We start from the raw sequence: 72,089 nt of genomic DNA, 5'->3' as shown, positions 1-72,089 counted from the left end.
TTTGAACTAAATGAGAGTGTACAAATAGATTTTTGAAAATGGCTATACTCTCAGAGGTAAATGAACTCTGCAGGACTATTAGTGTACTGTATAGATTGGGGTCCTAAAGTGAAAAAAATATATGAAATGGGGGTCTGTGGCCTAGTGCATGTCCAACTGATGGTCCTTGAATTTAAGAAGTTTGAGAATCCCTGTTGGAGTGTGACATATAATGAATTATAACTTGATATAAATTTTCATGCATCAAATGTGATATCCGATATAGCCTGTGTGCAACCAGCTACAGAAATCCATGGGTTATCAACGTGGAGGATCTTTATTGTGCAGGTGCTACAGCGGCACACCTCAGCTCCATTACAATCGCACCGTTCAGGTATCTGGCTGCAGTCTGTGTTGTACGGTGACATCTCTCTTGTAGTTACAAGAACCAAGATGACTGGAGATGAAGAAGATTATGTAGAGCAGGGTGGCAAACGCAACTTTCATATTCAAGATTCAAGATTCAAGATTCAAGATGTATTTTTGTTACATCTTAAGTACATAAGAGTAAAAATGATTTGGTTTTGGTTCCTCAACTGTAGCAGCAATAGTAATACAATAACAAAGAATACTAAAGCATAGCAGCAGTAGTAAGAAAGAGAATAAGACAGTTCATTGGTCAGAGCACAGAATATGTACATTGGTCATACATTGGTCACAGTATGTGAGGTGCTTGAAGGTGCTGTGTGCATGGTTCTTACTGTACTTGTTAATCACGTGTGCATTTGTGCGGTTACATGGCGGCTTTCCGACATGTCGCCTTTCCGACGTTAACGAACCCTATACCTAACCCTCACCCTAACCCTAACCGCACGCGGAAGCCACTAGTCGGAGTGGCGAGATGTCGGCGTGGAAGACTGTTACCCATTTGTGCAGTATGCGTGTATAAATATCTGTAATGCATGTATGTACATTTGCATTATGTGCCTATGTTTGTGTGTGCAGTCTTGATATTCAAAGTGATATTCAACACAATTCCCATGAATTCGGCAAATGGGCTGTGCAAAGCCCGCAGGCACTGCAGGCCCCACCAGCGCCACAACTCATTTTGGTCGTTACCACATCCTAGATGAATGTCACACGCTTCCGATAAGCCAATGCTGTCATCCTTAAGAAGCACAAACACAACACACAGCTATCTTGACATCAAATAAACAAATAATGGGTGTACAATATTTGTTTTATGTTTTTTTATATTGTTTTGCACCATAACCACTCACCATGTTTTTGTAAACAAAACCGTGTCATTGCATAGAATATCCACCTTTTTTTGTTTACAGGCACTGAAAGGGTCAGCCATCTTGAACAGCAATCGTCCGTATGTACAGTACTGTATGTCCCCCAATTTTTGGCTGTCAGCAGGTAATCTCGCAAAAGTCTACACTGATCAGCACCAAATTCATTGGTGTATGGTTCCATTGTACACTCTCAGAGTTGTATATACCCATAAGGGTCCACTTGGTTTCATTCACACAGTTAACCACTTTCAACCTGGCATCCCTATTGGGGCGTGTCATTCATTATACTGTAGATAAAAAAAATCAAATATTCACTTGCAGCTGGGTCATACAGTAATATGAAAGGGTCTGAGACCACTAGATGCACGCTACAGCCAATGAGAGCACATTACAGCCACCACCGTGGCTATGGAGGGTCGCTGGACCTGACCACAACAAACAGATCCCCCATATAGTTACCGTCCAGTCCTGTATTAAGTTACACAGTATTATAAAACAGAATGAGAGTGAGTGAGCGTGCTCGAAGGGGGATGTTTATTTGAGAAGAATTGCACACACACAGAGAGAGAGAGAGAGAGAGAGAGAGAGAAAGAAATAAGCAACCAGATCTATGAAAACAATCCCAACAAAAGCGACTATAGGCCACATGAGCACTTTAAACCTATACAAATACATTGCATATTTGAAAATAGCCAATCTACAAGCTCACAATGCGTCGCAGCTATTTTCAAAGAAAAATCGTGAAAAAAAAAAAGAAATTGTGGAATATTTTCCAAATCCACACAAATATGGCACAACATATGTGCTGAAGGGGGGGGGGGTCGACGGACAAATACATATTTGTTGTTTACTTTAAACCACTGGTTTAAACAACATTAGGAAACAAGGCCAAATAAGCAACTACACTTTGGAAATCAGAAAAACAAGCCCAAAGTCGCTTATAATAAGCGGACATGGCAACACTTTCACAACAGTTTCATTGCGCACTTTTAAGCTGGTTGACTTGTTTCAGAGAAAGAGAGAGATAGAGACATACAGAGAAATAGAGAATTAATTATTTAATGTCAACAATCAATAGCGTCCTGTCTTGGTCTCGCGCATATCACGGGAGCCGTGCATGTTTTCGTGAGACGTCGGTTGAAAATGAAAACAAATGTATATATCAGGGTCTGGAATGGATAGCATCCTAGTGAACTATCCTACAGTGTGTAATCCCTGGTCGGAGATCAATCTATAGTGTGAAAACAACAACGATATATGACAGCCGATTTTAAGAAATAGACTCCTGTTGTGTGAAATGCTTAACGATCAGATGACCCCCAACCACTAAAAGTCGTATATTGTGTACGTGCCCTAAGTATAGTATATGGGATTAACTGGTTAAACAGTGTGTTAGTTTGTTGCATATATAAATATAAACAATAACTCTGAATCTATTTTAAATACGAGTCTCATGCAGACATCTACTGTAAGCGGAATTCTTCACCAGCAGCTTCTCCATACTGGAGATTTCATGTGTTTTATGAGCAAAGTGAAGACAGGGCTCAAAAACAAAAGTGAGTTCTTCTTCCACCACTGTGTATTTGTTATCTTACTTAGTCTCTGCTCTCCACTCCACTTTGTGCGAGTTGGGCATGGTGTTTGCTTGCTTTATTAGTTCCTTTAACATATTGTTTTGTTACCCTTCTGTGTCACATGGCCTAATGTTATAACTATTACTGTACATGACTTGTTGATGGATGTTCTTCTGTGGTGCCAGACCTGCACCGCAGAGGAATGCCAGAACTGCTATCAGCACATCAATCATATCAGACTTCAAAGATTTACCACAGTACATGTACATTCAGTACAGGCACCGACTGCTCACAAGACTGTAATTATGAGGTGTACAAAACAGAAATACTGTATACACTAGCATTGGATGTAATCACTTCAGCACTGTAAAAGAGCGTACTATAATCTATTTATTTATGTCCGTCAGTCCGTCCGTCACACACACACACACACACACACAAACACACACACACAGGGCCGTGTTTAAGCACAGGCAATGTAGGCAAATGCCTGTGTCCTGTCGGGGGGCAAAAATGCACCCCTGAAATAAAGTAACAAAAAAACGCCCAAAAACGGCCACAATCCGGCCAATAACCGCAAATTTTCGCGCGCGCACACGGGTCGCGCAGCATGCACGCGCACACAGCGGGGGGGGGGGGGGGGGGGGGGGAACTGTCCGTTGCCTAGGGCGCATTCTGACATTAACACGGCCCTGCACCCCCCCCCCCCCCCCCCCCCCACACATCCTTGTTCAGATTCCTACCCTATTTGCCCTCGCTGAGAGGGTGATAAAAGGACAAATCATTAGAGTGATAATGAATTGATTGTTCAGCTGCCATATCTTCCCTGGGGATAATACGGCAGTCAACGGGCGCTCAAGCCGATCATGGCCTCTGTCCCTGCCATGTGTCCTCCTTCACTGTGAATTATGCCTTGTTTTGCCCTGTTGTGACTTTGCCCTGCTCCTATTTCCGCTCAGCTAATCACCTCCTAATCTGCTCTGAGTGCCATCACCTGTGAGGACCAGCTGACTGAGCTGAGCCATGGTTGGGTGGGTGATGAGTTCCAGAGACTATTTAGACTGTTTCCTTGTGAGTGTTCAGTGCTGAATCATAGTTTGTAGTGTCAGGTTCCCTTAGTCAGAGACATAGTTTCAGTGTCCAAGTATTGGTTGTATTGTTATTCTTCAAGTAAAGTCTTTGTTAATCGTGATACTCGTTTCCTGCGTTTGATGTTAGAGTTCTTGAGTTTTGAGTTGCATGAGGGTCGTACACCTCCCGTTCCTGACACTGATATGTCAACCCTTAACAATAATGAATGAGCGTAACTGCCTTTTGTGAGAATGTTGCAAGATTTGCAAAAGATCAAATTTAGAAACACCCAAAGGTTACCAAAATATATACTACCTTGACAGATCCATTTGGGCCCATTGGTACACTCTCAAAGTTAAGAGCTCACCATACCAATCACAGCAATTAAAAAACTTATAAAGTAATTAAGAAAGTATGAAAGATTATTGTAGATAACAAAAATGCACACACTGCTGTATTTGCTGCTAGTAAAAAGTTAAAGACGTTACGCAAGACAGCCCTTGTCCACGGCAGCAACACTAAATGGCCTTGGCTTTATCTTTAAAGGAAACTCATTCTAATGTGACGGAGCAGTCATTCAGCAGACACACATTAGAGTAGGCACAGTGTAAACACTGCAATCAGGCTGTATATCATATGGGCTGGTGGGTGTTTACAACCACAGGAACACGCCCAAATCACACACTTAGACCCAAGCAAGCTGGTACTCGAAGATACCGTAGATACTGTGTGCATTGTATTGTCTCCATAGAAAAGTATAATGTGGTGGAGTTATAGTATTGGAATATTCATTAGTTTATCCGGGTATTATGAGGAAATTGATTTATAGAATCTGAAAAGGGTAGGATGAAAGAATGTATGACATCATATATGATAGTGGAAAAACTAAAACAAACAAACAAATCTTTCATTTTAGTTTTTATTTCGTTTATTTCGTTTTCAGGACTTTTAAACTTTAGTTTCAATAAACAACTAAACAAAATAATTTCTTCCCTTTTAGTTTTAGTCTTTGTTTTACTAAAACAGCCCTGGGTAGTAAAACAGTGTAGAGCACACACATGAAGAGAAGAGAAGCACAACCACTCATCTAACCACCCACAAACCCCACACCTGACACCAGACACACCCAGCCTACAGTTGTTGGTAAACTGCATGTGAGCAGCCCTGCAGTTCTCAGTAGTTCTCAGAAGTACTGAGCAGCTTGACACATGCTCTTAAACTCCTGAACAATACCAATCTTTTCTCTGTTATGTGGCTGGAGGCCACTGACAGACCTGTGTATCAGATCACCATCTTGCACACAGTGTGATATACTGATCTTGCCGTTCTAACATATTAGCAATGATTCTCATTCTTTTTAAATGTCAATGACCCCTATATGCATAAGGCCACTGGACCCCTATTTGATACGATTATATCTCTGGGCTGCCAATCTACACTGTAAAATCCTCTGTGTTAACCACATGAACCCTTGCATCCCTATTCTGGTCATGCATGAAAATAGCCGATCAACAAGCTTAAACCACGCCACGTTGCGATGCATTTTGAGCTTCATGTAGATTGGCTATTTTCGGGGAAGAGATTTCTTTGATGCAGAGGCTAAAAAGGCAGGGACCAAGTATAGACCACTGGGGGACCCTGGTCAACAAAGTTTATGCTTTACGCTGTACAAATGAGACCCATAGGCCTATATAGGTGAAATGGAACCATAAGTGTCCATTTGGTTCCATTTGTACACTCTCTGAGTTACAGACCCATAAGGGTCCATTTGGTTCCATCCATACACGCTCAGAGTTACAGACCCATTAACGGCCATTTGGTTCTTAACCATCAGCTGGGGACCCCCTGGAACCCCCACAAGGACCCCTGGGGGTCCCCGTACACGGTGTTGAGAACCAGTGCATTACACTGAGCCGTCCCTTTATATCATAGCACAAGATCAACATGTTGGTTTCCTTTGTGAACGGCCAGGAGCCAACCATGAAACAAAATACCTAAGTGGGATAGCAGAGGAACTCGTGATTTAAATTCAACAAACTTAATGTGCCCTATTGTAATGTAATAACATAACATGTACATCTCAATTCCTCCAAAACATTTCTTTTTAGGAGAAAGCTATATATCTAAATGATTCATAAGTCACAATTTTTGCCCCCCCGTGGAAAACATGACATAGTACTGTAGTGAACACACTCTTTACCCCATTACAATTGCTATTTTTAAAGCATGTGTTTTAAACAAACACATGCTTTAGATCAGGGGAGGCAACTTTTAATCTCATAGAGCAGTGTGACTCAAAGTCATGTCATGATCATTATGGTTTTAATTCAATATTCAGTTCCATTCACAGTAAAATCCTCAGTGTTAATTTGTCCCTCAGTGACTCTGAGAGTGTACAAATGAAACCAAATGGTATTGTAACGTCCATTTGGTTTCATTTTTACACTCTCAAAGTTCAGTTTTTATGATGATTTTATTTACTGTGTAGCAACTACTCCTTGTTTTGCCCCATTTTCTCTCAAATTCAGCCATTACCAATTCATTCCTCTGTGTACACTTGATCGTTTTTGTCGTGTGTGAGCGATTCCCAAACACGCCAAGCTCAAACCCCGTCCCAATCGAAGTGGCTGAGAGGCACCGCTCGTTTTGGTTCACTTGATAACCTATTCCGTCAAGCGTGGTTTGCCAACTTGGACTCTGTGCCCGGCAACAGTGCACCCGAGTGCCAGGCGAGCGAGTGCCCGCGTCGAGCAGCCGATATCAGTGTGTTTGCCTTGTTTTCAAGAGATTTGAAAAGTCATAGTTCCTTGCACATACGCAGAACAGTGAAACAAAACGAGCGCTCCCTCCTCACGTCTCAGCCATTCACAGGGCATCGCAGCTCAACTCACATGGGAATCACTACGACACATTTCCGTCAGAGTGTTAGGCCAATCCAGAGGCACCACTAATGGGGACTGGACCTGGGTCACTGCGGTGGCACCTCTACGCCGGATGTTGAATAGAAATCATTCTAACAGGCGGCATGACTCAACACTGAGTGTGCACGTGTATGTGCACATGTGCATGCATGCCTACATGTCAGTAGCATTGTGTAATCTCTCCAAAGAACCTGTAATTAGAGCCAACATATTTACACATGTGTACGCCTGTAGGGTGTGTTAAATTCTCAGTATGTGAGCGTGTGTCAGTCGCATGCCACACGAGTGTACACGCATTCCCTTAGCTATTGCGTTGAATGGCAATGGCATTCAGCTAAGTGTGCATTGAGAGAGAGAGTGTGTGTGTGTGTGTGTGTGTGTGTGTGTGTGTGTGTGTGTGTGTGTGTGTGTGTGTGTGTGTGTGTGTGTGTGTGTGTGTGTGTGTGTGTGTGTGTGTGTGAGTGAGTGAGAGAGAGAGACACACCTTAGCTCGCCCAGACAATCTCCCACCCATGCGACTGAGTGACAAGTCACGATATCTTCCCATGAAGGGCCATGAGTCACCTTAACTGCTGGTGTCCTGGTCTAGCTAGACATCACAGCTATAAACAGATCACATTATAGTGTGAACAGTCTCTCAAAGCCAGACGATCAGAGATCTCCGCCTACCGATAAGTCTGGTGACAACTACATTCTGTAGTAGTGTAAAACCGGGTGGAAACGCACGCACGCACGCACGCACGCACGCACGCACGCACGCACGCACGCACGCACGCACGCACGCACCTACACACAGGCTCTTTATTTGTGTGCCTAGCTGTGAGTATATGTGTGAACATACAGTTTGTACCTACATTTTATTGTTTGCTCTGAAAGTTCTCTAAATCATCGACTGTGACCTTTACCTACACACGCTCACATGTACGCATGCACACGCTCACATGTACGCATGCACACGCTCACACGCACACACGCACGCACGCACACACAATGTCACACAGTCAAAAACATTCACATATACGTATACACATACTGCCACACACACCCCCCCCCCATATCCACCCATGTTGTAAATTTACTTTGACATTAGGATCTGTAAGTACTGCGATTTTATCAGTTACATAAAAAGCACTCATTGAGGTAAGAATCTATAGAATCATCTACTGTGAGTTCGAACCGCAACCCTAAAATACTCTAAAATTGCAATCCAATGTTTTCCTGTAACTTTTTTTCTCAGTGCCCTTTTTCCCCACCAGTCATCACAGAGCCTACTGGATGCACAGTGTGTACAGCACTAACATTTGAAACACACTGTGAGTATTGTTCTGGTCAAGTCCTTGAGGGGAGGGGAGGTGGGGGGGGGGGGGTCGTGTTTCCATTTAATATGCTTGAAAGAGTTGGCACTTATACTGCCCAAGAACCATATGGTGACGATATAGGATTTACATCACAAACTGTAAGCAGTGGGGGTGGGGCAGCAGAATAGAGAGAGAGGGGGGAGGGAGAAGGAGAAAGGGAGAAAGAGAAAGGGAGAGAGAGGGAGGGGGAGAGAGACAGAGAGAGAGTGAGAGAGGTCAAAAGAAACTATAATTAGAAGTAGAGTAACACATGTTAATATTACATCCAAACATTTCTTACTATTCCACTTGAATACGAGACTCAAGACCGCCTCCATTCAGGCAGCTACAAAAGTTGCAGAAAGTGATTGAACGTTGTGTGTTAGTCAGCCTGTAGCGTGGTGGTTGCATAATGTTGAACTTCCGTTACATGATCTCAAAGACTCCCCAGAAGTTGTATGTTTTAACATTAAGCTCACAAAGAAAACTTCCTCAAATAGACGTGCAGCATGTCCAGACAGCTCCACGCAGCACATAATGGTTTACTGCATCCTATCCCCTTGACAGGCTGTAGCCTCAGAACATGTTCAGAACAGCTTTTGAACATGCTTGAGTTAATTTGACCTGAAGCATATTTACAGAAACCTCTTTGATGCGACCTTTAACCACTCAAGTCATATACTTTGTCATACGACAAATAGTAAAAAATAACAGATCTGTGAGCTTGTAGATCTATTTCACAATTTTGGAATATTTTGAGTTGTTATACTTTTGGCAATTCTTCAATATTTTTCCTTAAAAAAAATCACCTAAAATCTAATGTCAAGCCCAAAATAGGGACGGCAAGTTGAAAGTGGTAACACGTTGGCAATGATATGAACTCATCAGAAGATGTAGGCCTACAGAACAGCTTGAACATATATATAGGGGTGCCCAAAAGGTAGATTGTGATCTACCAGTAGATCCCAAAGGCTGTGCAGGTACAGTAGACCACATGACATGCCCCTAACAAATATATTTTTGTCATCTGCCACTTGAATTAAGGTGACTTGATTGATTGACATAAAAAATGGCCTGCCAGCTCAAACCCACAATGTAATACTTTGCATTGTGGGTGTTGCGCACAAACGTCAGTAGCATTACAAAGTTATATATCGTTGCTTTCGGGCAGAAACCAGCTAACTCCATTTTGACGCTTTTGCATTTCTTCCCCATGAATCAGTGCTATTGAACACCCTTTATGCCTGTGTGTTGGTTAAAAAAAAAGATTGAACCAATGAAAACTATTAAATAGCACTTCTGACAAAACCAGCTAACTCCATTGGATCCTCAAACTTAATGCTAAACCAGCTAACTCCACCAAAGGGGGGTGGAGTTAGCTGGTTTTGCTGACTCCAGGCTCCACCCCCTTTTGACCTCCAACCTCATTGTGAGCTTGGAGGTCGATTCAGCTGTTCTTATCAATGATGAAAAATTAACATTTTGGAGTTATCTGGTTTCTATGCCTGACAGCAGAGAAAACCTACCAATTCCATTCCTCTCCCCCTTCTATTTCCCATTCCAAGTGCATTTGTCTTATATGTAACGGTAGCGCCGCTATTCCAAAGTCCCCTTAGGTACATTTTTAAACAATTTTCAGCAATGGGATAATATTTTTTTGATGGGGAGATCTTGTTGAGCTGGTCATTTTAAGTAGTTCTGAAGTCAAAAAAGTGTGGGCAACCCTGATATATAGTTTGATTTAATATGACTTGAAGCCTACTTAGACCACTGTTTGAAGGGTTCTTTAATACGTTGTTAATGTTATCAACTCACCCATGGATAAGTCGCAAAACATCATTATTTCACCCGAACGATTGAAACGGCGGGCAATGAAACAATGGAGCTTATTGTAGCCCGGTGGTGCTTAGCTGTTGATTGGAAACAGAAAAGCTCACATTTTGACGCAGTGCATTTTCGCTACTTTACTGAGACAAAAACAAAAAAAGGACTGTGTAAGTTGGCTGTACAGAATGGGAAAATAAATATATTCACGGACTTCCTTTTCCTTTCAAAGTCTCTGCCAAGGTTTATTAGTTTTAGCATTGTTCAAAATGCTGTTTGGACTATCAGGGAGACCTTCCTGTGTCGGAAAAGTGTCAAGAGAATACTGGGTGTTGGTGCGTTCTGTCTCAGTAGACCTACATTATTATGTACCAACTCCCCAAATCTATCTACGCCACTGGTTGTCAACGTCGGGTCCGAGAGTTTACACATTCGATTTGCACGCTTTCAGAGTTAAATTAACTAAGAGGATTTTACAGGATAGATACAAAAGAATTGTATTAAATGTCCTTGAAATGGAAAAGGTTGAGAATCACTACACTACAGCAATGATTATATACTCTATGTTTATGACTTTGCCCTGTTATTATTCCACTAGACGGTTATAAAGGACATTCCACACCGCTGCGAGGATTCCACATATCGTTGCTGTTGGGCAGAAACCTTGTATCTCCATATTATTTTATGTTTTTGTAATTGAATGCCCTACTTCATCATACAAGAGTGTTGCGGGGAAAAAAATAAGTTAAAGTTAAAGTGGGTTTCTGTTGTCTTTTAATTGTCTTTCAATTATAAGGTTTTAACCATAGCTTGTGACTAAATAACTAGGTTGTAACACAGTGTATTTTTTCCATTTCCTGAAAAGTAACAGTTTTGGACGTACAAGGTTTCCCACCCGACAGCGACAATATGTGATTACTTACACACTGTGTGGGTCAACTTTTCCTCGTCTCTATGGCAACCAGCGGCAGCCATAACTGTTCCCATGGCAGCCGTTTGCATACAGTATCTGGCAGAGTCATCACTGCTGCTGTGTGGCAACGCTGTTGCCGTGGTGATGGTGGGTGTGGGGCGTGGGCGTGGCAAGGGCTGAGTGACAGGAGGGCGGGAGCAGTTTTCAACGCAGAGATCACACTGGGACACACACATGGAGAAAAGAACATGTGCTCCTCTCTCTCTCTCTCTCTCTCTCTCTCTCTCTCTCTCTCTCTCTCTCTCTCTCTCTCTCTCTCTTTCTCTCTCTCTCTCTCTGTGTGTGTGTGTGTGTGTGTGTGTGTGTGTGTGTGTGTGTGTGTGTGTGTGTGTGTGTGTAGGTAAAGGTCACAGTCTATGAGTTGGAGAATAAACAATGAAAGCTACGAGCGTACTGTATGTTTACACGTACACACAGCTTTACGCGCACATAAAGAGCCTCTGTTTTATGAAGCAGGAAGTGGCAAGTCTTCAGTGAGAGAGAGACAGAAAGAGAGCGAGCAAGAGAGAGAGAGACAGACAGACAGAGACGGGGAGAGAGACAGAGAGACAATTAAAAGAGAGAGAAAGCGAGTTGAAATGCAGAAGCCAACTATTTTGTGGGCAATGTGGGCGAAGGGCCACTGTACTGAGTGGGAGCAGGTTTTTCCATGGAACAAGTTAGTCCACGCCACCCCCACCCCGAACCAACACCACCCCCTGGCCCTTGCCACCGCCTCCACCTCCTCGCCTTTTCCTTCTGTTTCCCCTTATTCTTCTTCTTTCACCTCCACTCTTTTCCATACATTTTTCACTTTTTCCTTTGGTTCACAGGTACTCTGTGAACCTTACTGTCAGCTTACGTTGCAGGCGACACAAAGAGATCTGTGATACATGCAGAAAGATGGCATTGCTTATTTAGTGTGGCTTTCGGCAGGGGTGGAAGCCGATTTGGTTAAGTATCTACTTAACCAAAACTGTTAGACCCTCCAAGTGGTCTGGTGCAACTTGGCAAGGTACTTTCTTGTCAAGCTGGGCACCATACTAAAGTGTCTAACCAGAAGGACAGGAAGTAGAGGGCTACATGAAGTTCCGGTTAGCTGGAAAACTTGTAGACTTGTACTTTCTGTACTTATACGTTGGACACTTTTGTGAGAGCAATGTTAAGTATTTTATAGGCAGTGTCTATATTGTGCACCTTGAGTTAATTGTCCACGTAGACAATGTGATGCTTGTCTTGAATTTGATTGCTAATTCATGTAATCCAGTGGGTTTTTTTTTCTTTTCAGTTTGGAGTGGAGCAGTCTTTACAAGCTACACAGTTTTTAAAAAGTTTTTTTTTTACCATTGTACAAGCAAGTCTTTATGACAATTATTGTCTCTGAGGACTTGTTTTGACATGAAGCTTAATGGTTATGACTGCTACACTAGAAGAGTGCAAATGTATTGAAGGGAAAGGACATACAGTATGTCCTCGTGAAATGTGCTGTAGATAAAACTGGGAACAACATTACTTGACATTCATTTGGTCTCTCAGGCAGCACATACTCTGGACGAGGCGGCATAAATGCACATAATTGGCGAACATATTCAGTGTGTGATCTACTGGTCTCAGACCTTTGCTCTTCCTTGGACCTATCTGTGGATTATACCAGGGACAAGTGACTTATCTTTTTTTCCAGACCTACTTGTGGATTATACCAGTGTCCGTCTACTTTATGTGGGTTATGCGGTCAACACGTACTGACATTTTGCACCTTAATCCCATGCACTGACTTTTGTATTTTTTTTTGTTTGTGTGTTTGTACTGTATACTGTGTGTGTGTGTGTGTGCACATTATACATCTGCTGCTATGCTCATGCGCCTTTATATCTCATCTCAGGTACCATGTGTAAATATGTAGATAACTTGTTTTTATTGTTCTCTTGTTTGATCTCCTCCCCCCCTTGCCCCCAGCTATTTTTGTTGCAGGACAGTGTCAGGCTTAAGCGTTTAGTAAAGTCATACTGGTGTAAAATCTGTGATCTGGTGACCCTGCCCCCTCCCAGCACCAGGGCATAATTCCACGTGCCACCAGTAAAGCCTCTCAAGCAATTCGCCTTGATGGCACAACAATAGCACATCAAACAAGAGAGAGCAACGATCTCAACTCTGGTCGTCTGAGAATGCAAAGGCTCACGATTTGATCCATGGCTCCTTACTGACATCGCGACAATGTGTTCTTGAGCAAGACACTGAAGCCCCAATGGCTCCCAATGGTTGGCGCCATGCATGGCACCTCTGGTGTGTGGGTGAATGGGAGGCATTCATTGTAAGGTGCTTTGAGTAGAGTCATTTATCATCAATATTCACCATCCATACATATAATGTTCCCTAAGGTGCCTTGAGTCCCTGCTAAACGAGAAGAAAGTGCAGCAAAACAGGTCTTTGCAATGTGAGCTGAAAGGTCGTGTTTCACTGGTTAAAGTTACTGTATGGTGCTGGCACAAGTGCAACACAATGGGCCTTAAAAGACAGAGGTCGCCTAAAGTGCATTGTTGCATTATTGTTTCCCCCAGGTGGGTTGGGGAAGAGGAGCGTTTGTTTTTGTTACCTCCACGTCTTTAAATCGCTTGACAAGGCAGGACAGGAAGGCTTTGAGGCTTGTGAACCGCTAGGCAAGCAGTCGATGGCCTTGCGTGTTGATGAGCAATATTGCTGACAAGCTGTTATTGTAAGCCCAGGCACGTTGCGTTTTAAAGTTATAATCCATATGTTTTATGACCTACCCGAGATTCAAACCCAGGTCTCCAGACCAAACATCATACTGCTCAAGACGGAATCCATGCTTAGCTAGAAGAGATATTACACTTTTGAACTGCAGGCTACTTGTCAAGCAGAAGGTGTCCTACAATACCGTATCGTTACTATAGCAATGGTTGACACCTTCTGTCCAGAGTACTGATGTTTTTCACCCCCTTATTAGAACTACTACTAATGTAGACCTGCTGTATCAGAGCAGCAACGCCTAAAGGCCATATGCCTAATTTCTTCCGTGGCCAAGCGGAGATCCCCCTTTGGATGAGAGGAAGATGTTTGTTTTCCCACATGGGAGACCCGGGTTCCAAATGCAGATGACTGCACAGGCTTCTTGGATGAACGGTAGTTGTTTGTTCTCCCACACAGGGTTCAAATCCAGGATAGGACATAAAAGTTACGGATTACAGCTTTAATTAGCTAGTAGAATTGAACAATAGCAGTAATTTGGGTCCCCAGGGCTAGAGAACCATAATTCTACAGTATTTATTGAAACTGGGAAATGAAAGCTGAGTAGAGCTCATCAGATGGCCTCATTTTAGAGAAATGTAAGAGAATCCGCCCCAAATACCAATGAGGCACGACTTATATCGACACTTTACAGCTCACAGTACTGACATAAACTGTAAAGGATTTTTAGTTTTTCTCTAGATCTTTGAAAATAGATTTTTTTTATATGTATGATGATTAACATGGTGATCTAGCCTCCGCCCTGCATTTTCTTTTATGGCTCACCGGGGCACAAGGGGTGAGGGGAATAACATTGACACACCCTCACAGTCAAATGTTTCAGACACACACACACACGCACACGCGCACACACACACACACACACACACACACACACACACACACACACACACACACACACACACACACACACACACACACACACACACACACACACACACACACACACACACACAGAGAGGCAGGCAACATGTGACACACCCGTTGAACCCATGCTGACTTGTGATACACACAAGCATTCATTTCTCCTATCAACTCTGTCCAGGATCAAAGGGTGATGATGACTCTTGTGTCAAACAGCGGAAACGTCTATCAGGTACAATTTATCTCAACACACCTCTCGCTTTGGCATTTTACATGACTACACTGTAAAAAAAATCATGACTGTTAACTGAACTCTGAGAGTCAAATTAACACTGAGGATTTTACCGTTTGTGACCAGAGTGCCCGGAAAGGTGACGCTGGTGCCAGTAATGTCACACTGACGATTGGGGAATGGGCATCACCGCTGTGTTACCTCTGAGGGTCAGAAATGTGACTTTTATCACGCCAGTGTTGTCATAGGGACGGTTACGGTAATTTTGGTAAGACAAAACTACAGTAGCATAGCCGCAAGCTAGAGCAATGTCATGTGAACTCAGCTACGTGGAGTTTAGGAAGCTGCGCACACACACACACACACACACACACACACACACACACACACACACACACACACACACACACACACACACACACACACACACACACACAGCTGACAGGACAGCTGACAGGACAGCAGTGTGCAGTGTTTGACTGACCCTGTTGGTACTGTCGCTACCTGTAGGTACAGCAGCATAGAAAATTCCCACCCACTCATTTCAATGAACCTTGCTCACCCAGTGCATACTTCCCCGGAAGTATTTCTCCCCTTCCGGGGTTTGATGACAATAGAGCATGCTATATGGTCTGAGGTCATAGGGCATGCGCATTAATGTCCTTTACGCATGTTACATCATCATGCTCGTACAGATTCGTTTACTAAAGCTTGCACTTAAAGCTTGAGTTAGCAACTTTCGGTAATTGTCAGTTCTGTTGCATGAGGGGTAGATGTTGGTACTGTTGCATGATGGGTAGATGTTGGTACTGTTGCATGATGGGGGATGACAACAGGGAGGAACGGTTCCAGGACTGATTCTCCTTTTGGACACGCCTACAAAAGGCTTGTTATAGAGCAGGTGTGCAGAGGTACAGAGGTACAGACATGATAAACACACATGCATGCACACGTACACGTACACGTACACGTACACGTACACGCACACGCACACGCACACGCACACGCACACGCACACGCACACACACACACACACACACACACACACACACACACACACACACACACACACACACACACACACATGCACGCATGCATGCACACACGCACCACAATGCATAGTTCATACATATCACACAGAGAAGACAATACAGACACACAAACAGGATGTCACATTAACACATAATTACTGCAGTGTGTTGTTCAGGTGTAGAGTGAAGCTAGCTTGAACCTCTGCAAGAACACAAACTGCTTTGTCCTCATGAGGCGTTGCACATTCCAGTGCGGTGCACAATGAGTCTGCTCCAGTCTGTCTGTTGGCAACAACACCGATGATTAACAATCAATGTTTTGATATCACTGTAATGGACTTATCTCTTATCATATACCTTTTAAGAACACTTAGGAGCGCTTGTTTCTGAGGTGTTAGGTGGTGTTAGTGTGGAAAGCACAAATGTCAACAGTGACAACCTAACAGTCAAGGATATAGCTGTTGGTTCATGCGCTACAGTACAAATGGATCTATCAATTATTTAGCTGGGTAACGCCTGGAATCACCTCAAGGACCTCTGGGGGTCCACAGACCCCATGTTGAGAACCAATGGTCTAAGATCCAGTTAAAAATGGGATGTCAGGTTTGGTCTATGTCCCTGTCAGCGAAATGTCAGTACCATTAGTATAGGTTTCATACTGTAAGCATCTGACAAAAATCAAGTGTACTTTTTTTGTGTGCAAGCTCCATCATCAAAGTCTTTGAGAAATAACTATTCTTGCTCACACACATCCCCTTGACTGTGTACTTCATTCTGTGTGGATGTTCCCCACGAGACCAACAACACCAGCTTTTATAAAGAATAAACATGCAATATCCAGTATGTTCCAGTTTTATAACGTTTTGGCCAAGAAAACCCATCTGTACGTTTCATTATCAAAAGGAATTCTGCTTTATTTTTAGCACAGCGTGTTGCCACATTCTGTGTCAAAAGTAACGTATCAACATTAGCTGTGTGAGTGAGTGAGTCAGCTTCTGTGCACGGGTCTGTGTCCAACCAGGCCGACGGTGGCCAGAGAGAGAGAGAGAGTTGATACTTATTTCCCTACGTTTCCATGACGATAACGACGAGGCTGCTGGATGGACTGGCGGGAAAAGGCTGTGTGGTGGAGATGGAGGGAAGAGAAGGAGGATCATGGCGGGTGAATTGGTAGTGCCAAAGGCTCATGACTCATCCTGGACCGGGATGGGACGGGATTGTGGGAGGCGAGCAGAGTGCGTGGGAGGACAGCGAGCGAGGGAGGTGATTGGAGGAGAAGGAGCTGAGGGTTGTACGTACCTCCATGCCATCAGGTAGCAGCATGGTGAGAAACATTATGCCATAGAAAGGGATCACAAGTAGTGAGAGTGCTCTTTATGACTGGGATGGGTTTGTGTTTGCACTGTAGTAATGTTTACTCAGTGACTTGTTCACCTGGGAAGGCGTATGTACTGTAAAATCCTAAGTGTTATAATGCGTAAAACTAATCTGTATTGTAGAGCATGTTAATACAATATAACTAGTACATCTGATCTGCAGTGGTTGCATGGAGGTGGTCTACCTACTCTGCCATTGAGACATTTAGACCCTGGTGTCAGGTAGGATACCTAGTGGTACTGCCTGAAGCTCATAGATGTTTGATCTCTCAGACGGAAGGCCCAGGTTAGAATCGCCGGTAAAAAAAGTTTGCAAACTTACATTTTACGGGGCCGGCCCGGTTGGTTCCATTTGTACACTCTGAGAATTAGAAATGGTTACATTAAACATTAAGAATTTTACTGTGTGTCTGTGACTCTTTGAGTGCCGGAAAGGTGACGCTTATGCCAGTAATGTCACGATGTCAGTTCAGGAATGGGCTTCATCGCTGTGTGACTCCTGAGGGTCAGAAATGTGACATTTATCACACCAGTGTTGTCATTGGGACCGTTATGGTAATTTAACAAAATAGCGTAGCTTCAAGCTAGATTAAGTACGAAATGTTATGTGAACTCATCTACATGGAGTTACATAAGGAAGCAGTTGAAAACACACACGCACACACGTACAAACACATCAACACACACACACACACACACGCACACACGCACACACGCACACACGCACACACACACACACACACACACACACACACACACACACACACACACACACACACACACACACACACACACACACATACTGCAAGCACCTGCAGACACACATGCAAAAGCACATCTTGTTTTTCAGCAGCCTTCAGTACTTTTACAGCCCTCCCTCACGTCCACTGACACTGTATATTTATTACATGTCAAGTCAAATCTATTTACATATCATCAGCATCAGGCAAACAGGCTGGTTTGTGCAGTTCACCTGCTTTTCAAATACATATATACCTATATGTGACACGGTGAATGGACACACATGAGCTAAAGTAACCTCTTTACCAGGTTTATCTCCACGTCACAAGGAGATAAAGCCTGGAAAGGAACTACTGCCAAATATAAAAAGACCATTACTGCATAAAAGTAATCAACAAACTATACTATAAAACTGGTCAAACATTGAAGCACATGAAACAAAATATAATGCCTCAAATGCTACATTCCTAGTGCTTATCATGGTGGGGGGTCCCCAGTTCAAATACGATTATTTTGGGGGGTCGCGGCCTGAAAAGGTTGAGAACCACTGCATTAGAGGGAGAATGAAGCTATGTGAAAGCTCTGATTTAACGTCACATATTCAAAGACACTGAACAACCTTAAATAACTGAACTGTCTACTGAGCTAATTTTAGCAAGGTAAAACAAATGTGTCAACCTCACATATGAAAAAGGCCTGTAGAGATACACTGCAACCAACGTTACACACATTACTGTAACAACAGGTCACTGCTCTCTGACACACTCAACTAGCTGTGACAACAAGCCACTTGTCTAATTGACAGCCATGAAGGGACGCACGCACGCACACGCACACGCACACGCACTCGCACGCACGCACGCACGCACGCACGCACGCACGCACGCACGCACGCACACTGCGCAAGAGTAACCTTTTTGTCAGCTGCATACCATTAAGAAGAGTCATCTCTAAAGAAAGAAAGACATTTAGAGAGAGAGAAAGAAAGAAAGAAAGAAAGAAAGAAAGAAAGAAAGAAAAAAAAGGGGGGGGGGGGAAACAAACACTATAACTATTTAACTAAATAAATGAATAAATAAATAAATAAATAACAAACTACTAACTAAGTAACTAACTAACTAACTAACTACTAACTACTAACTAACTAACTTAGTAACTAACTAACTCACTAACTTTCTACAAACCTAATTAACTAAGAATCTAACAAACAATGGGAATGATACACGCCCTCCCTGACAATCCAGAAAAAAGTTTTCCCTGACAGAAAGTCCTCTAGAAAGGCCAGGTAATGGTTTGGAATGACTGGACCATGCGTCATAGAAAACCAGAAGTGTTTTGTTACAGCACCGCCTCCCTCTACCCCCTCCCAGCCGGAGCTGCTGGCCAATCGCGGGTGACCACAATCCCCTCCCATGAAGGCAGGCAGTTAAAAACACTTCACTAACTTGTGCTCTGCCTATCCACTCTGGTCTCTCCCCAGCCATCCAGCCATCCAGCCTGCCTGCCAGCCTAATCCTCAACCGGTTGGTCTGATATATACCCCTGACTACAGTACAGCCAGAAGCCACTTCAGAACTCACAATGTCAGTGAAGAGGAACGTCACCTACAGTGTCAAGTCGTCCTCCTCGGGGACGGCCCCCAGGAGCTTCAGCAGCATGTCTTACAGCGGACCCAGTGTGACCTCCCGTCAGAGCTACAGCGTCCGCAGCTCCATGGGAGGACAGAACAGGGGCTATGGAGGTGGAAGCGGCTATGGAGGTGGCAGCGGCTACATATCCAGCTCCAGCGCCTACGGAGGCGGCATGGGCCTGGGCATGGGCATGGGTGGCGGTATGGGTGGCGGTATGGGTGGAGGTATGGGTATGGGTATGGGCGGTGGTCATGTCCCTATCCAGGCCGTCACGGTGAACAAGAGCCTGCTGGCCCCCCTCAACCTGGAGATCGACCCCAAGATTCAGTCCGTCCGCACCCAGGAAAAGGAACAGATCAAGAGCCTCAACAACCGCTTTGCCTCGTTCATCGACAAGGTCAGTGCTTTGTACTGTACAATAAGAGCTCACTGTAAAACCCTGAGTGTCATTGTAACTCAGAGAGGTCAAAACGCATCCTTACAGGTCCGTTTTGACCTGTCTGTGTTACACTGACCCTCTGGACACTCATGATTTCACTTTGTAGGTGTATGTGTGTGAACTTTCTCTGTGGCGAGGTTGCCAAGGCACTGCACTTTGCCTCGTGCTTGTAGAACATAATGATACATGGGGAGACCATTTCTCCTCCTTCTCTCAGCCATATGGTTATGCTTATGCAACAGTTTGATACAGCTGTGTTTGATCAAAGGTTTGATTCATATGTCTGCAATACTATGCTGATACCGTGGGTTCGACAGCGTGGAGCAAAAGTTGCTCCACGTTACTCTCCCTTATGGTTTCATCACCTCCCACGAAACACCATCAAGACAGAGGAGTTAAGAATGTTTGTCTCTAGGGGTTTGGCTTCAGGGCTCATATCTAATGGTTTTTTGGCAGTCCTTTTATAGTGATAGAAAACAGACACACGGAGGAGCGAGGATTCGAGAGCGAGGGGCGAGGAAAGGGAGCGAAGGGTGTGTCCATGTGGAGCCTAGAGCTAGTGATACGAGTTACCTTGGGAACCCTTAGCTGGGGTGTGGCTCTTAATATGTGGCCCTTACGGATACACACACACACACACACACACACACACACACACACACACACACACACACACACACACACACACACACACACACACACACACACACACACACACACACCAGTGACACGTAAACCTATACGCAATAGTTGCTCAACCTAATTGACAATAACGGACATTTTCACTACAGTGACAAAGTAGTGTTCAAGGTTATAACTTTTCATCCATAACGTATTTTTCAGTCCATTCTGTTGCTGCTGATAGGCTTATAGTTGCGTGCAACGTCTGTGCTCTCTACCCAGGCCACAGCAGTAGGTTAATATTTTAGAAGGCCAGTTGGTTTCATGTTCTGGTCAACACTGGCAGATTGGTTACATAACCACTCTTCTTCTCTCTGAGGCCTGCGGACCATCAAACGGAGAGATTATACAGAAAACTGGATTTAATCGCTTAATTGGTGATAACAGTCTGTTCCTATACGCCCCTCATCATTTTTAGGACGTCTGTTGCAGCTCAAAGGAGCTGTGTCAAGAGGCTCTGTCCTCTAGACTTCAGAGCTGCTCTGTGAACTAGACTGCAGCAGTGAGGTGGGGAGGGGAGGGGCAAGGTTCAGTCGCTGGCCATCACATACCTGTTGTCACACCCTGTTATTAATGTCCACAAATGTCTCCCTCACCTCCCCACCCCCACGGTGCTCTCCAGCCCCTCCCACCCCCAATGGAGTGACTGCCCCTCTCTCTCTCTCTCTCTCTCTCTCTCTCTCTCTCTCTCTCTCCCCTCATAGCACCTAGATCACAGTTAAATATTTACCTTGCTTGTGTGTGTATGTAAACGAAAAACGTTGCCTAGCTTCATAACCATAACCCCCCCCAACCCCCCTCCTCTATCTCTTCTCACTCACTCTATCTGGTCTGGTCTGGCACCCGTGACAGCGGATATCAGTCTCTGTTACCCTGTGAAAACAGGAAGACACAAAGGGAGGGATGGGGTTAATTACATCTTTCCTCGTCATCCATTTTTTCCAACCACCCCCCCCCCCCCATCCATTGCACACCTCCCTCCACACTACCTCCTGTCAGGATGCTTGTGCAGCAGGCCTTCCTATGGAAAGAGACACACACTGGAATGACCAATGAGCAGCTGGCCTCACCGATTAGAACAATAAACACAGTTGATTGTGAATAGCGGCTGAATCCCGGCATTTTGGTTGATGCCCAGGATGTTATCCAATCATTTATGTTGTTCTTAGGTCAGCGAGCAGTGGTTAGTTCTGGTCACATCACCAGTACAGGCAATTTCAACCTGGCGTCCCTATTTTGGGCACATTATTATATTGTCCAAAAAGAATAGTTAAAACAGCAGATCTACAAGCTCCTTGTAGACCTGTTATTTCCATTATTCGGCGTATCATGAAGTCATAATGATGAAGTATATAAGGGATGAGTGTCTTGAGTCTAGTGTTGAAGAACAGCCGATAGAAAGCGATTAAGGCACGTAATTATTGGTGATTTCAAAAAACGTTAATTGGAAATATATTAACTGGGGGCAGCAGTGGCTCAGGAGGTACAGTGGGGTATAGGTATGCGAACCGAAAGGTCCTCGGTTTGATCCCCAACTTTGAATCTATTCATTCATTTGATACTATTTTATACTTCATCGTACGATGGTGTTGTGCAGCAAAAATAGCTCATCTACAAGCTCACAATGAATCGCATCACGTTCTGCTATTTCTTTGTAATTTAAAAAAATTGTGCGAAATGTTTGCCTATAATGACATTCCTTCGTCTTTCTCCATACCAGGTGCGCTTCCTGGAGCAGCAGAACAAGATGCTGGAGACCAAGTGGAACCTGTTGCAGGGGCAGACCACCACACGCTCCAACATCGACAGCATGTTCGAGGCCTACATCTCCAACCTGCGCAGGCAACTCGACAGCCTGGGCAACGACAAGATGAGGCTGGAGGCCGATCTGCACAACATGCAGGGCCTGGTAGAGGACTTCAAGAACAAGTGAGTATCTGTGAGGCACGAGGACCTGATAGCTAACCCTTAGATGGTGGGGAAGGGAAACAGGACGAAAGGGTGGGAGGGATAGATCTGGAATTTATGATTCACGGACTCTACCATCAGTAGTCTTGCATAGCCAGACGATGAGAGATCTCCGCCTACCGATATGTCTGGGGAATGCTAACTTCAATGTAGGGGCTAGAACAGTGGAGAAAACGTCCACTGACAAACCTAGACCCACTGCTTTGAAAACCAATCACATCACCAATCTAAAACGTATATAGGACCACCTTAAAGTCTATGCTTTGGTTCTGCAATGCAGTTCTTTTTTATTTATTTCCAAATAGTTTCCACTCAGTTTTAGAAGCTACATTGAATTTAGATCTGATTTATAGCAGAGATCTCAGATTATGTGGCTACACATAACTAGAAGATCAGGAACAGGGGAGTAAAATAAGCACAGAAGGATGGATCATTGGAATGAAGGTGAAGGGAACATGTAGATGAAAGGATTATTTGTGGTCTTTCTGTCGACTATTACGACTAATACATCTTTTATGGACATGTACCATCTGTTCTAAATTCAAAAATGCACTCTGACACGGAACAGTCAAAGCTCAGGGTCAAACAAGTTCTGAAAATATCAAGTTTCAAGTAATTTTACACTTCGGAATGAGTCGTACGCGCTGGAGTTGATCGTTATGTGACCTACTCCCCACATCTGTCTGACCGCAGATCTGCAGGGAATGACAGCACAGAATAGGCATTTCCTGAATTATAAAACCAACACAATACATATGAGTAGAGACAAGAACCTTTCACGCACAAACCTTTAAGACAAACAATCACACCCATGCACGGCAGTCCTGCAGCAATCTATTGGTTCTTAAAGTCACCTGGAGCATGTTAACTGAAGTCAGAGGAGCCCATAAGGGAGAAACATGAACACCTCATATTACTTGGCCCTAAGTCAACATTTTTGCAAGGCTGCAGCACCAGGGACAGAGTACTCACGCCTCCTAGTGTTGAAGTAGCATATGGTCACATGGTGGTTGGAAATCTTGTATGTCCAAAACCATTTATTCTCATGAAATGAAAATAGAAAATGTGTTCCAATGGATCCAATGAAATTATTATTCAATACTTTTCATTGGTTAAATATTTTATTCATAGAACGTACAGACAGTCTTAATCACTTTTAAACTGCCATCCTCATTTGCCACTGCCATGTCATTATAGGTGAAAGTTAGAAAATAAAAATAAAAATATTTTGAAAAGTAGCAAAGATCTACACACCACAACACATCCCATTGTGATGATTTATGCAACATTAGGACAAAACTGATATATTACGAAGTATAAAATATGCCAATGATTTACGAAATGAAAAACATTAAAATATGAAGTATGGAGATACAGCGTTTCTGACCAACAGCGACGATATGAACATGACTTGATCAGAATTCTGTCAAAACTTAATGCTCTGTATGTGTGATTCGTCTTTTTATACTAATGACAATCTCAATAATTTTTGCCCTCAGGTACGAGGATGAAATCAACAAGCGTACAGAGTGCGAGAACGACTTTGTTCTCATCAAGAAGGTCAGTATCGAGATTCAATATTTGAAACTGAGAATATTTGTTCTCTGTGCTCTATTGTCCCTGACTGTTTGATTCCGTATGTTTCAGGACGTCGATGAAGCCTACATGAACAAGGTCGAGCTTGAGGCCAAACTGGAGAGCCTGACAGATGAGATCAACTTCCTCAGACAGATCTATGAGGAGGTAAGCAATGATCACTCACCCACTGCACCCTGTACGGCTCACTGCCACTTTCCTGATTGGCTCAGACAAACCCACGGCCTCACAAGCACCAGCTGTTTTGGGCCTCGGTTGCACTCACTAGACCAGTGGTTTTCAAACTTTTCATTGTCAAGGACCCCCAAAATATATTTGGCTGCGGACCCCGATCTCAAATATTTGATTCCAGGGACCCCCAGAAGCAAAGATTTGAGTTATAAATGTTCGCTTAAAAAATATATATACAGTATATTCAAAGGTTTGCACAAATGTTCATGATTTTTCAAAAAATAGCAGATCTACAAGCTTATAGCACGGCACTCGGTGCCGCGCTATGAGCTTGAATATCTGCTATTTTTGAATAGCCAAAGTATAAAAGGTAAAAAATATTGTGATGCTATATTAACACATTTGGCTGGGGACCCCCTGGAACCCCCCCAAGGACCCCTGGGGGTCCCCGGACCCCACTTTGAGAACCAATGCACTAGACTCATTAGACTCGCTAGAATAAAATCAAAAGAAGCATTACAAAAGAGAAGAAATTATAAAAAATAGAAAACAACCCTTTATGAGTCATAAAGGTTACAGGGTAGAAATGGTAGCAATTCCGTGTAGCAAGAACGGCTTATTTTGATTACAAACAGATGAGTTCTGGGTTGCTTTCATCAACATTATTCTGGGTTTAATTAGCTAGCTGTCTTTTTTTGAGTTATGGCGTGGTCTTTATGTTGCCATTTCGGTGTGGGTTGTTACTTTACTGGGTTTTTCCATCTGTTTAGCATCTTGACGAGTTGTTTGCCCTACAAACAGTGTTACAGTACCTCTGGAACTGAAAGAGATGGTTGCACTTGGGTTGAATTGAGAGGATTGTCTAATTTATACAATGTCGAAAGACCGTGTTGACCCTTGAAAATGTTTTATTTTTGTATACAATAGATTTAAAGCTGCAATCCCTAACTTTTTGTGGTGAAAACAACTTAATTTGAATAAATCTGTATGGTAGAACTGCAGTGGTTAGAGGTGGTCTCCCTGCTTTTCTATTGAGACATGTAGATACTGTGTACAGGTAGGACCACTACAGGTTGACCAGAGGTATTGCATTAAACTGCAAGAGAAATATCTCACTTTCCCAAAAGTTCTCTCCATTATATAGCTTAACAGTAAAACGTTCTGCACTCGTCTCGCATGAGCGACCTGGGTTCATATCGTGGGTAGGACATTAAAATTATGGACTGCAGCTTTAAACAACCTCAGAATTTGTTTCTGCCTAGTGTTTGATCCCTTCTCTGTCATGGTTCTTCCTCCAGGAACTGCGTGAACTACAGTCACAGATCAAGGACACCTCAGTCATCGTGGAAATGGACAACAGCCGCTCCCTGGACATGGACGCCATTGTGGCCGAAGTGCGCGCTCAGTACGAGGCCGTTGCCAACCGCAGCCGCGAAGAGGCCGAGACGTGGTACAAGTCCAAGGTGAGGTCCAATTCTGATGCACTCACGCGCTGACACGTGTAGCTCTCATCTTCTAGAATAAAACCTGAGTTAAACGTATTTGTACGCCTGTGTCGTGCGCTTGCAAAATAGCCGATCTGCATGTTCACAATGTGTCGCAGTGCGGCCCGTTGGGAGCTTGTAGATCCGCTAACAAAGTATATCAGAGCTTTACGGCAAATTGAATCTCTCACATTGGCACCTAAAAATGACATTTCAAATCACAATATTAACATTTCTACGCGCATTATCAAGAGGCTTTCAAAATACTGATTGGTTATTTTTCTGATGTTTGTTTAGTACGAGGAGATGCAGACATCTGCCACCAGATACGGAGATGACCTGAGGAGCACTAAGACAGAGATCTCAGACCTGAACCGCATGATCCAGAGACTGACAGCAGAGATCGATGGCGTCAAGGGACAGGTAAAACATTATGTAGCTCAGAATAACCTTTGGTAGTTGCCATCATTGTTCTCTTATTTTGGACCATTGCAACTTACAAGCAATTTAGTCATTTTAATTGCCATACCATATCATATTTAAACAAATTAAAACTTAACTGTAATGGAAAACAATAAGTCAAAACAAAATAAGAATGAATGAAAAATGCAAACATATGATAACTTTGGGATGGTGGCATTAATGTCTTATGTTCTCTGTCTACCATCAGCGTGCCAACCTGGAGGCCCAGATTGCAGAGGCTGAGGAGCGGGGAGAGATGGCCGTGAGGGACGCTAAGGGCCGCATCAAGGACCTGGAGGATGCTCTGCAGAGAGCCAAGCAGGACATGGCCCGCCAGATCAGAGAGTACCAGGACCTGATGAACGTCAAGCTGGCCCTGGACATCGAGATCGCCACCTACAGGAAACTGTTGGAGGGAGAGGAGGACAGGCTGGCCACTGGCATCCAGTCAATCAACATTTCCCAACAGAGCTGTGAGTTCCTGTCTATTTCCTTGTAATAACTGCAGCTACAGTATGTTGTTATTATTGTTTGTCATGATTACACCCTGGTGTTGTACCTCCCTCTCACACTGTAATACTAGTAATAGTTATATTATCTACTGACCATTTTCGTTCTTGTCCTCGTCCCCCCTTGACAGCGAGCTACGGTGGCGGTTACGGCGGCGGCATGGACAGTTTGAAGAGCAGCTACTCTAGCGGCAACTACAGCAGCTTCGGGGGCGGCAGTGGTGGTGGTTATAGCAGTGGCGGCTACGGCAGCAGTGGCGGCTACGGCTACAGCGCCGGCAGCAGCAGTGGGGGCGGCTACGGCTACAGCTCTGGCAGCAGCAGCGGCGGCTATGGCGGCAGCGGGAGCAGCGTTGTCCAGAACAAGAAGAGTGTCGTCATCAAGATGATCGAGACCAAGGATGGCAAAGTGGTGTCGGAGTCCTCCGAGGTGGTGGAGGATTGAGCAGTTCAGCTGAGAGGGCTCATCGCGGGCTGCTAGGATCTTCTCCTGTTAGTCTAGTAGTTTTATACTCACAGCACTTCCCCCAAACCGCTAGTCTCTCAAGCCATGACTATCTCTTCCACAATCTTCGAATGCTACAGAGTCTGCAATTCCGCCTGCTAAAAGTTGAGAACAGCAGGCTGTCATCTGCTCTTCAGACTGGAAGGGTATTATTCCACCAATCACAACGCCGTGTGCACAAAAATGAAGTACAGACTGTCAGGCGGAAGCATTTGAGAATTGTGGGAGCCAACACGTCTGTCTCGAGAGACTACCAAACCGCAGTCTAATAACCCAGTCTGAAGCAATTCCTCGCCATTCCTTCTACAGTACCATAGGCCTTCCATGTGTCCGCTAAAAGAAGCAATATACAAGTCCTGACCTGAAAAGAAAAAAAGATCTGAAAGGGACCAAAGAATCTATTTTTGTCAGTCATATTTTGTATGTCTTGAGATGAATGTTTGTTTTTACTAAAACAGTTGTTTGAAGTTTTTGTCTCACAAGCAACACAAAAAGAGAAAAAGGATCGACGGGCAAATTGCAACTATGTAATAGTTTAAAACAATAAATAATACAACACATTCCCTCCAATCTATGCAACTTTACTATTCCACACTACAAGGGCTATTCCCTTAAAGATAAATTAATAAAGGTTGCATGAAATGGGTAAAGTAGTATTGTGAATGTACTTAAACAGTGCGGAGGTGTTTTTGGTCAACTAATGTCTTAAAAATGTCTGCTACAGTAGGTAGTGCATGTCACCCCTATGTGTGTGTCCTGTAACTGTAAACGGTCGACCCCTTAGGAGACTGCCCACACAATACTGTTGTCCTGAGGTGCTGTTTTTGCTACCAAACCAAATAAAACAGTGTTTACTGAAATCTCCTCGTTGTGATGAATCTATCCTTCATTCGAATGAAAGTATGACTAATTACTATAAATGAATAAGCAAATTATGGTTAAGGTAATGAATGAATATGAATGAATGAATGAACGAACAAATGAATTGAATACATCCTGAAGACGGCTGTTACTAATCCTTTTTCTTTCTTTATTTATCCTTCGTACTATGTGCTATCAAATAACCCCAGCATACAATCAAAATGACTGCTAGCATTTACAGTTGTTTATGGGGTCAAGAAGGAGGAATTTCCTCACTGCTGTAGGTTTCAACCCCTCAGACAATCTAGCAACATCTGTCTGGAAAAAAGTGAACACGCTCTCTCCTTCCTTGAAAGTGAAAAGCAAGCCATTTCACAATAGTTTAGCCATATTAGCAGCACAGGTCCGTCTGTTAGCACAGAGCTTTGTCCTGGGCTTACTTTAGTTTCACACTTTCATTCACTTTGGAATGTGGGATATCCCATAAACCCTGCAATGAAGCAATTAACAATTTACTGTAGGCATTTTGCAAGGTTTTGCCTAGCTTTTGCAGATCATGTCCTCCCCCAAAACACTGAGGTTAAAGATCACTAGTGTGTTGTGAGGTTAGAACAAAAGTAACTGAGCTTCATTTGTTCAATCAAATATGCTTCTTTTGATTAATTGATTTATTGATTGAATACTGTATTATAGTCAGAAATGTAAACAGCATGTGGTACAGAAAGACAGACTTAGCTACAGCCGCCAGTTGACAGTTTGTAATTGGGAAGCCAAGTGCGGACTTTGCTGAGTTCAGAACAGAGGGTTTCCTCAACTTGCATTTTGTACTCGCCCGAGACCAGGAGTGCTGAGTCATCAGCGAACAAGAACAAATTGCAGTTACAGGCAGCTTTCATGTCGTTAATGTATAGAAGGAACAGTAACGGCCATATGCTTCCTCGGGGAACCCCACAGTTCACTGGGAGGGATCGTGATATCCATGTTACTAACTTGTTAAACCCGAGGCTCTGATTCTGAAGTGTGAACCCTTAAGCTAGGTTTACTATAAGCTGTAGGCTTATAATTATGAATATGAGGTGAGTTTAACCTGGGCTTTCACTCATGTAATAGGTGCCACGTGCCAAGTGGGCACCTCAAGCCTTACCCAAATCAAACCACCCCCACCTCATGAGACTCTGAAGTTGAATATATAGACTCAATAAAAATGTGGGCATTGAAAACAAGGCAATATAACTTTTAATGGCTAGTTAGCAGGCTGTACTATAAAGTTAATGGACACCATATATTGTGTAGGAGCTCCGCCTTGTGGAATATTCCAGTATTACAGCTCATTTCCACATGATACTTTGAATCAGAATCTGTTTTACTTTGTCACATCACAGTCTTAAAGCAGTGGGTGAATTTTTAATTTTTTTTATTTTATTTGAACAAAACTTTTTAAACACTTTTTGAACTTTTTGAACTTTTTAAACTACATAAAACTAAATAATAATGGTAAAATGTACGTGTAATTAAAATGTGTTATGTTAATGAATGAAGTAATGAAGTAATTTTTGCTATTGCCTTCTCTCTCAAAACTCTTCTCGTTTGTTTTTCTCTCACATTTTTTTTTTGTGTGAGGGGTGAAAGGTCAGAAGGCGGGTCCTACTCTGAAAGATGTAAGACATCTCTCCATTGGTCTCTCAGAGTCTGAGTGACAGCTTGACAACTTCCTAAACCCCCCCTCCCCCATGCAGCAACAACATCCTCCCACATTTCTCCAGTAGCAGAAGTGTCAAGTGTTTGCTGCGAAACTCTGACAGAAAGTCAATGCCTAAGTATTTTAACTTCCCTCGTTTTAACTTTTTCACATATTAGGCCTATGTCGACTTTATTTAATTCAACAGTCTATGATTGATGTAAGTTAAAAATACGTTTATTTAGCTGCTAGTGGCCGCCACTCGCGCATCCAACGGGCAAGCCTACAATAGCCTACTTTGCCAGCCTGCAGCATGTCCTTGCATGCTGCATTTCCTGATTGATTGGCTCAGACAAACCCACGGCCTCACAAGCACCAGCTGTTTTGGGCCTCGGTTGCACTCACTAGACCAGTGGTTTTCAAACTTTTCATTGTCAAGATAAAATATATTTGGCCCGTCTCAAATATTTTGTTCCAGGGACCCCCAGAAGCAAAGATTTGAGTTATAAATGTTCGCTTAAAAATATATATACAGTATATTCAAAGGTTTGCACAAATGTTCATGATTTTTCAAAAATAGCAGATCTACAAGCCTATAGCACGGCACTCGGTGCCGCGCTATGAGCTTGTATATCTGCTATTTTTGAATAGCCAAAGTATAAAAGGTAAAAAATATTGTGATGCTATATTAACACATTTGGCTGGGGACCCCATGGAACCCCCCCAAGGACCCCTGGGGTTCCCCGGACCCCACTTTGAGAACCAATGCACTAGACTCATTAGACTCGCTAGAATAAAATCAAAAGAAACATTACAAAAGAGAAGAAATTATAAAAAATAGAAAACAACCCTTTATGAGTCATAAAGGTTACAGGGTAGAAATGGTAACAATTCCGTGTAGCAAGAACGGCTTATTTTGATTACAAACAGATGAGTTCTGGGTTTCTTTCATCAACATTATTCCGGGTTTAATTAGCTAGCTGTCTTTTTTTGAGTTATGGTGTGGTCTTTATGTGTTTAGCATCTTGACGAGTTGTTTGCCCTACAAACAGTGGTACAGTTACCTCTGGAACTGAAGGAGATGGTTGCACTTGGGTTGAATTGAGAGGATTGTCTAATTTATACAATGTCGAAAGACCGTGTTGACCCTTGAAAATGTTTTATTTTTGTATACAATAGATTTAAAGCTGCAATCCCTAACTTTTTGTGGTGAAAACAACTTAATTTAAATAAATCTGTATGGTAGAGTATGTTAATACACTATAAATAAGAACAACATAACTGCAGTGGTTAGAGGTGGTCTCCCTGCTTTTCTATTGAGACATGTAGATACTGCGTACAGGTAGGACCACTACAGGTTGACCAGAGGTATTGCATTAAACTGCAAGAGAAATATCACACTTTCCCAAAAGTTCTCACCATTATATAGCTTAACAGTAAAACGTTCTGCACTCATCTCGCACGAGCGACCTGGGTTCATATCGTGGGTAGGACATTAAAATTATGGACTGCAGCTTTAAACAACCTCAGAATTTGTTTCTGCCTAGTGTTTGATCCCTTCTCTGTCATGGTTCTTCCTCCAGGAACTGCGTGAACTACAGTCACAGATCAAGGACACCTCAGTCATCGTGGAAATGGACAACAGCCGCTCCCTGGACATGGACGCCATTGTGGCCGAAGTGCGCGCTCAGTACGAGGCCGTTGCCAACCGCAGCCGCGAAGAGGCCTAGACGTGGTACAAGTCCAAGGTGAGGTCCAATTCTGATGCACTCACGTGCTGACACTTGTAGCTCTCATCTTCTAGAATAAAACCTGAGTTAAACGTATTTGTACGCCTGTGTCGTGCGCTTGCAAAATAGCTGATCTGCATGTTCACAATATGTCGCAGTGCGGCCCGTTGTGAGCTTGTAGATCCGCTAACAAAGTATATCAGAGCTTTACGGCAAATTGAATCTCTCACATTGGCACCTAAAAATGACATTTCAAATCACAATATTAACATTTCTACGCGCATTATCAAGAGGCTTTCAAAATACTGATTGGTTATTTTTCTGATGTTTGTTTAGTACGAGGAGATACAGACATCTGCCACCAGATACGGAGATGACCTGAGGAGCACTAGGACACTAGGACAGAGATCTCAGACCTGGACCGCATGATCCAGAGACTGACAGCAGAGATCGATGGCGTCAAGGGACAGGTAAAACATTATGTAGCTCAGAATAACCTTTGGTAGTTGCCATCATTGTTCTCTTATTTTGGACCATTGCAACTTACAAGCACACACACACACACACACACACACACACACACACACACACACACACACACACACACACACACACACACACACACACACACAGCTAGTGATGTTAACTTTCCCCAAACAGCTTGAGCCACTTCCAATGTGATTAAAGCAGCAATCATTCTTTTGTCAGATACATGAAGCAAATCCACAATACCAAAAGTCTTTCACCAACAGTTACAGTGCAGCAAATAAATAGTGAATAGAGAATAACAAAAATTCAAAAAATACTTGCAAAATTCTGTCCTGTCAGACAGACCACCCACCCCTCCTCCTCTACAGTACTTGGCACCCTCCAATCTAGGACTGCCAGAACTGCAGAGGAGAACGGTTGAGGTGACCACACCCATGATTAGTACCACTATCAATGATTCAATAAACAGAAAAAATGTCAGAGGGGGGGGGGGGCTCGGGAGCTTCAGTGCCCAGGGGCCCCCAGGGGTGTTAATCTGGCCCTGGGCTAGGGCAGTCTTCTCTTAAAGGTCAAATAAAATGAGGATTTTTATTTAAAAAGTAGCCTACGGTATAAATATAATTGTATAGAGCTGAGTTCTTTGTAGACCATATTAATGAGTCTTAACTCTAACTGTCTAGTCAATGTTAACTCATGCCATGTCTATCTAAATGAGTGTCAGCCGGGAATGTCAAAATGCTGTATTAAGAGATTTTATTTGCCACTTTGACCACACATGGATGGAGTTTAGATCCCATAGGGACGGTTGTGTTACTTAAAATTGGCTAGTTGTTGGTTGTCAAACAATAAAAGTGGTACTGTAGGTCAAGATGCATTTTGTTATGATGTGTTATTGGTTGACAAAATGACACTACAGTAGTTCACTGTTCAGAGAGGTCAAGTTTTGAACAATTAAATGACCTTAACCATAATTCTATGTCCTTATCTTAATTTCATAGGCTCAACATTCTATGATGCTCATGCAGTCCTTGTTCTGTGGACTTTAATTTAAAAAAAGGTATAGAAAGAGGCTTGTGTCTTGTCATGTCATTATAGGCTACATTATAGAAGGTATATGTCTATTTATGAATTGATTAATTTAAGTAACATTGATTCATTAATGTAATTTAAGTGAATTAATGTTATTTATAATCCTATCTTATAATTTAAATGCCTGCCCATCTGCCATCACTGTGTCCCAAAAATAATTTGTGGGCTAATATTAATAATACAAAATCTAGATTATTTAATTGTTAAATTTTAGCTTTAAAAAAAAAAAAGTAACTAAAAAGTAATATGTAATATTAATATATTACTGTTGCTCAGACAGTAATTTCGGGCCAACGAAATGTATTACTTTAAAATGAAGGTAATAAGTAATAGTAATATATTACTAAAATAAAGTAACTTGCCCAACTCTGCTAATGTAATGTAATGTGATGCCCAAAATGACCTGCCTGTTCTAAAAAAATAATAAAAAAATATAGCTGCAAGCAGCGATAATACGGGGCCAGTGAATAGAGAGAGAGAGAGACATGGAAACGGAATAGATTGAAGAGAGAGAGAGTGACATGGAAACAATAGATTGATGAGAGAGAGAGATGGAAACATAATGGTTTGATTGGACATCTCAACCTACTGCCATTAACAGGATTCGAACTCTCAACCTTCAGACTAATAGGCTGCAACACTACCTATAGTGCTATAGCTTTGTCCAGGCTGATATTGTCTGTTGAAGATCATAAACTCTTGCCTTCTTTCATGAACCAAGCCCCTGTTTCACTAACACTAAGATCACTCGTTCACAAGCCATTTACCAATGAAGAAATTGTACATCTCCTCAGAACCAAAACTAATGAAAGTAGCCGATCTACAAGCTCACAAACCATGAAAAGTTGTGAGATTGTAGATCAGCTATTTTCAGAATGAAGTATGTCATACGTAAAAAACGTACTCTCAAATAAGCATTTCAGGTTATCTTTACCATTTGCACATGTATTCATTGATACAGTCATGTTGTTTGCAATTCAACTTAAATTAAGTCTACATCAAGTGAGGCTTGAACTGGCGACCTTGAGATTGTGAGGCATTCATTTAAGGGAGACGCCATTGGCCCAACAGACAAGTAACTGTGAAAAAGGAGATCACACAGATGATACAGTTTCACGCAAATAGCTGAAAAATCCTGGGTTTAAGTGTTTTTCAAACTGCTCAAAATTGCGGACAATCTAAGGGCGGAGCTTAATGGTCAAATCGATACGTGTGTTCCTCATGAGTCAAGGCACATGTGTAAGCAAGTTTCACGACTTTCGGCCAAACGAGGCATGACTTATGCCTGTTTAAAGTCTGCATTTTCAAAAAATTGCTATAGCGCCCCCTTTTGGCCAATTGGAGTAAGATTGGTTTCAGTGATATTTGGAATGACCCTGTACATTTCTGCAAAGTTTCAAAGAAATGTGAGTCTGCATGTATGTTTTAGGCACAGATGAATAATTTTCATAAAACTGTAATAGTTAAAATCTATCTCCTCCTGGGATTTTTGAGCAATCTGCACGAAACGTTTACCACTTGAACTTTGGACCTCTGCCTACAAAAATTTCCAACGGATTTTCCTTAAGTGAAAAAATGCAGAAGTTAGGAGCCAATGACTGTTTTTCATATAATTCAAAATGGTGGGAGATCTAAAGGTCAGAGGTCAAAAGTCAGACCACGAAAGTTGTCGGGCATGAAGAGACGCATGTGTGTATCGAAGTTTCATGGTTGTAGGTCAAACAGGGCATGAGTTGTACCTGTTCAAAGTTGGCACTTTCAATTGAGTGCTATAGCGCCACCCTTTGACGAATGAGTGTGAGAATTATTTCTTGGTAGTTTTTCATGAGCATCTACCATATGGCCGAGTTTCGTAAAAAGCGTATGCACGGTTAAGCCAGAACTGGCAAAAACAAGTATTTTTCAAACTGCTCAAAATTGCGGAAAATCTAAGGGCGGAGCTTAATGGTCAAATCGATACGTGTGTTCCTCATGAGTCAAGGCACATGTGTAAGCAAGTTTCACGACTTTCGGCCAAACGAGGCATGACTTATGCCTGTTTAAAGTCTGCCTTTTCAAAAAATTGCTATAGCGCCCCCTTTTGGCCAATTGGAGTAAGATTGGTTTCAGTGATATTTGGAATGACCCTGTACATTTCTGCAAAGTTTCAAAGAAATGTGAGTCTGCATGTATGTTTTAGGCACAGATGAATAATTTTCTTTAAACTGTAATAGTTAAAATCTATCTCCTCCTGGGATTTTTGAGCAATCTGCACGAAACGTTTAGCACTTGAACCTTGGACCACTGCCTACAAAAATTTCCAACGGATTTTCCATAAGTGAAAAAATGCAGAAGTTAGGAGCCAATGACTGTTTTTCATATAATTCAAAATGGTGGGAGATCTAAAGGTCAGAGGTCAAAAGTCAGAGGGTGAAAGTTGTTCAGCATGAGGAGACGCATATGTGTATCCAAGTTTCATGGCTGTAGGTCAAACAGGGCATGAGTTGTACCTGGTCAAAGTTGGCATTTTCAATTGAGTGCTATAGCGCCACCTTTGGACGAAAGATTGTGAGAATTATTTTTTGATCGTTTTTCATGACCATCTACCATATGGCCGAGTTTCGTAAAAAGCGACAGCGCGGTTCAGCCAGAACTGCGAAAAGTGGCAGAAGAAGAAGAAGTGACAGAATAATGCGAATAACAATACGTGTCCAGAGCAGAGCTCTGGCCCCGTAAAAAAGTAAAAAAAGAAAGAAAAAAAAATAGACATCACATGATGGGATATTTCATTCTTTGGAAGGGGGTGTAACAAATATGGTCGTATTTTGTTATATTTCCGTTGTTATTGTTATATTATTATATAGTTGGGATGGATGTGTCTGTCAAGGCTGTGTGTCTGTGTGCTGCTACATGCAAATAGGTCTGTGGAACTCCCTGGAGATAATTGGTGGGGTAATTCTTCCCAACTGGTCCCACATTCAGGCTTGTGTTTGCTTTGTTAGTTTGTTTGATGTAATATGTAGATTCATTCAAGTTACTCTTCTTTAGAGCTTGTGTGTTTGATCTTTTGATTTAGGTAAGTTATTGTTTTTTAGATTTAGTTTTATTAGGTTAGATTGATTATTTTCCATTAGTTCTCTTTTGTTTGTTGTGTTTATCCACACGTTATCACCAAGCTACAGTATACTATATACTGTATGTATAATGTTTGAAATCCATATTATGTTACTGCTTATTCTGATTATGATTACTACTATGTTTTTCGTTTATTTCTTTTGTAAATAAATACTTTATATTTATTGAAACATAATTTCTATCATTGTGGCTGCTTGGGAAATTGGACATGTTGTGTCTTAGACACCCCTAGACTGGGGCATAACAACGGCCCTGATCTGGGGGTTCTCGGTAGGCCAAGGTATTAGGCTAACAGGAAACAATAGTGAAATAAATGTTGCAGAAAACATCCTGAGCTGCACCTCCTTACCACGCTAAGAGGACAGATTGGTCAGGGTTACCATTGGTCAGGCCCACAAGTTACGCCCATGGTTGTATCTGAGTTTCCTCTATAAAGGCAGCATCACTAACCAGCAGAATCAGATGGATTGATCACCTGTTTGACATTCACACTCGACACTTGGGTAAGATTTTCCAACTTTACAAATTGTGTGTTATTTTTGTGATGTATATTAATGATGTGCATTGAATGTGCTTTTAAATGAAACAAGTGTGCCTAAAGTCACTGTAAACCATGACTTTGCATGGCTTATTGTTACCAAATGGCAACACACATTCCAAGTATGGTTCATATCCCAATTAAACAAAACATATTAAAAGAAAATTAATCATCTTATACTACAACTAGAAAAGAAAATGTAAGACATTTTAAGCGTGCATGCAGCTCGTGTGAACCCTTTTGTGACTAATCTGTGTGTGTGTGTGTGTGTGTGTGTGTGTGTGTGTGTGTGTGTGTGTGTGTGTGTGTGTGTGTGTGTGTGTGTGTGTGTGTGTGTGTGTGTGTGTGTGTGTGTGTGTGTGTGTGTGTGTGTGTGTGTGTGTGTCATAGAGAGATTGTAGCAGATATTTTCACTTTTTTATGGCAGATGCCAAAATATTCTGCTGATGACATCACATAATAATGTAGATTTGAAGTTTAGTTGAACTACAAGGACTATGAGGAGCTTCTGAACATCTTGAAAATTGGTCTTCCAAAGACACAGGATCCTAAGAACATCATTATAGTGGGAGCTGGAATGGCCGGCCTCACTGCAGCCAAGTTACTGGGTGATGCTGGGCATACGGTAGGTGAACCTCAGTGGTTGTCATTTTCTTTTTATAATTGGTCCTCACTAATGCTCTAAGATGACACCATTTCTGTCTACTCATTCTGTATCAGTTCAGAAACCTGCCTACCTACCTGTGACATCATCAATTGCGGAGCATTTTAACCTAATAGAAACTACAACCTCTCTCTTCCTGGAAAGTTAGCATGCTAAAATAGAAGTCGGGTTCTTGCATTAATAAAAATAAAAATACATTTTGAAATGTCCAAACCTGCCTACCGATGATGTCACTGTTAGGCGGGTTCCTGCACTGTCCACAGCCCTCCTCTGAGACACAGACTTAATAGACAAAAATGGCAACGTATTTTAATAAGCATTAGTGAGGAGCAGTAGTGGAAAACATAAGTAAAAGTATCAATACTGCAATGTAGAAATACTTTGTTACAAGTAAAAGTCCGGAATTCAAAATGTGCTTGAGTAAAAGTATAAAAGTATTGGCACCAAAATGTACTTAAAGTAACAAAAGTAAAAGTACTCATTATGCAGAATGTCCCATTACAAGTTTTCAAATGTATAAAAATCTCTTGAAAATAGCAGATCTACAAGCTCACAATGCGTCGCATCGTGAGCTTGTAGATCGGCTATTTTCAAATGGCCGAAATAAATATAGGGCCGATTCAAGTGGTTAATGTATGTTTTGTAATAATAATCAAAATCTAGTAACTAAAGTTTTAAAATAATTGTAGTGGAGTAAAAGTACAATATTTGCCTCTGAGATGTAATGGAGGAGAAAGTAAAAGTATTGGAAATTGGAAATAAGTAAAGTACTGTAAAAATACCTCAAAATTGTACTTAAGTACAGTACTGTACTAAGTACATGTAGCCTACATGTACTTAGTTACTTTCCACCACTGGTGAGGAGCAATATATGAAGATATGTTGAAAATGCGTGAAGTGCTCCTTTAATTGTGTTGAGCTGTGTTGGCAGCTGTGTGTGGCAGTCCTTTGGCTGGGGTTGGTCACCTGGAAAGATAGACCCTGTAAACCTCTGTGAACGTTCAGCTGTCCTCACTGTCAATTGAAAAGAGGGAAGAGAATGAAACGACAGAAACCAATTTTCAATGAAAAATATATTTTGCTGTGTTGTTTGGTCTCGAAGGTAACGATACTTGAGGCTAGTGATCGTGTTGGAGGCCGTGTGCAGACTCACAGAAGTGAAGAAGGCTGGTATGCAGATCTAGGACCAATGCGAATCCCCAGTAACCAAAAGTGGGTTTCTTGGATAGTGAATTCCAAAGCACCGACACAAATTCCATACAAATATGAGAGTTCTTATGTAATCAAAGTTGAATCACATTGACTCACTCAATCATGACAATCGTGTATATCACCCATTTTTGAGAATCGGAACAAAACTTTTTTTTTTTTCTTTTTATGTATTCAATTATGCCGGGAAAAGACATTTTAAAAGATCAAAGTGTTGATTATTAAACCATGTAATGGGCCAACCTCCCACAGTTTTTTTTTAGATGTCAACTCCATAAGAAGGCATATCTGACGGAGTTGACATCTGACGGAGTCTGACAGAGTTGACAAAATCTTTTTTTTTCATTCCACAGTCGTAGTGAGTTTACAATTTATTTTTTGAAGTAACTTAGGTTCTATTAATGCTAATAGAATCACACTTTTTTTCTTTAAAATATAAATTTTGTTTGGATTTAGAAGGACTGACGGAGTTGACATGTTATGGCTTGGACACACCAGATAGTAATATTATTTAGAGCATTTATCAAAAAAAAGAAAGCTTACCAGTGCTTTGCAGCTTTCTCGCCTTTTTTTAAACCGGGAAGTGAGACAGGGGACCTTAGAATATAGCTAAACCTGTTTTTGCCTGATTAAATTATGTTTTTGTAGAAATTTGACGGAGTTGACAACGATCTTGGACACTATTTTAAAGGGCAAAAACACATACAAAAAAACACATACAAAAAAGTTGATATTAATAAGTTGATATTTGATATTAATAGTACATTCTTACACCCCTATGTTATGGTTAGTTTTTTTTCATGCTTTTAACCAAAAAAAAATATTGTGAATAGTTTATGCTCTGAGAGCATAAACCGTTTGCTGCCGGTTATATATTGTAATTTGTGTTATACAACTTCTTACTTTAAAAAGCAGCATTGACAGGCTTGTGTCAGCCCGGGTCTGTCATTCTCAGTGGGTGGCAGTAACATGTTGTTGACGTTGTCCATGTAATGACCTTTCTCATCCAGGCACAAAGCCTCTTAGCTCAATCTTTAACTTTTGGCACCGTTAACCTTAATTTCACCTAATTTATGGACAAAAAACGTACACTCCCACATTTGTCCAATACAGCAGTTGGCCCCTTTCATTAAGGGAGAATTAATTTAATTAAAATGAAATAAAATACACAGATATAACATTGTTATAATAATCTTCTTCACCAGAATTATCATGGAACTTATCGACAAACTGGATGTGAAATTGAACAAATTTGTAGACTTGAATGACAACACATTCTACCTGGTTAATGGAGAGAACCACAGAGCTTCCGCTGTCATTCATCGCCCAGACATTCTGAAGTATAACCTCCCTGCTGATGAGAGTGGAAAGTCAGCTGAAGATCTCCTTGACAATGCTCTGCAGAAGGTCCGTAAGAGATACTCATACTGTATAAAGAATCACGTTATCAGTTGTACCAAAACATAAAGTAATTTCCACTACTTAACATTGTTTGGTTTGTTGCAGGTGTTCAACGAAGTGAAAGAGAATGGTGTCCCAGCCATGGTGAAGAAGTATGGTCATTACTCTGTAAAGGTAAATACATACTCATGTATGTGCACCAGCTACTAATGATTACTAAGCTATAAACTAATCTAAAAATAATTGAATTCATTAATCAAAACATCTAATTGAATTGATCATTTTCATCCATTTAAGTTTATTGAGTTACCAATGAATATAGTTTACTCACAGCTTGCAAAAAGACAAGCACTTTTGTATTCAAATGACTACAATTTGTTTTTGAGGCTGTCAAATTGTCAATGTTTCATCAAATATCTCTTTTATGTGAAGCAACTGTCAAGAATTGTTGTCCAATATCCTTGGATAAAGATTATTACTGAATGATCATGGACGTGATACCAAGTGCCAAACCTCATATTAACAACAAAATGTTTCACTGCATTTTATATCAGGCTTATGGTTATAACGGCACTGCATATGGAAAGCTCCTCGATAAAACAACTTATTATATGTAAATCAAATAGTGCACATTTCTGTTTAGCACTAGATGTGACATTTTGACATCCCTACAAGGCCTTCTACTGCCTAGTAATGAGTGGACAGCAGCTCAGATCAAGTTAAGAGATACAAGAAAGTCGATCTTTCTGTTTAAAGGTTTCTGGTCATGTTAAGTATTTTTTAAATGCAAAATACATTTGCATGTCAGAATACACTAGGGGCTCTATTTAGGGCCAGACTGGCTAAATCCACTATACATAGGGTGGCGTTCCCGTGCAAAAGTTGCTATTTTGGGACACTAGTCTTATCCGCAAAACACCTGCACTACACCTATACATTATACATAGGTGTGGTTTGGGCGTTACAATAATAAAACCAATCACTGTGCCAGAATCCATTGGCTTTAAGAGAAGACTGCGCAAGCCATTATCCCCAATGCATTCTTCGTGTGCTCTCTGCCGTTCTGCCAGTCTTGCCAGGTCTGCTTCTTATAAGCCACGTTGGGCTTGTTTTTCTGTAAAGTTGCTTGTAAATAATGGTAGTTGCGGGTTGCGGTTGTGAGCTTGTAGATCGTCTATTTTCAAATAGCCAACATATATAAATATGCACATTGTTTAATAGCCGACATAATAATAATAATAATAATAATAATAATGTTTATTGTCCCCAAGGGGAAAATTGTCTTCACAAGGTCTGTTCACAACAAAAACAACATAACAACATGACAACAAAAACAACATATCACAAGACAAAGACATGAGGTCCCCACTGTACACGGAAAACCCTCCTATGGACGGGGCAGTTGGTTTAATGCCGCGATGGCTGAGGGGACAAAACTCCTGCTAAAACGAACCTTTTTCCACTTTAAGGTTCTGTATCTCCGACCAGATGGCATGAGGTCAAAGTAGCGATACAGGGGATGATCAGTGTCATTTGTTATTGAAAGTGCTAAGCGTGTGATGGCCTTATTGTTCATATCAGCAAGTGTGGGTATGGGAAGTCCGATGATTTTGGAGGCAATCCGGGTGATACTGTAAAGTTTGTTCCTGTTAGGCATGGACAGTATGGTGAAAAAACATGCGGAACAATACAGTAAAACGGGTTGAATGATGCTTTTGTACAGTAATAGCAGAAGATGAGGGGCAACAGATAGTGATCTTAACTTGCGGATCACATAAAGCCTTTGCTGAAAACGTTTATGGATAGATGTAATGTGTTGATTAAATCTAAGTTTATTGTCCAGTGTGAGTCCAAGATATGTGAAGCTGTCAACCTGTTCAACTGTTTTACCATGAATGAGGAGTGGGTTGAGTCCAGTTTGAGTTGTGTTAATGACCAGTTCTTTTGTTTTGTCCACATTCAACTCTAAGTAGTTGTCTGTGCACCACTGTGTGAAATGGGAGATGGTGTTGTGGAAGTCTGTGATAGAGTTATTGTCATTGAGCAGTCCAAGAAAGGCAGTGTCATCAGAGTATTTAAAGTATGTAATGTTGGTGGGTGAGGGGCTGAAACAGTCATTTGTGTATAGTGTGTAGAGGAAGGGGCTGAGAACACAGCCCTGAGGGGCACCTGTGTTTGTGATGACAGTTGATGAAAATGATGAGCCTACTTTAACTGTTTGCGGTCTATTACTCAGAAAATTGTGAATCCAGTGGATGAGGAGTGCGGGGATGCTGAGGTGATGCAGTTTCTTAATCATGTGATGGCGTTGAATGGTGTTAAAGGCAGAACTAAAGTCAACGAAGAGAATAGAGGCAAAATTGTCCTTTGATGAATCCAGGTGTTGGAGAAGGGGATGAAGGAGGCATGCCACAGCATCCTTTGTCCCCCTCTTGGCCCTGTAGGCAAACTGATACGGGTCCAGCTGTGACCTGACAGCTGGCAGGATGATGTTCAGTATCAGTCTTTCCATAAGTTTCATCATTATTGATGTTAATGCAACCGGTCTATAGTGGTTAGGTTCTGAGGGGCGGGGTTTCTTGGGTACCGGTATGATGGTGGATGTTTTCCAGAGGGTGGGTACAGACACTGTCCTGTAGGATTCCCAGAAGATGGAGTGAAGGATGGGGGAGAGCTCCATGGCACAGAGCTTGAGCACCTTCGCCGAGATGCCATCCGGCCCTGGTGCCTTGCCAGGCTTACACCTGGCCAGCAGCTGTCGTACATCCTCCTGGGTGAAGGGGGGATGTGAAGGCTCCTGGAAGGGGAGGGCTCCCAATAGTTCCTCACAGGCAGCAGAGTAGTCCTGACTGTCAAACCGTTTATAAAAAGTATTCAGTGTATTTGCAAAAATGGTAGGATCTGGAGTTGTACAGTTATTTTGTTTTGTCTCACCACCGGTTAGGATTTTGACTTTATTGAAAGCTTGTTTTGTGTTCATGTTACTAAACTCCTGTTCTAGACTGTTTTTGTATTTGAGTTTTGCATTAAGAATTTCATTCTTAATTTGCCCATCGATAATTTTGAGGGCGGCCCAATCCTGGCGTTGAAATGCCTTCTGCTTTTCTCTGAGACTATGTTTAATATGAGGAGTAATCCATGGTTTGGAGTTTGGGTATTTTTTTATTGTCTTTGTGGGTATAGTGGTGGTGATACAGAACTTGATGTAGTCGGTGATCACGGAAACCTTCTCATCCAAGTCGCCTTGGAAGACGTCCCAGTCCGTGCATGCCAGAGAGCCCTGCAGCTGTGCGATTGCGTCCTCCGACCACTGGGGGGTGCAGTGGGTCTGCGGTTTGGATCGCTTCAGCTCCGGCTTGTAGTGCGGAAGCAGAAAGACAATGTTGTGGTCTGAGCGTCCGAGTGGAGAGTGCGCTCTCGCACTAAAAGCATCATCAATATTTCCATAACATAGATCCAAGGTACGTTCTTTCCTCGTGGGAACGTCCACATATTGATGGAAAGAGGGCAAAACCCCCTCGAGTCTACAGCTGTTATAATCTCCCATAAAGAACACCGGGGCTTCAGGGTACCTAGCCATCAGAGAGTTAGCTGCCTCGGCTACCTGCTCTGCTGCTATCCTACAGTTGGCTTTGGGATGGATGTAAACACACCCGATGACCACAGTTGGGAATTCTCTTGGGAGATAGAAAGGGCGAAGTGACAGGGTTAGCATCTCCATGTTAGGTGTACAGACCGTGTTGTGGATCTTGATGTTGTTACACCACCTGTTGTTCACATAGATGCAGACCCCCCCGCCACCATCCTTGTCCGACTGATCTGTCCTGTCTGCCCGTATGACGGTGAAACCGTCCAGGCTGACAGCAGAGTCCAATATGTCCTCATCGAGCCAGGTTTCAGTCAAGGCGATGATACAAGCCTCCTTGTAGGCTCTCTCCAGACGGCACCGGGCGTGTAATAAGTCCATCTTGTTCCTCAGAGAGCGAACATTGGCCAAGATGATGGAGGGGAGATGGGGTCTGAAGCGACGCTTCCTCAGTCTGGTACGGACACCCCCCCGTCTCCCCCTTTTCCTTGGACGGATCTCCGGTGGTATACCCACCGGTCCCATTTTGCAGAGGATAGAGGACCGTAGTTGGAGAAGATCATCCCGGCTGTAGGTGTAGCTGAGTGTTCCTCCATAGCCACCGCTAACCCCCGTTGCTAACATTAGGCTAGGCTCGGGGGCCACCGTGGAGCTGTCATTAATGATCCAGAGGATTATAAATATAATCCAGGTTATTCTGTACATGTCCAGCATGATGTGCGTTTAGCCAGATAGTGGGCCTCAGACAGAAAGACAGGACGCAACGTTAAACAAACTAAAAGACTAAACAAAAACTAAACACATAAGCGAACAGACCCGTGTCGTCGCAGCAGAGCGTGCGCCGTCAGTCAGAATGGTTTGAATAATAGGTTTGAAGTGCTCATGTATAGGGTGTACCAAAAAATCCTAAAGGGGGCGTCAACATGTGTAACTTGGTAGCGGCGGCCATTTTTGGGGCTGGAGGGTTGGGGCCGGAGGGTACATAAACAGCTTGTAAACAGTGACCCGACCGTGTTCTTTTTTTTTACTCAGTCACAATGGTGAGTTTTTTACCAAAAACATAGCCTAGGATAGTCCAGAGTGTTATTGTCTTTTTTCTCTCTCTAACGCTATGACAGGCGGGCTGCTCTGCTCATAGACCGAACATTACACTACCGTGCAAGGTCTCCAAACTTACATAAAAAATAAACAAAGCTATTTCGCTACTCACCGAAACTTTCAACAACACAAAACTGCCTTTGTTTTCGTTAATAGTGAAATACTTTTGTTTATTTTTATTAAAGTTGGAGACCTTGCACGGTAGTGGAATGTTCGGTCTATGAGCAGAGCAGCCCGCCTGTCAGATCGTTAGAGAGGGGAAAAAAGTAACTTAACACTCTGGACCACCCTAGTTGTATTACCTAGTTACTTTTAGTTAGCAGAGACAAAATAGCAGTTTCATGTTTTTAGTAAAAATGGACCTTTGAGAAAATTACGTGAACAAACACGGCTGTACTTGGGTAGGTTGTTGAACGTTAAATCTTTGTGTGGTACAGCTGAGATCCAAGCCATACTACGTCTCTTGAATACATTGTTAGCCTCACACTGTATTCAATCTTGAAGAGGAGACGAGCTGCGACATGTGAACAGCTTTCTCATAGACCAGCCACACAGTGTGCACTGATCACTATGTAGTCGGCAAAGAAGTTAATGTTTACAAACACAAACCACCGTCACTCTCTAGTCTTAAGCGCGTCTCTACGTACAGTCTGACCCCTCAAGGGCTGTAGCGTCGAAAAGGGGGCGTGGCGAACTTTTGGTGACGCGACATTGGTACACCCTATAGTCGCTTCTTTTGGGCTTATTTCCATAGACCTGTCCATTGCAGGCGCGCATCTTCAACGAAGATGAAGATGGCGGAGGCAGCCTTGCATGGTTGCCTCCGCCGTCTGTGAGGGAATGGGTGTGGATGGATAATATCCACATTGTAAAGTGCTTTGCATAAAGGCGCTAATATAAATGTGGCATTTACTATTTATCTCTTGAACAGGACTATCTTGTGAATGAAGGAGGGCTGAGTCCAGGTGCCGTAAAGATGATTGGGGACATCCTGGATGAGGGTTCTCTCTTCTACACGTCGCTGACGGAAATGCTATATAGGCCTAAAACAGAAATCAGTGACGACAATGAGTAAGAATCTAGTTCAAAATCTTTAGTGTGCAGTCAACAAGATTACATTAGAGAAGACGAAGAAAGGAATCATTATTGGAACTTGGAACCAACTTAACGAGGATCGCAAGTCAAACTACACTACAGTACATTAGCATTCTCATATTGTGGTACAGCTCTTTAAGTGCATGAGCAGTCATGAGCATATTGACAAGATATTGTTAGGGATGAAGTGCCATTTTGAAAATATGTGATCCAAGCAGCAAAGCAATCCCTCAGTCAATGTTTGGGAAAGTTACTCAGAAAGGGCAATAAGTTAATAGTTAAAGCTGCAATATGTATCTTTCCTGTTCCACCGCACTATGATTTCCTGCATGAGTGCCGCAATTTTAACCTCTGAGTCTGAGCTAATAGAGCCTGCCTGCATGCAGAGGAACCGAATTTTCAAACGGAGATCAGAAATCTAGTAAGGTTTAGTCCTCCTTTAGCCTATTTCAGCAAATTAAAAGAAGTTAACCATTATGTGAGGTTAAAATGATTCCCACAAAAATATTTCAAAAACCATCTATGGTAGTTGTGTAATGGTAGATGCTTTCTGTCAAATATCACATTATTTTATTTTAAAAGTTATGTAAGTTGCAATGATTTTAAGTGGAAAATACATTTTAAAAGATTGACGAGGTTCACTAAGTGACGTTTTATCTATAAGAGATCGATCTGTTTTGTTTTCCTTTTAGTACTAGATACTTTGAAGTGACAGGAGGGTTCGACCTCCTCCCACAGGCCCTCCACAAAGATCTGCCAATCAAAGCAATCCTCAACACCACAGTCAAGCGCATTGATCATTCAAATGGTGGCGTCACCGTGCACACTGTCACTGACAATGTGTTAATTCAGCAATTACCGGCAGACTTTGTCCTGGTGACTGCCACTGCCAAGGCCACCCTCTTCATTGACTTCCAGCCTCGTTTGCCTCTCAAGAAGATGTACGCCATGCGTCAGGTTCACTATGACGGCCCCACCAAGATCTTCCTCACCTTCAGTCAGAAGTTCTGGGAGAAGGATGATGGAATCTGTGGTGGAAGGAGCATCACTGACCTGCCTATTCGCTTCACCTACTACCCCAGTCATAGTTTTGAGAACAAGGAGATCGGTGTCCTCCTTGCTTCTTACACCTGGTCCGATGACTCGTCCCTCTTCCTGGGGAAGAGTGTCGAAGAGCTGAAAGAAATGGCTTTGAGTTGTTTGATGAAGATCCATGGAAATGATGACATCAAAGATCTGTGTACAGGCGTGGTGGTGAAGAAGTGGAGTCTTGACCAACACAGCCTGGGTGGTTACGCTCTCTTCACCCCCTTCCAGCATGAAGAGTTTGCTGCCGAGCTGTTCGCCAACGTGGGCAGGGTGCACTTTGCTGGAGAACATGCAGCGCTGCCTCACGCCTGGATAGAAACAGCCGTGAAATCAGCCATCAGAGCCGCCAGGAACATCAATAATCCAGTAACTGAATAATGGGTGTAATGGTGTATCATATACATGTCTTACATGATTGTGCAACTACTTACTTTTCATATTATAAAATGAAAAGTCATATTTTTGATTGCTTGGTAAACATGTTATAGAATTTCAAGATGTGTTCAGAAAACTTGATTTACTAAATAATCCGCAAACACTAATTGAGAGATTGATTGATCCTCGCTAGTCACACAGCCCAAGCCTGAGCTGCAGTTTCTCTATAACCAATAAAAATATACTGTCAACATGAAAAAGAATTGCTTTTCAAGAATAAAGTCATATGAATAATACATTTTAGAAAGTCTGTTTTATCTTATCAAACCACAAAAAATATAAATATAATTGCAATGGGGAATATTTTCTGGGACAAGTAGAATAATGTGTACACACACATCCAGGACATACCTGTATAGCCAATAACAGGCATTACGATGAGCCACAAAACAAATTGTGTGAGACATGACGACGGTGACGATGACGGTGATGATTATGATGATTATGATGGGACGGCTGACCCCTTCAGTGCCTCTCATTAAGGGTGACGACCAGTAGCCTACGCCTTCGGGACAGTGTCATCATATTTACAACAATTATATTAATATTTATCATTTATCATCATCTACATAATTGGCAGATAACTTATTTCTGGGTTTAAATAAAACTGGTCAAAGGTTTGAGTTTGAGGTTTGAGCACTGAATAAATAAATACAAATACAATATCTACTACTGATCATTGTAAAGTGAAGCATTGTCCAGCAGGTGGCAGTATCACTTTATAATGCATCTCAGAGTTGACGTTTATGCCACTGTTCCCATGTACCCTGGCCTACAGGCCTGTTCTCTTGGTGTACCTGTATGTCAAACATGCACTCTGCCACATCCTTCAGTAGAATATGGTGAAGGATGACTCAACTGATCATATCACTTATTTCCCCAAATCTCTGTAGACCAGTGCCTGTTTTGTTTGTTTGTTTGTCTGTTTGTTTGGCCGCCCCACTGAACTTTCAAATGTGCATACATTTATCTTTGTACGGGGATTATGAACTGCAACCCTACTATAACATCCCTAGTATAACATTCCTCTCTATGCGATTGACTGTTCTTGCTCACAGTCTGATCACGTCTTGCATTGACATTCTCAGTAAGGAAGAGTTGTTTTTCCTTACATAACACTAATGGATGAGCATCATGGTCATTGAATGTGTGCAGGTGTCACTTTAGTCACTGTCAGTTGTGTAGTCTTTGTGACTGAAGTCACTTTAGATGTTTTTCTCATGCCACCACCATTTATGCCACAGAAAATATGATGGTTAATTGATTAATTGCATCATAGTAGGCCTACACCTGTGTGGAAGGATGAAGCATCTATGTCCATATTGGATGATAGTTACATGTAGTCAAACTAATGGTTTAACACAATTTTACAGTAGCTTGTGCAATGATTCAAGTAGTAAACTTTTCTTTTCGCATTTTTGTGTAGTTAACTACTAAAACTACAAACAAATTTGGACCATAAAAGGAAAGGGATTTTTATTTGTATTTTACAATTGCGTCTCTACTGTAATTGAACCGCCCCTTTGACCAGCCTCACCTCCTTTTCTTTCATCCTGATCATTGTGAAGACATGCCCAGACAAGGCATTTCTCAGGTTAGTATAGTATTATTGCTGTTAATGATCAAAGAAGTTGTTGCATGCCATTTTAGACTTTACCTGGCTAACCGAGGCTTTGTGAGCTGGGTAAGAGGATGAGGGAAGAAACCAGTACAGAGGTTGCAATAGTTAACAATTTATTTAACATTAAAACAGACAAAATACAAATTATGCCACTGCAACAAAACACAGGTAGATAATTGGTCCTCCTCGATACAATGCGATATTTATCTAAAGTACACCATCAAAGAACAGATATTTATCAAACCACACAAGAGCAGAGAATGTATATCCATCACTCACTATAACATGAGAACTACACAAGAAATAATTTATTGCACCCATTTATTGTGACAGAGGTTTGTTGAATCACAGATGATGACTCATACACCCTCTGTGACCTAGGTGAACCTTTTCTTATGGTTTTAGTCAGTGGTGCATTGCTGTGCAAAACCTGACACTGATCAGGAGATCAACTGAGATTCCCAGCAGCAACTTGTGCTTGCACGTCTCATTACAATCGGTGTGCATGTGTTTGCGTATACTGTAGATATTTGCATAATGGTTCTAAAATAGTTTCTTGGCCTACTGACTGAGAGGCAAGATTATTATGTCTCTGAGCGATTCTAGATGTATTAGTACACTTTGTAGATCAGCTATTTTCACTATTCCTTGTATACCGTATATAGGGCTTAAGTGGTTACACTCTAAGTACACTATTGTAAGAACACTAACCTTTACCCTAGCATCCTGTGTTTACAACTGCCATTGCCGGGAGCAATAACCCTAATACATTTTTCTTTCTTTCTTTCTATCTTTAACTTTTATGCAGCACACTGTTGGAGAGTTGCTCAACAGAATTTCATTATTCTCTGCAATGCAGTGACATTAACAATATATCATTGTGCTGTATCCACTTGAACCCAAGCTTGAACATGATCAATCACTGGTACCTGTAGTGTCAGCAACTTCTCAGAGAAGGAGATTATATAACAAACTGAAGGGCCTCGAAGCGATTGAGGCCAGGGCTCCATAGGGGGAGGAGAAGAACACACTATAGCTCAGAACGTTTATTGTTGATTTTAATTAAAGTACCTTTCACTCTTCCACCACTGCCTGATGGGCACTTTACTGACGGGCGCCTATGGGTAAGGCTTGGTACCGTCAGTGGCAGGCTCAGACGGCGCACCCTCGTCTAACCTGAACCTCAGATGGTTGAACATGAAGGAAAATGATCTTGGCTCTGGAGGGGTTTGGGGTGGCCGTACAGTAGGTGTTGTTGGAACCCGTACAGTATGCTTGTAAATATAGGTGTGGCATTAAGAGGGACACTTATCAAGGAATCTTTATATTTTAAACAGTAAACACCTCAGTGTTATAATAACTCTGATTGTTGTGGTTACCTTCGCTTTGCTTACATTTGTACACAGAATTACAAATGACACAGGAGTTGTGTGTACACTGCCACTAGTGTGTGTGTGTGTGTGTGTGTGTGTGTGTGTGTGTGTGTGTGTGTGTGTGTGTGTGTGTGTGTGTGTGTGTGTGTGTGTGTGTGCGCGTGCGTGCGCGCGCTGCTTTTGTGATGTCTTGTGCAGTAGTAAAAGGGAAGTTGCACGTCTACTTAGTTTCCACTTGCTTGCAATCCTCTCCTCACAGCTTGCTGCTGCTGTCATGTCAGCCAACCACAGCACTACAAACGAGTAGGAGTCTGAGAAGACATACTGTAAAGGGAGAGCATTCTGACTAAAAAGTAATGTGACAGCAGGATGTGCAATGTGGACTCTCACAGACAGATAAACCAGCAGCTGCCTGGAGCTAGGGAGGGTGCTGTTGATATTGGGGCCCTCCACTGGAAACACGCCTACAGTCAGCGTGTTAATGTGTGGCTCTTTAAACCTCCACTTTTGGTGATTATCGCAGGACATTTGAACAATGATGGATAATGGATTAAATGTGAAAATAGCATGACAAATCTAAATAGGCCCTTGGGAGTACCTCCATTCTGACTTTAGAAAAAGGGGGTACAGTAGAGAAACACACAGTATGTGAAGAGGGTTTGAACCGTCGCAAACACATCATTGATTGATTGACATTTTTATTGACAAAAATGCATTTACATGAACATATCTGCACATACATAGATGATAGCTATCAAAGGGATAAAACACAATTGATTGAAATTGATTGATTGATTGAAATTTTTATTAGGCAAAAGAGTGTAAAACAACACAGTTACCTTTATAATACTTTTGTCTAAAAGGTCCGACCAAAAAAGTCCTTGTGGACTTGTTTTCGTTGGGGTCCTTGAATTAATTTCATGACATATAGTAGCAACCAAACATTTCAATTCAACATCAAAATACAGTGAAAAAAATACACTACAGTATGTACAAAATAAAAAAGCATGAACAATAAAAAAAGATATATATACAAAAAAGGGGAGGGGGGTCGTCTGTCTACCCGGAAACTGGTACTACCTCCTCTTGTGGCCTCCAGAAAGATGAGTTTTAGGGCTGTTTTAAATGAGCCCAGCGAACTGCATTTTTTGAGGGATGGGGTTAGACTATTCCATACCTTGGTGGCCGTACAATAAAGCTTGAGAACTTAATTTGAGGTCCTTTTAGTGCAAATATGTATGCAAACTGCGGGAGGGGGTATAGCAGAGACATAGGGAACTGTAAATGGAACATGCTACAACTCAACTAATTGATGGTTATAATTAGGACTTGAAGCTACCAATAGAGCTAATCAACTATAGACATGTATATGATAAACAGACAGAGAGAGAGGGGGGAAGGGGTGTGCTAAAGTGAGGAATGGGGAGAGGTTCTAGGTGTATCACGGCCTGCGGGAGTTAGCATATTTTGCTGATATAGTAGGAACAGGTTAGTTGCCCAGGGGGCAGCCAGTGCAGGTAGAGTGTAGATACAAGTCATAAATCAATCAACACACAATAAGAAAGAAAATGCTAGTGAAAAAGAATGAGATATGAAAGTGGTGACCCAAATGTCATAAAGCGTACTATGTCCTAAAGCAAGGGTTGTCATTTGAAGGATGAACAGTTTGGTGTGGCCACACTACAGCGGTCTGTGCTTATGGAATGCACTGTTAACCTCGTGACACACCACAACTTGTTCTCAACTTTTGATTTCTGAATAGGATCTGTTGGCACAAGCGCCTCTGGATTAATCCCACAATTGTAGCTGTACTATAATGACCGAAACCTTTCTTGATTTTAAGGTCAGCCTCAAGACTGAACATGCACAGTTATTGTTAATATTCAGAGGCGTGCAAGATAAACAAGTGTTCAAATGAACTGTACAGTTTGGTGTGACCACATTAAGCCAGTCTGTGCTTACCAAAATGTCAATCTATATGGAATGCACACTTTATCTTGTGACACACTACAACTTGTTTTCAAGCTGGCATAAATGACTACTTAATGATATCTTTTGCGTAAGGGCGTCTGAATGAAAACCACAATTGTAGCTGTGTTATAATGATCGAAACCTAATTTTAAGGTCAACATCAAGACTGAACATGCACAGATAGAGATCTTTTTAATTGTCAGAGATGCGTAGGATAGCATAAGTGTGTGAACAAACGTGTAACATGACATTTAAACCTGGTCCTCAAGAAGACGCTTGTTGCCATAAGCACAAGGATTTGTGCCAACTTCTTTTGAATCAGACCATTTAAGGTCTGATGGCTTGATGGTATGATCCAGTCATTATCTTTATTCAGAACAGGTGGAGTCAAATTCAACTTCAAGTACTTTGTCACATCGCACATTTACAAGCTCCCATGATCTGCAGTTACAAAATGGATAATCATGTGAAAAGGAAAATGTCAAATAACAGAACAACAATATCAAATATGCATAAGGTGTGTACCTCAAAAAAAAAAAAAAAATGAAGCTGAGTACCTCAGTCTCTCATGCAAGTAGGATGCATCACTTAACATGTCTCTTATGAAATGTGTGGTAATGGAGTATTCACATGCATATACTGTAGTATACATGAAGTCATAGTGGCAGTGTAACGGCTGGTGTCTTGGATGTGTCTTTGATGTCTTCCATAATCCACTCAGCCTTGCCTACGCACCGCTTGCCGTATTATGTCCTGATGGGAGTGACGCTTTCCTCCGACGATGCGCCGGACCATCCATATGGTACCACCCTCTCTAGTGCTCTGGAATCGAGGGCGGTGCAGTTCCCATACTAGGTAGTGATGCAGCTTGTCAGGATGCTCTCGATGGTGCTGTTGTAGAACGTCCTGAGGATGCAGAATTTCATCAGTTATTTGAGACAGTAGGCATTGTTGAGCCTTGTTAACCACATGTGCATTGTGTGTGGCCCATGTGAGGTCCTCAACAACATGGCGAAGAACTTGAAGTCACTGACCCTATCCACTGCGACGCCATCGAAGTAGGGTACAAGCTCTCTTCGCTGCACCCTGTAGGCGACAATGAGCTCCTTGGTCTTCTTGATGTTTAGTGCAAGATTGTTCTAACGACACCATTGTGTCGGTGATCTCATCTGACCTCATCCCTGCAGGCCATCTACTGTAGTGTCGTCAGCATTCTTGATGATGATACAATGCGTGTACAGCTCAAGTGTGTGCAGGGAGTAGTGGAGATGGCTCAGCATGCAGCCCTGAGAGGTTTCTATTTGTGGAATCTGATATGATGCTGCCCAGTCTCACCACCTGGCAACAGCCCGACAGGAAGTCCTGTATACAGCTGAACATGGTCGGAAGTCCAGATCTCTGACCTTAGTGTGAGCTTGGCAGGAGCAATATTCTTGAATACTGAGATGTAGTCCACAAACAGCATTTGTACACAGATGTTACTCCCATCCAGGCGAGAAAGGGCGATGTGAAGTGCCATGTCAATTGGATTTGTTTTGATGATATGCAAATTGCCATGTAGCAGGCAGCACGGAACAAATATAGTCCCTCACCTAATTCTCAAAGCATTTACTGAGAATTGAGGTGAGGGCGACAGGTCATTCAGATATATTACATTAGAGTGCTTGGGCACAGGCACAATGGTGGACACCTTGAAACCTGTAGAAACATCAGCCCGGGAGAGGGAGAGGTTGAAAATATCTGCAAACTCTCCTGCCAGCTGGTCTACACATTCTCTGAGGGTGGGATGCCATCAGGGCCAATATTCTTACAGATGTTCATCCGCTTGAAGGCTCTGTGCACGTCATCCTGCAAGATTTCCAAATATAGGCTGGCCTCCTTAGGTGATGGGGCTGTCTTTAGCTGGTCGGGGCAGTTTACCTCAAACTGGGTGAAATACAGTAGGCGTTCGGCTCACCGTCGAGGGAGGTACAGAGGCTCTCTATGACAATGGCCTTCCAATCTGTTTTTGAACTCCTGCTTGTCCTTTTGATGATTCTCCAGAGAGCAGGTAGTCCCCGTAGTCCAGAAATGTGTGTACAGTACTGCTGCAAAAATGTCGCTGTTAATCCATGGTTTCTTGTTGGGATAAATCCGAACAGTTTGTGACAGCTTGCCCCCAAACAAAAGAGGGGAAAAAAAAGTTGGAGGTTTCATTTAGAGCCTAATATGTCAGAATGTAAGCTGATTTACGGATATATATATTCATGAAGTCACTTTTGATAATTGTATCTTATGAGATCATATTATTTAAAAAACAATCTCATAAACTATAAAAGCTAAATAACTAGTCTGCTACTACTTGGACACAGTTGGGAATCTTGTTAGCCAGGATTGTTTTTAATAAGAATAAATAATTGACTCATGATTGCCTGTTTTCAAGGATAATTGCTCTTTTATTGCAGAGGCCAGGCAGCATTTTGGGTGGCACAGCCAAGAGGTGTATGTGTGAACATGCCTCCCTACCGATGATGCCTGACAGGAATGAGTATACTGTACTCTATTTTGCCTTTGAGCCCAGCCTAGTATCACACTTACACTATCTACTGTGAAGTCTTTGCCAAAAGCAGCAACCAGCTGAAGTTGCAGAAGCAGCAGGCGCACAACAAAGGCAGAAGGTTTGTGAGGCTTGTTGAGGGGTAGACAAACTCAGGGCTGCAATTTTCCACTATTTTCGAAAACTAGACCTGCCCAGAGGAAAGCATAATCCAAGTTTGAGCTCTCATCTCTGGCTCATTTGTTTCTTAAGCCATAAATGAGATAAATGTGAGGCAAAAAGGAGATTTCAGCTTATGGCTCCTGTTTCTCATCGTTTTCTCCTGAGAAATAAACTCAGTATGTCTCAGATGGAACCTCTGATGAGCCATACAGGATATCTCAAAAATGGCTTAAATGTTGCTCAATGTAGCAGCATTGTTGCATCTCAAATGTATGTTTCTCATTGTTTTCTCCTGAGAAATAGATTCAGTATGTCTCAGATGGAGCTCTGTTGAGCTATACAGGAGATATCAAAAATGGCTTAAATGTTGCTCAGTATAGCAGAATTGTTGCTTCTCAAATATAGCTCAGAGTGAGAGCTCAACATAATCTCATTTAGAGCTCTTTAATACTGAGATCGATCAAATCCCATAAGACTCAGATAGGCACCAGACTTTAATTATTCATAACATATCAAAAGTCTACCAAAGTCTGACCACTAGAAATGACTCAAAAGACTCCTTAATTTATTATTCATCATAGACAAATCATTTTGGTGATCCAATTAGCACATATCAATTATATAATAGTTAAGTCATTATAAGCATATTTATTCATATTTATGGGTGGCAGTGGCTCAGGGGTAGAGTGGCTCACTGTGGCTGGATGGTAACCACAAGGTTGCCAGTTCAAACCCGGTTTCACTGAACCTCTACAGTATATTGCTCCTGATGTGCTGGTTGGTGCATTGCATGGTTTCCGCCGCCATCGGTGTGTGAATGGGTGAATTGATGCACAATCTATGTAAAGTGCCTTTGATAAAGGCGCTATATAAATGCACCATTTACCATTTATGTTCAAATCTAAAAAAGTCCAATGTAATTGGACATTTCTCCTTTTTCCACAAGACAAAATGTCCAGTATCAGTGATTTAATTTCAGTTATTATTAACAATTTGTTAAAGCCTTCAGGATATCTCATTTGACACCAATAAGGAATTAATTCATTATTTCTGGGACTTACTATGAAATACAAATACAGCAAGACCAGGAGACCTGGTTCTGCCAGACCCAGAATAAATTCCCTTTTATGCCCATGTATGGACGAAAGGGGGACAGACTTTTACGCCCATGTATGGACGAAAGGGGGACAGACCGTGTTATGCCCATGTAAGGACGAAAGGGACCGAGTTATGCCCATGTATGGACGAAAGGGGGACGGACAAAGCCTCATGTAGGCCGACCCCCTGGGTCTGGCAACAAAAACTGGGAAACCACGTGATAGATTATGAACGTTTGGGACAACGTTCATAATCCAAGAAATAGGTGACTAGTATCATAAACAATTAAAATGAATGCGATTCAACTTCCCTAGGCTCTACTAGGCCTAGGGAACCAGCTTAAAGTTGGGGTACCTGCAACCTTATACAGGGATTTTAATTCTGACCTCAATAGCTTCGACTACAGTACATACCTGGACAAGGAAAGTGGTGCTGTGAGGATATTATTTTTTGATTTTCGAAGCACCTTTAACACCATACAGCCCCCCCCCCTTCTGAAAGACAAACTGAACAGCATGCATGTTGGCCCACACCTTGGCCCTCATTTATCAACGCGGTGCAGCCCAAATAATGGGCGTACGGCGAGATCACCGCACCTTTCGGCATTTATCAATATATCCTGACGTGGGCTTTATCCTACGGTAGGCTGAAATCTCACGTCTGGTCGAGACCAGTTGTTGACGTTGGCTGCACCCGTTTATTCCATCCTAGACCTGCGGAGCAAGCATTGTTTGACTGAGAGGCATCTGGACACATAATCCACTCATAAATGTATATCTACACTAATAAATAATCGCTGTGAAAATATATCATTTTATAAACTAATTTAAACAAACTTCTTTAACAGTCATTCGGTTAAGCTTGCAGATCTGTATGGCTGCATTGGCTATTTGAAAATAGCAGATCTACAAGCTCACAACAGGTCGCATCGCAACGCGTTGTGAGCTTGTAGATCTGCTATTTTCAGCGCAGCAGCGCTTCTACGAGAGAATTGGCTAGGGTCCAATGTCAAGTTAATACGTGCAATAAAGTGATATATCTCAATAACCATACATCTTTAGAATCTGCCTTTTGGATATGTTGTACAACTCGCTAAGGCGCACACGTCTTGTTTGTCACGGTACGACACTCCTAAGTTGACCTTCTATACTTTTGGAAGGCTCATAGAGTCTTAAACCTTAAGACCATACCGTAACGGGACAAACAAGACATCCATGCGTGCGTCTCAGCCAGTTCTACAACATATCCAAAAAGTGGACCCTAAGTCCTTATCGTATTCGAGATATTGAGCAAGATAGCGAAGCCGTAACCATAGCCAATTAAAGGATAATTAAATCATGATTTGATATCAGTGTTTGATCATCTCGACTTTTGGCATTATTTTACGTGTAGATTTAGGAAAAAAATATATCGGGGAAATCATGGGCCTGGAACACCCTAAAACCAACCAGGAAGTGGCCTTTTGAGGCACTTCCTGTTTTCCGAGAAAAATAAAACGTAAATATTTGGAATCAGTGTCATCATATTTGTCTAAAACCAGAGTCTCGAAGAAAAATATAATTTCTTTCTTCTTTTAGCAAGAGTTGACCTTTGCAGTCTTTTCGCTGAACTTTGAGCTTTATCAGTGTCAAAAAAAATCAGGGCTGGTGCCAAAATATCCGGCTTACTCTCAATATGGATGGAGAGAAGTTTTAGATTTTTTAAAAATATCTGGAGCGATTAGTTCCAGATTTTGTGCTAACTTTTGTGACAAAAGTCAACGTCCAATCTTTTTGGTGAGCTTTTGTATTTCCCAAGGTCCTAGAAAATCGAGACCTATTCCATTCAATTCAGCGTCCTTTTCTGAGTCAGAAAAAGTGTTTTTAAATTTAAAAATAAAATATTTTTAAAAAATGTGAGAAAAGATAAACTTTGAACTATTTCAAAAATCTATAACTTCCCTATTAAACAATACTAGACTATTGTGTAACCTACCATTCGACTCAAAATGATCTAAATAAGAGGGTGGAAGGGTCAAAATAAAATAATAATAATAATAATATGTTTGTGAAAAAAGCTTCCAAGTTTATGAAATTTTAACGCTTGTTTAAACCACTTTATAAGGGTCATACAAAATCGAGACCTAGCCTATTTGATTCAGCGTCCTCTTTTGAGTCTGAAAACATGTTTTTTAATTTAAAAAAAATATTTTTGAAAAATGTGAGAAAAGCTTAACTTTTAACTATTTCAAAAATCTATAACTTCTTATTGCAGATCAGCTATTTTCTTTTTTTTCTTCGACCATTTTTTTAATATAGTTTGTTGATTACTTTTGATGCAGTATTTTTTTTTTTTTTTAGGTATTAAAAGGGTTACTTAAATTGTCACTTCACTGTCACTGCCACCTACAGATCCCCCCCAATCAGGTGGGGATCCCCCTGGGGGTCCCGACCCACAGGTTGAGAACCTGACCAGACCTACAGTGCGACATTACGTCATTACGTCACGCAGCTGTTCAAGGCGGAGCTTATCAGTTTTGAACCGGCCGGTCGGGTTCAGCCAGAGAAACTAACCGTCGGCTAAGAGAACATTTATTTACAAACCAGTTGCTTCCGTGCTTCTACTCTACTAGATAACAGGTAAGATGAATTACTTTATGGAATTAAAGTGTGTTATCCAACTTGTTAGTATCGTAAACGTCGTGCATTTGTCGTGTATTAGCTATGGATCACACGACGCTCGTCCATCACGAGCGTCACGGCCGAACTTCAACCAGTTTTTTGCACTTTCTCCATTTACAACCTGTACATCTGCATAAACGTTCAGATTTTAAATATAAAGTGCTCAATCTATGGTCACGGATGTTACAAGTCTACTCGGGCACTCGGCAATACCCGTATCGTCTGTATTGTTCAATAAAAAGCATTTTAATTCGATCGATGGCCATTTTCTCCGTATTTCTGTACGCTTTCAACTACTTGACCCTATCGGTTGGGAGGAGTACTGCACTCTGTTACATTATAACTCTATGACAAAATGGCCACCGATCGGATTAAAATGCTTTTTTTTTTTACAATCCGGAATATACGGGTACTTACACCGACCCGAAGTGGATTGTAACATCCGTGGCCATGGGGTAAGCACTTTATATTTGAAATCTGAACGTTAATGTAGATGTAGGGCATTACATGGAGAACGTGCAAACACCAGGTTGAAGTTTCGTCATGACTGTCATAATACAGGGGGTTATACAGACTCACGCATGCCCAAACATCACTGATCTACAAGCTCACAGCGAAGCATTGTGAGCTTTCAAATCAGTTTTTTTGGGGCGTGCAACACAGTCTTAGACATGGCATTAGCATATTAATTTCCATGTGGTGCATGATGTCATTGTTTATTTCAGGTATAAATCAGACCACATCAGTGAGAGCTAATGTTGGCCTCATTTGTTTTGACTGTAATTCATTATTATTATTATTATTATTATTATTATTACATCTATGAATTTTGTTTTGAACCTACAGTACAAAGTAAAATCATTTAATTTAGGGAAAGAGAGTACAAATGTACCAATGGAATGAATGGATCCTTAAGACCAGGGGTCTTCAACGTTTTCAGGCCATGGACCCCCTAGCTGAGAGAGAGATGAGGCAGGGACCCCCTCTATGTTGTATAAAATTGTGTTTCAGATTCAACTTTTTTTGTTTACTTGGTCTGCTCTTTTTCCCTCTTTGCCAAAAATAGCTGATCTACAAGCTTGCAGCGTGAGGCGTTGTGAGCTTGTAGATCTGCTATTTTTGGCTAAAGTTCTCCTCACAAAAGGGATGCTAAGGTTCAATTGGTTAAGGTAAAATAAATAATCATATCACACAAAGATTTGGCGGACCCCCTGTAGTAATTCTGAGGACCCCCTAGGGGTCCCGGACCCCCTGTTGAAGACCCCTGCTTAAGACAGTTAAATTAACATAATCATATCACACAAAGATTTGGTGGACCCCCTGTAGTAATTCTGACCCCTTGTAGTTATTCTGAGGACCCCCTAGGGGTCCCGGACCCCCTGTTGAAGACCCCTGCTTAAGACAGTTAAATTAACACTGAGTTTAGTCTGCACACTTTTTACTGTTTTTTTCTAATCTGTTTTAAAGCATTGCAAATACGGAGACTATATGGAGGTCATGTTTTAGTTTAACAGTCTATTGTTATGTGGAAAGCAACAGACAAACACTGTTAACATGCAAACCATATATGTCAAATTATCTTTAGGTGAAGTTCTCACAGCTACACAATGGATGCTGAGCATTGAGGTCGGTCGTTGTGGCTCCACAGATCAACTTCCTGGCTGGAATGGCAGTTTTCCAGTTATTACAACTTTGGTGTACCAGGAGGAGCACGCCTGTTACACACTGGAATTCATTCAAAGGTAACTTTCTGCTTGAAGTAGAACCATCATGTGTAACTCAAAAGATGTGCTCTCTTGTAGAACAGCTGTGAGTGCACCTTTTCCATATGTGTTTTGTGATTTCAGATGTTTCGTTGGGATCAACCCATTGGCGCAATTTGGCGGTGGCACCAAACAACAAAGCTGCTCAGCCAGAAAAGTGGGTTTGTCCTCCTGTCTCCTCCCTCCTGAAGCAATTGATGGACTTCGATTGGCTTTGAGTGTAAGTTATGTGCAAAACATTTGGACCATTCTCTTCCCCACTATATGAATGACATTGTCATGGTCATATTTTAGTAGAGTTTTATTACTTAATTCTTTTTTTTTAGATCTCTATCTCAGGCTCTGATTTTAGGAGTTGTTCAGAAGTAAAGAAGTGGTCAGAACACTGTCTTAAGTTACATTTTATTTATCTATTTGTAAGAACGTTTCGATTAGCTGACCTTCATTAGGTAGTTAAGCAAATAAATCTTAAGTAATTGAATATGGTGTGCAGGACCACTTATTTTCTTCTCTACGTTGGCTGTCATCTCCTGTGTAACTGCATGTCCTTTGTAAGTAGGTGTGCAAAAGGACTTTACCTATTAGGTGTTGTTCAGAAAAGGGAAAGTCAACTAATGTAAGAAGAAAGGATCACAGGGCAGTTTCTGGATTGCCCCTCACCTCCCCAGACCTGCCATCTTCTAACTGTCCACACACCTTTCCTCATCACCTGTATCACATGACAACTGTCCCCAATTCTCAGCCCTGTAGATACCTGACCTTCTCTGCTTGTCTTCCCACCTACACCTCATAATCAGCTTTCAATACTTATATTGTTCTTTTTTGTGCCCTTCCAGATTGTCATGTCACTGATTTCCAACCATGAGTTCCTCACCCCGGTGGATGCCTGCTGGTTTAGACATCCTGCCTGAATGGACTTTTGACATCTCCTTAACGGACTTGTTTGCCGTGTGAGTTTTATGCCTCAAGAGTTTTGGTTCCACGCCCTTTTTCTCTTTTTTTGTTTTGGTTTATTTTCAGATATTTTTTTCTAATGTTAGATTTCATGTCTCTCCAGCCTTCTGCTCAATGGTCTGCACCACAGCTAGCAAGCCCTAAGGCCATCACACCAGTCCATACCCAGGGCTTCTGTCCACAGATTCCTGACACGGTACAATGTTCTTTTCAATACTATGTAAGGTCTTTACTTAACCCATTTAGACCTGGGAACGATTCTACAAATGTCTTCTAAATCGTGACAGTTTTCTGAAAAAACCCTGTTTCTATGTCAGTCAACATAATGCTTAAAACACCAAAAGGAGTCCCGTACAAAATGGGTTAAAGATAAAAATGTCGTAAGTGTTGGTTAGTTAATCTACAATTGGCTGTAGATTTTCAATTTGACAGACTACAAACTACCGCTAATGTTATTTTGCTATGTCTCCAGCTTTATGATCCGTTTTCAAGTGGGGCTAGCCCTTGGGCCACACCGGTCTTTCCCCAGGCCCTCTGCCCAGCTCTTGACACGGTAAAATGTTTTCAATACATTTAATGTCTACATTTAAGTTGTGACTTTGTAACATTTCAGATATACTGTAAGTGTTGGGTTCACTAGTAGTAAGAGACCACACCTTCTGCTCAAATTTAACAGTATCGCAGGGCAAAGCTGTGGATGAGAAGGTTTGTTGGGGAGGAGGGGGGAATTCATTTGAGTCAACTGATCTCGGGTGTATTTATACTGTGGTGAATGTTATGTGATGAACACAACACTCCATTGAACACAACTTCATTTAGTAAATGTATTTGTACTGATCTTTGACAGACTACAAACTAATGTCATTTTTCTGTCTCTCAGCCTTATGACCCATTTAACTATGGTCTACAGCCATGCCCTCCGGCCTCTACACAGGCCTGTCGACCTGTTGAAGAGGTATGTTTTCTTTAGATTGAATTTATTTGTGACTTGTATTACATTCCACATTGCTTTTGATTGGTCTATCTAAAATCCACAATGCATTGCATAAAGGCATAGCTATTTTTTAAAGATCTTTGACAGACTACAAACTAAGGTTACTTTTCTATGTCTCTGCAACCTTGTGATACCTTTTACCCCGATCTACAGCCATACCCTCCAGCCTCTTCTACACAGGCCTGCCGACCTGTTGATGAGGTATGTCTTTCTTAACCCATTTAGACCTACAAGCTCGGAGCACAGCACTCGGTGCTGCGCTATGAGCTTGTATAGTAGCCTATAGTTTTGATGATTTTTGACCAAGTACAATTAAGGGCCTTTTCTCTTTTCTGCACAGCCGTATGCAGCTACATATATGGACTTGGATCAGTGGAACCAAGAAACACCCAGTGTACTGCAACCTCCATCTCCGTCCAGTGATGCTCCAGTAGAAGGGGTGGTTCCTCAGCTAAGTGTCAGCAGACTTGGCACTGTTGTCCTTCAAATTCAGGATTCATAGATGAGTTTTGCATTCTACTTTTTTTTTTTTTTTACTTTTCTTTACAGTTTTTGACGTGCTTTCAATCTTTCCAGGTCAACCAAATCCATCGGACCAGAGCATACCAGAGGGTCAAGGGTGGCAGCCTTGCGACTCTTGTCGGTTTGAGGTGGAGAAGCTCCAGCTCCAGTTGAGGAGGATAACCACTGTGCTCTCCAGTATCAGTAAGTTTTATTGCCTGTAATGTTGCAGTTTTCAGTTGTCTGCTAATGTCTTTGTCTCACTTGAAACTTTACTTTATCCTGTACCTCTTTTGTGAGTTCTCTGACATGACTGGAAAACTTTGGTATCCCAAAATATCCCTACATTTTCTGTTTACTGAAGAGCAGGGGAGATCAACCCCTGCTACTGAACAAATACTCATCAATGACTGCTATCAGAATAGACTGTAGAGCTATATAGAACAGTACTCAATCTTATTGTTTTACAAATACACTCAGTAGACTCAGATTTTTTTGTCTTTGTTCTAGGCTCTGAGCAACTAGACGCACTGAAGGGCTTTATCACCCTGGTGACCTAGAGTCTGGAGTGTCCAGTCTCGGGCAGCAGGAGCTATATCCAGGTATGGATGTTTACGTTTGCCATACATTTCACACTGAACCTGACGTTCTTGGTAGCGAGTGATCCGTGTTGTGAGCTGCAACTAGATAGTGAAGTTTTCAGAAGGTCACAGTTGTCTGTTTTCATGGTGCACTGAGCGCAGAAAGGGGTCAATGTAGCTGAGCCTTACAAGTGCAAAACTGATGTCTTAAAATGCAGTTGGTTAATTGCTCGCTCTCTATTCACAGGCTGTGGACAGTTGATTTCCTCTGTGCAGCTGGCAGCCATACACCAGCGTGCCAGGAAGGACTGCAAGAGGCTATTCCACGCGTTGTTCGAGGTGTTCTTCACCCATGAGGAGTGCCGCAATGCCGTCATATGCGGAAAGCATGGTGTCATCCCAGAGGGGAAGAACAAACTGGATGAGGCGAAGAGGGATGCACTGTTCAGTAAGTATTTGTCACACCACTAGTTCCTCAGAGTAGTGTTATAGATGGCCAGTCAGTGGAGTTGGTAACCACTTATAGATATCTTGGGACCATAATCGACAATCGTCTGAAATTCGATTCCAATACTGAAATTGTTTGCAAGAAAGGCCAGCAGTGCCTTTTCTGTTTAAGGAAGTTAGCCAGGTTTCAGGTAAACAAATCAATGATATAGAGCCTTCATTGAATCTGTCATATACTTTGCTGCTATTTGCTGGTATGATAATCTAGGTATTAGACAGAAAAATGCCCTTAAAGGAGAATTCCACACTAAAAGGCTTTCTTACCTTTCTTTGTAGTTGTTAAGTACACACCAAAGAGGTCCAGGTGTTATTTTGTGCAAAAGCTCCTTATTGGCCTTATTTCCCCTACCATGAGCCCTAAATGAATTGCATTGAATGGGGCTATGGGGTGTTGTGCTAATTCGCTTATTTATTTTGCTCAAAATTGTTATTATTTTTGTATATATCCTCTTTCCATAATGTAAATAATATCCCAAGCGGCACACTTTACTACTTATTTCGATGGAAATAAGCGAATTAGCACAACACCCCATAGCCCCATTCAATTCCCATTCCATTCAATGCAATTCATTGAGGGCCTACGGTAGGGGAAATAGGCAATAAGGAGTTTTTGCACAAAATAAACACCTGGACCTCTTTGGTGGGGACGTAACAACTACAAAGAAAGGTAAGAAAGCATTCTAGCATGGAATTCTCCTTTTAAGGGGGCTAAAAAGATTGTTGGGGGTATCTTGTGACAATATACACATGTCTGTCTTACTGTATTGTGTTTTAGGGCGTTTATTATCTGCTGTGAAAGGCCCAGCTTGGGACATATAAATATACTTGATCCTTGACAAATCTTGGTTTTGTAAATTATATTCTCAATTTATGATGTCACCAATACATTATCATTGGGCAATTTGGCTGCCTTTGTGCAGTAAAAAAAATGCATGTTCCAACATGTTGCGCTGGTGGGACGTACAGTACACTCTGAACCAGGTTGGCCTCGTCTGTGGCTATGCTGTGCTCAGTCTGTAGAGTCATATAGTCTTTAAAATGTATATATTTAACCGGGGGAAACCCATGTTGACTGACTTGTGTCATGTCATCTTCTCTGTCTGCAGACTACGTCTTGCGGTGTTCCTCTCTGGCATCATGGACCAATGGTTTCAGTGAAGAGGGCTTGAAGAAAGCCATGACCAACAAGTGCCGAAGCCGTGCTGCAAAGGACTATGTACTCCCCAGTGTTTTTGGCAGCAGATTTTAGTTTTAGTCATTAGTCTCTTGAATAGTTTTCACTTAGTTTAGTCACCTGGAATGTTTTAGTGTTAGTCTAGTTTTAGTCAACTAAATGTCATAAGATTTTAGTCGACTAAATCTACAGTTGATTTAGTCGACTAAAAATGTATTTTGTCGGGCCTTGATGCCGTCGTAATGACTGTTTTTACACTTGCTGAAAATAGCTCTACAAGCTCACAACACGTTGCACCGCGACACGTGAGCTTGTAGATCTGCAATTTTCAGCATGCAACTAATTGTAAGATGACATATACTAGATCGCTTGTCCACTAGTCCCTTCCTAACATTTTAGTCTAGTTATTTGTTGACGAAATTGTCAGTATATTTAGTCATCATAGCTTTTATTTAGTTTCCATTTAGTTTGTCAGTGGAAAAAGGTAGAACATTTTTCGTCTTAGTTTTAGTCTCCCCACTCCCAGTATACCTAAGTTTCAACTTTTATGTAAATTGATGCCAATACATTTTTGTTTTTGTACATATAAATATATGTTAAAGCTGCCTGCTGTTTGTGGATACTTCAATAAATGTGTTTTTGCCACAATTAATGCTGTTTTTTAAATATTTATTAGCATGTTCACTCATTTATACCTCAATGAGAAATGGGAAATTAAATCTCAATTATTGCTAATGTATGTCTCAATGAGAAGCTAAAGAGACTTAACAAAGCCAATAGGGAGATCTCACCTATGCCTCATTTATCACTCAAATACAGCTCTTAATGTATCTCGCCTATGTCTCATGTATCTCTCAAATACAGCTTTTAATGTATCTCGCCCATGTCTCATTTATCTCCCAAATACAGCTCTTATTGTATCTTGTCTATTCCTCATCTATCTCTCAAATACAGCTCTAATGTATATACCGCTGTCTCCCCCTATGTCTCGCTTACGGATCCTAGTATTCAAGTTAGGAGCCATAAAATCCATAGGTGATCTTTAAGTGATCTTCAAATGAGAAATAAAAGCTGGTTGCTCAAGAGAAGCATCTGAGATTAAAATGAGAAGCAGATTTTTCCTCTGGGTGTGCCTGTCGGGCACTAGTCTACTCGAGAATGATGCAAGTTGGGAATGATGCAAATAGGGAATGCATGCCCCACCCTAGACATGCCCATATGGCCCTATCGGGGGGGTCGGCTATTCTGGAAAGTCCTTGTGCAGTGGTAAACGTCTGTGGAGAATGTGTGGAGAATGTTTGAAGAGTGCAAAATGACTGTGGAAAGTGGACTGACTACTGTAAGTAATCAAATCGCAGGTGTGGGTAATTTGACGGGTGTGGGAAATTTGCCAAATTAAGCTTAGGCTTGGGTTGCCATAGCAATCAATTGGCTCATTTGGGCCACAGCCAGTGCCTTTTCTGGTGGTTCTGGAGAACCGCCTATCTGACCAACTGAATGCACTGCACTCACTCGGGTCATCTGCAATGCGTGTGCCGAATTTGAAGTCGGTTGGTAGAAGGGTTCTCGAGATAAGTGGATTACAGACGTACGTACGTACGTACGTACATACATACTGTACATACTGTATGTACACGTACAGACATTTGGTGCTTTTATTGTAAGCAATAATTGTAATAATTAAATTTTGTTTTAAATAAATATACAAATATATTTTGGAAATATGTTGAAAAAGCATGTCGATAAATTCAAAGGGTTAGAGCTGTGTGACACCCTGTAGTTTAATTTAATGGCTTTTCTTATATAGTGTGTGCAGGTACTATACATGCCTATGGAAGAAACCATCAATTAAATCATGTCAGTGACACAGTTACTGTAATTGTGTTACACATAAAGACCATACCAAGGATCTGGCATGTTTAGTCCATTGACTATAGAGCTTAGAAGTCCCACACAGTTTGGTGACGTACCACTGGTCCCATTTTCAGAAGAAAAATACAGTAGCCAATATGTGTGTCTATGGGCTGTTTTTAAAAAACAGTTAAGATTCAAAACATCCAATGTGGCATTTTTCATGTTAAAATAATTTGTAAAATTGGACTAAAATTATGCCCAACAAAAAAAACATCAAGAGCATGTAAAAAAATGTTTTTCAATGAAATTAATTAAAATATCTAAAATACATATAAATGTAGCCTAGCCTACAATTTGTGTATTTTTCATCTTGTGAAATGAAGCATAGCGCTAGTTCATGCAGGTCACAGGAGTCATACACGCCTCATCTGTAATCGGCTGTCATAGTCTGCTGATTGTTTACAATCAGCCTAACTTTCCTACTCTCCATTCACAGCTCTTCTGGCCATTACCAAAGCAGTCACGCTTTTCTACACTCCAATCAGAGCTCACACTCTTAACGGCTCCTTTAAATATGGCTTCTCCATGCATTAGATCTCTGCTTCTCTTACTGCTTGCTACACTTCTGCTAGGCAAGGCAAGGCAAGGGCGTTTTATTTCTATTGCACATGTCAACAACAAGGCAATTCAATGTGCTTTACACAGAAAATCAAGCAAAGGAAGCACAATTATAAAATTCTAAAATGACATTAGTAATGCTTAAAACTAAATAAGTAAGTAATAAGGTTTTGCTTAGTGTTGCCTGATGCAAAATTTAGGGAACAACCCAAGAGCGGAGCCATTAACGCCAAGTTTGACTGTCCATTTGTTGCAATAAAACATTTACTTTGACGTGAGTGTTCCTGAATGAATTGTATTCAATGTGTGGTCTGAGGCAACCACTTCATTACTGTCAACTTTGCCTCACACACAGCCACATTCACGGTGATGTTTAATGTAACACTTTATTTGAAGTTGTGTGCAAAATATTGGCATGCCACTGTCATAACTATTACATGACACCTAGCTGTCATGACACCTGAACATGACAGACGCTTCATGAATGTTTATGAAAGTTGTCACTTTCAATTCAAAGTTGACATTTTTTGGATGTCTTTTGTTATAATAACTTCACATCTCTGAACAGCTTGGAATTTAGTTTTGATACTTTGATCAAAGTTAGCTCTGTGGGCCCGGACCGCTGGCCTTGCGGTCCGGGCACCTGTGTCGCGGGTTCGAATCCCGATCCCAATGACCATTGCTGCGTGTCACTCCCTGTCTCCCATTTCCTGTCTATATACTATATACTATCAAAAATGTTAGCTCTGTGACAGCCAAAGAAAAGAACAACTAATGCAAGGCTGCAGGAGGTATATTAGGGTGGGAGGATGGTATAGAGTGGAAAGGCAAGAAAGCAAGAGTGACCATAAATCAATGGAAAGTGATGACAACTCATGCTAAACGTTGACATTTAAAGGATGTACAGTTTGGTGTGGCCACATCAAGTCGGTTTGGGTTGACTAAGATGTTATCATGCTCATGTATGGAATGCTGCACTATCTACCTTGTGACACAACGCAACTTGTTTTCCAGCAGGAAATAAATGGCTTTTTAATTATATGTTGTGCAAGGTCTTCTGAATTAACGTCACCATTGTAGCTGTATTATAACGATTTGAAACCTTTCCTAATTATAAGGTTGGCATTGAAACATGCACAGTTAGGGCTTGTTAATACACAGAGATGTGCAATTTGTAGTAAAGGGCAAAGATGTGAATCAGAATCAACTTTATTTGTCACATCACACAATTACAGGTACTGTACGTGGGTGAAAAGTTCACATCAATCCGCAAGTGGAGCCTGCAGTACCACCACGGCCCAAGGAACCATCACGCCAGAAGGAAATGTTTGGATCGGGGCGGTGCAGCGGATCTGGCGCAGCGCTCAGGTCCTGGACCTGGTGAGACGAAGGAGGAGCCCGGCCAGGAGTCGACCCACAGAGCCTAGGCAGAGTACTTCCGGAGAAGCGGACTGAGTGGCCCTGTCTTGCCCTGTAGGACTGACCGTGGGTAGCTACTGGGACGTAAGTCGGGGCTTGATCAACCCTGGCTGGGTCACCTGGGCGAGGGTGTATGTTGCGAGACCCGAAACACCCTATGACCCCAGGCTACAACACTGATGATACGTCCCAGTTGCATCCATGTGATGTTTTTCCTCATTAGTAATTCTATTTATAGTGGCTCATAGGAATAGACTATGTGACAACCAGGAATAGTTTGGTGACCACAGGAGAGACTGGTGACAGCCGGAATGTAGACGGCATCCCGGGAGCAGTATGGGTTAGCGCCCCATGCTGTGTCTTCCGTGAGGAAGAAGCCCAACAAACCTGCGGTGAGGCCTTTAGGAGGGCCATTCAATCAATCCGCAAGTGGAGCCTGCAGTACCACCACGGCCCAAGGAACCATCACGCCAGAAGGAAATGTTTGGATCGGGGCGGTGCAGCGGATCTGGCGCAGCGCTCAGGTCCTGGACCTGGTGAGACGAAGGAGGAGCCCGGCCAGGAGTCGACCCACAGAGCCTAGTCCCTCCACGTGCCAGAGCCTCCCCGAGTCCCGGCAGAGTACTTCCGGAGAAGCGGACTGAGTGGCCCTGTCTTGCCCTGTAGGACTGACCGTGGGTAGCTACTGGGACGTAAGTCGGGGCTTGATCAACCCTGGCTGGGTCACCTGGGCGAGGGTGTATGTTGCGAGACCCGAAACACCCTATGACCCCAGGCTACAACACTGATGATACGTCCCAGTTGCATCCATGTGATGTTTTTCCTCATTAGTAATTCTATTTATAGTGGCTCATAGGAATAGACTATGTGACAACCAGGAATAGTTTGGTGACCACAGGAGAGACTGGTGACAGCCGGAATGTAGACGGCATCCCGGGAGCAGTATGGGTTAGCGCCCCATGCTGTGTCTTCCGTGAGGAAGAAGCCCAACAAACCCGCGGTGAGGCCTTTAGGAGGGCCATTCAATCAATCCGCAAGTGGAGCCTGCAGTACCACCACGGCCCAAGGAACCATCACGCCAGAAGGAAATGTTTGGATCGGGGCGGTGCAGCGGATCTGGCGCAGCGCTCAGGTCCTGGACCTGGTGAGACGAAGGAGGAGCCCGGCCAGGAGTCGACCCACAGAGCCTAGTCCCTCCACGTGCCAGAGCCTCCCCGAGTCCCGGCAGAGTACTTCCGGAGAAGCGGACTGAGTGGCCCTGTCTTGCCCTGTAGGACTGACCGTGGGTAGCTACTGGGACGTAAGTCGGGGCTTGATCAACCCTGGCTGGGTCACCTGGGCGAGGGTGTATGTTGCGAGACCCAAAACACCCTATGACCCCAGGCTACAACACTGATGATACGTCCCAGTTGCATCCATGTGATGTTTTTCCTCATTAACATTTGCAATTACAGAAAGAGTTCGAATTGAGAAAGAGAGGATAGAGAAAAAAGGAACACAGAACAAGTCAAATAATCGGAGGCCCCGTCAAATCAAACATAGGCCAAACAAAAGAACATTTAACACAAGGCTGCAGGAGAAACATCTTTCCACTCAAACAGAGAGCGTCTCCTTTCAAACCCCAATGGTTCTAATCAGCCCCCCGCCCACAGGAGTGGCCCAATTCTCTCACAACTTGCTACAAAAATCCCTCATGAAAAACTATATAATCTCCTACATTTCATTTTCCACCTTCACATGTGTCTCCTTCTCTAATAATCAAAAAGTGCTATATATTTCATCTCGCAATCTACTTCCGGATGGTTCGTTTTGCACCTTCTCTTGCCACATCGGTCACGGGAAAGAAATAAGCACTCTTAGCACTGCCGTGGTCTATGGAAACGACGAGCCCAAAAGTGCACCCAAATAAGCCCACAATCGCTTATACAAACAGTCAGACCTGGCAACGCAGCCTACGCCAATCATGCGTGAGAGATCTACAAGCTATGGGGCAGAGACGCCACCGTATCTTAGCAACAACTACAGCGCTCACTCTCATTGGTCGTGTCACGCTAAGAGCAGTCTCCAGACAATGGCATCTCAGAGAGCTTGCTGTAGTGTTTATATATCTATGGCTGTAGCCATCACAGTCTAGCCTGGGTGGCAGCCTGCTTCGCTGCGTTCGGCGGACTTTTTTTCTCTCTCCAGAGAGAAAAAAAAATCCGCCGAACGTAGCGAAGCAGGCTGCCACCCAGGCTAATCACAGTCAGTCGCAGCGACGACGGACAGGGCGCTGTGATAGCTGCCATGTCGCTAACGCTAACGTGGTTGTCATGCCTGCAGCGGCTGTGCAATCACTTTGTCAACAATGCACGTTCGTGTGGTGAATGTCAATATTGCTGCTCAGTTAGTCCATTGTAGATGGTGTATGTTTGTGTGTGTCTTCTGGAGAACTATGTAGCTCCACAGCAACTACAGTAACTAACGTAATGGCAGGACCGCCCCGTGCTACGCATGTTAGGCTGCATTATGGTCATGTAGTAAATTCAGATAATTTCGCTCAGATTAGAGCGAAATTATCTGCTCTAATCTGATAATAAACGTACTTGATCTGGGGACCCCCCATTCTGTTTGACTCCGTTCCACAAGTAAATATTGTGAAAATAGCCGATCTACAAGTTCGCAACGCCTCACGTTGAGAGGCTTTGTAAGCTTGTAGATCGGCTATTTTCTACATGATTGCCTCTTTCTTAGATTATTTGACAATGTGGCCCATGTTTTTATAGTATAGTTTGTTGACTACTTTTGTTGCAGAAATGGTCATTTCCTTTACTTT

General features: G+C 42.2%; 2 protein-coding genes across 3 annotated transcripts; both read left to right on the top strand.

Moving 5' to 3' along the window:
* Nucleotides 1-19,416: 19,416 nt before the first annotated feature.
* On the top strand, nucleotides 19,417-28,276 carry LOC311053470 (intermediate filament protein ON3-like). The gene is made up of 8 exons (XM_084069009.1): nucleotides 19,417-19,994; nucleotides 22,438-22,646; nucleotides 24,185-24,245; nucleotides 24,333-24,428; nucleotides 25,751-25,915; nucleotides 26,234-26,359; nucleotides 26,607-26,871; nucleotides 27,039-28,276. The coding sequence occupies exons 1-8, from the start codon at nucleotides 19,548-19,550 to the stop codon at nucleotides 27,350-27,352; spliced, it is 1,683 nt and encodes a 560-aa protein (XP_083925135.1). The 5' UTR covers nucleotides 19,417-19,547; the 3' UTR covers nucleotides 27,353-28,276.
* An 8,569-nt stretch (nucleotides 28,277-36,845) lies between these two features.
* Nucleotides 36,846-47,724, top strand: LOC311053471 (L-amino-acid oxidase-like). 2 transcript variants are annotated; one of them, XM_084069011.1, is made up of 7 exons: nucleotides 36,846-36,876; nucleotides 37,302-37,536; nucleotides 38,678-38,787; nucleotides 39,990-40,191; nucleotides 40,291-40,359; nucleotides 45,801-45,940; nucleotides 46,663-47,724. In XM_084069011.1, the coding sequence occupies exons 2-7, from the start codon at nucleotides 37,489-37,491 to the stop codon at nucleotides 47,429-47,431; spliced, it is 1,338 nt and encodes a 445-aa protein (XP_083925137.1). In that variant the 5' UTR covers nucleotides 36,846-36,876; nucleotides 37,302-37,488; the 3' UTR covers nucleotides 47,432-47,724. The 2 variants fall into 2 exon arrangements, with proteins under 2 accessions (XP_083925137.1, XP_083925136.1); XM_084069010.1 differs by having other exon boundaries at nucleotides 46,657-47,724.
* Nucleotides 47,725-72,089: the final 24,365 nt, after the last annotated feature.

Source organism: Gymnoscopelus microlampas (genome assembly GCF_963454915.1).
Source record: "Gymnoscopelus microlampas genome assembly, chromosome: 10".
NCBI classification, from domain to species: Eukaryota; Metazoa; Chordata; class Actinopteri; order Myctophiformes; family Myctophidae; genus Gymnoscopelus; species Gymnoscopelus microlampas.
The sequence above is the reverse complement of the archived record's forward strand: the minus strand, read 5'-3'. Positions and strand labels throughout refer to the sequence as shown.

Bases quoted from the DNA above. Each gene is read 5' to 3' on its own strand.
- LOC311053470 (XM_084069009.1), top strand. From the start codon at position 19,548: ATGTCAGTGAAGAGGAACGTCACCTACAGTGTCAAGTCGTCCTCCTCG. The intron at 25,916-26,233 runs GTGAGGTCCAAT...ATGTTTGTTTAG, and splicing joins AGACGTGGTACAAGTCCAAG to TACGAGGAGATGCAGACATC. The intron at 26,360-26,606 runs GTAAAACATTAT...GTCTACCATCAG, and splicing joins TCGATGGCGTCAAGGGACAG to CGTGCCAACCTGGAGGCCCA.
- LOC311053471 (XM_084069010.1), top strand. From the start codon at position 37,489: ATGGCCGGCCTCACTGCAGCCAAGTTACTGGGTGATGCTGGGCATACG. The intron at 37,537-38,677 runs GTAGGTGAACCT...TTGGTCTCGAAG, and splicing joins TGGGTGATGCTGGGCATACG to GTAACGATACTTGAGGCTAG. The intron at 45,941-46,656 runs GTAAGAATCTAG...TTTTCCTTTTAG, and splicing joins GAAATCAGTGACGACAATGA to TACTAGATACTTTGAAGTGA.